The sequence below is a fragment of the Bufo bufo genome, chromosome 3 (assembly GCF_905171765.1).
Source record: "Bufo bufo chromosome 3, aBufBuf1.1, whole genome shotgun sequence".
Lineage (NCBI taxonomy): Eukaryota > Metazoa > Chordata > Amphibia > Anura > Bufonidae > Bufo > Bufo bufo.
The window spans coordinates 622,254,153-622,326,241 of NC_053391.1; the positions used below are offsets into that span (position 1 = coordinate 622,254,153).

General features: G+C 46.4%; 2 protein-coding genes across 3 annotated transcripts; one reads left to right on the forward strand and one right to left on the reverse strand.

Moving 5' to 3' along the window:
- The first annotated feature begins 2,155 nt into the window (after positions 1-2,155).
- Positions 2,156-44,602, forward strand: SMAD9 (SMAD family member 9). 2 transcript variants are annotated; one of them, XM_040426105.1, is made up of 7 exons: positions 2,156-2,273; positions 29,259-29,795; positions 32,852-33,109; positions 33,201-33,305; positions 36,141-36,362; positions 40,827-41,083; positions 43,325-44,602. In XM_040426105.1, exons 2-7 carry the CDS (start codon positions 29,384-29,386, stop codon positions 43,466-43,468), a joined length of 1,398 nt encoding a protein of 465 aa, XP_040282039.1. In that variant the 5' UTR covers positions 2,156-2,273; positions 29,259-29,383; the 3' UTR covers positions 43,469-44,602. The 2 variants fall into 2 exon arrangements, with proteins under 2 accessions (XP_040282039.1, XP_040282040.1); XM_040426106.1 differs by lacking the exon at positions 2,156-2,273 and adding an exon at positions 28,964-28,986.
- Positions 44,603-64,069: 19,467 nt separating this feature from the next.
- Positions 64,070-69,976, reverse strand: LOC120996288 (regulatory factor X associated protein). Its single transcript, XM_040426107.1, has 3 exons — positions 69,489-69,976; positions 67,044-67,151; positions 64,070-64,876 (listed from the first exon to the last, which is right to left on the reverse strand). The coding sequence occupies exons 1-3, from the start codon at positions 69,912-69,914 to the stop codon at positions 64,769-64,771; spliced, it is 642 nt and encodes a 213-aa protein (XP_040282041.1). The 5' UTR covers positions 69,915-69,976; the 3' UTR covers positions 64,070-64,768.
- Positions 69,977-72,089: the final 2,113 nt, after the last annotated feature.

The following is a 72,089-nucleotide window of genomic DNA, read 5'->3' on the forward strand; positions in this document are numbered from 1 at the left end:
CTATCCTCCAATTCCGATATAGTAGCCCACCTAGCCTCCCGTTCATGAAAGAGATCCCCCATTTTCATCACTCCCTTAGTCGCCCAATGTCCCGGGATGAAACTCCGGTTATCATGATGGGGAGATGTTTGGAGAACTGGTACGAGAGACCAATTAGGTTTCTAATATTTTTCCATACTATGATAGTATCCCTTAAGATTAGCGATCGCCTTGCCACATACGGGAGTTTTGGCAATTTAGTATGTAATAGAGCCAGCAGATCCCAGGGCGCAGCTGACTGTCTCTCCGTACATAGGTTGAAATAGTAAGACGTGCCATTAAATAATGGAGGCAAATGACCCCTTTCAGACCTAATAACTGAAACATAGTAATTAATAAAATAATGACATGACACCTTGTGTTGGAATAAAAATGGCCGCAATGCTTTATTAAAGGGTAAATAAATTAATAAATAATTAAAACTTCAAATTCATGAAATAAATAACCATTAAAAACTCCAATAATTACAGAAATCCACTCAGCAATAGCGGAGTAATACAGCCCCTCTAATAAAGCAAAGCGACATAAAGCATAAGAATAGGGAGGAAGGGCGAGGCGACGATCCGGTCTTGATAAAACTGGCCCAGAAGCGCCGCCGAAACCCTCTTTTTAAAGGACCATACTTTCCCGCCGCTGGCATCCACACCAATCAGCTGTCTGGAAATCTCCCTCAGCAACCAGCTGCACCAATCAGAGAGGATCCCTGCTCGTCATCCAAGGCTCAGGCGAGACCGGCTAAAACCAGCTGATTCTGACAGGACTTAACCCTTTCATGAAAACCTGAAATAAAAAAGAGCGGGAAAGCAAGAAAAAAAAAAAGGGGGGAGGGGATGAGAGAAAGGAGAGCAAAACCATACCAAAATACAAAAATGAATGGTGTCATTGCCCCCATGTGTCCCCCAAGCGAAACGCTCTGGGGGGCCTGAACAATCGGTTATATGGTAACCCCGTATATCTGGGAGGTTGAGACCTCCGTGTTCTTTCCGCAGTTTTCATTTCCTCAGGGAGATTCTAGGCTTCTTCCCATTCCAGATAAAGTGAATGACGCAGGAGGATAGGAATGGTCTGAGGCGGGCATAACAGTTTCGGCGCCTCCATCATCTTAACCAAGTGGCAACGTCCTACCAGCGACAAAGGCAGGTTCTGCCATCTGTCCGGGTCATTTTTTATTTTGGTCAGCAATGGTGGATAGTTCAGTGGATAAAAGTTATGTTTCCCCCCCATAGTTTTCTTTGCAGTTCTGAATGGACATGGCTCAGGACCCCTCCACAATAAAAACGCGCCCCAAAAACCGAACCGCGCAAAAAAAAAAACACCTCCCGCTGTAAAAGCTATACCTGCCCCCGATAACACGTGAATGTGACATGTGACACTTCCGGTGATGTATGTCTACGGCGTCGCCATGTGACGTAACATTTGCATAAAATCCAACACTGCTGGATTTTGTCGCAAGCGACATTCACTCCATTGACTTCAATGTCACGTGCGCCTCCCCCGAGCCGTGTCTGTCCCAGCTCTAAAACAGTCAAGTTGCACATATTTTTGCGCCACACGACGTTGCGTAGCGGTACCTTAAGGCTAGGGCTACACATCACGGCAGAAAGGGTACAACTACAGTGCGACATTTTTTGTCACGATAGTCAATGGTGTCGCACTTGGATGGACTTTTTGCGACTGTCGTGTCGCAGTACAACACCATCGACTATCATTATAAAAAAAAACATTGCAGGACTTTTCTGTGACAAGAAGACATTTCCCATGTCAATGGTGTTGCAGTGCGACGTGCTGGATTTTGTCGCAAGTTGCACGTTCACTTCAATATGTCGTGCGCTACCTGCGACAAGTCGTCGTGTGGCCATTACTATAACGCGAGCGCGCAGAAAAACATCCCCAAAGAGTAAAAAGCACTTTGGCACTGACAAGGTTAATCTTTACTTTCTGTTAGGATTAGATTATTAGGATTTTTGGGGATCATTGATCCCCCCCTCACAGGGCTGTGTTCACACACATGATGGATGTGACCTCCATCACCGGCGGCGGCACAGGAGGAGGGGGGGACGTGTCCTGGGCCGCTGCCAGCTCTGCGCAGTAACACTCCCTGACAGAGCGGCTCCAGCCTGACTGCCGCCTCGCCCTGCTCCTCCCGCTCCTCCTCCTGCCGCCGCCGCCGCTTCCTTCACTGCTTCTTCTTCACAGGAGACCGACAGGGACCGTCCGGGGCCACAGCCGCACAGGTAGGACCTATAGACCTGTGTGCACACCGTGCGTTAGCGAGGGCTCCTCGTGCCCAGGTGGTCTAGTGGAGGAGGGTTTTAGGGGATTTCTGCAAATGCTGTTCTACTACAACTCCCATCTTACGCCGCTATGAAATGCTGTGACTTATAGTCCCACAGTAATCAATTTCCGAGCGTAAATGTAAGGCGGAGGGCCGGTAATGTCAGCGCGTGATCGGCTGCCGTGTGTGTCGCATGGAATGAATGATCGTCCCCCGATTTTTCGGAAGCACGACGGCAATCTGTAAACAGGTAAAACGCGCGATTTCCCAGTGTGATCGGTCGCTTATGGTTGATGATGTGACATCGGGGTCATTGTCCTGTGCGGTGCGCCATGCTGGGACTTGTAGTTCTACACCGAGCACGAGGAGTCACCCGGGAAGTGCAGGAGGTGGGAGGGCGGGTGACAGACTGGCTGCACTGTGCGGGGAGAGGAGACAGCCTGACGCCAGCATTGTGATCAGGAGAGAGGCTGCACCACTGCTCCTCTACATAGCGGGGGAGGCTGCACCACTGCTCCTCTACATAGCGGGGGAGGCTGCACCACTGCTCCTCTACATATCAGGGGGAGGCTGCACCACTGCTCCTCTACATACCGGGGGAGGCTGCACCACTGCGCCTCTACATATCAGGGGGAGGCTGCACCACTGCTCCTCTACATAGTGGGGGAGGCTGCACCACTGCTCCTCTACATAGCGGGGGAGGCTGCACCACTGCTCCTCTACATAGCGGGGGAGGCTGCACCACTGCTCCTCTACATAGCGGGGGAGGCTGCACCACTGCTCCTCTACATACCGGGGGAGGCTGCACCACTGCTCCTCTACATATCAGGGGGAGGCTGCACCACTGCTCCTCTACATAGCGGGGGAGGCTGCACCACTGCTCCTCTACATACCGGGGGAGGCTGCACCACTGCTCCTCTACATAGCGGGGGAGGCTGCACCACTGCTCCTCTACATACCGGGGGAGGCTGCACCACTGCTCCTCTACATAGCGGGGGAGGCTGCACCACTGCTCCTCTACATACTGGGGGAGGCTGCACCACTGCTCCTCTACATAGCGGGGGAGGCTGCACCACTGCTCCTCTACATAGCGGGGGAGGCTGCACCACTGCTCCTCTACATACCGGGGGAGGCTGCACCACTGCTCCTCTACATAGCGGGGGAGGCTGCACCACTGCTCCTCTACATAGCGGGGGAGGCTGCACCACTGCTCCTCTACATACCGGGGGAGGCTGCACCACTGCTCCTCTAAATAGCGGGGGAGGCTGCACCACTGCTCCTCTACATACCGGGGGAGGCTGCACCACTGCTCCTCTACATAGCGGGGAGGCTGCACCACTGCTCCTCTACATAGCGGGGGAGGCTGCACCACTGCTCCTCTACATACCGGGGGAGGCTGCACCACTGCTCCTCTACATAGCGGGGGAGGCTGCACCACTGCTCCTCTACATAGCGGGGGAGGCTGCACCACTGCTCCTCTACATACCGGGGGAGGCTGCACCACTGCTCCTCTACATAGCGGGGGAGGCTGCACCACTGCTCCTCTACATAGCGGGGGAGGCTGCACCACTGCTCCTCTACATAGCGGGGGAGGCTGCACCACTGCTCCTCTACATATCAGGGGGAGGCTGCACCACTGCTCCTCTACATATCAGGGGGAGGCTGCACCACTGCTCCTCTACATAGCGGGGAGGCTGCACCACTGCTCCTCTACATAGCGGGGGAGGCTGCACCACTGCTCCTCTACATAGCGGGGGAGGCTGCACCACTGCTCCTCTACATAGCTGGGGAGAGAGGGGAGGCTGCACCACTGCTCCTCTACATAGCGGGGGAGGCTGCACCACTACTCCTCTACATAGCGGGGGAGGCTGCACCACTGCTCCTCTACATAGCGGGGGAGGCTGCACCACTGCTCCTCTACATAGCGGGGGAGGCTGCACCACTGCTCCTCTACATAGCGGGGGAGGCTGCACCACTGCTCCTCTACATAGCGGGGGAGGCTGCACCACTGCTCCTCTACATAGCGGGGGAGGGAGGGGAGGCTGCACCACTGCTCCTCTACATAGCGGGGGAGGCTGCTCCACTATATAGGGGGGGGGGGGGGAGAGGCTGCACCACTGCTCCACTATATAGGGGGGGGGAGAGGCTGCACCACTGCTCCACTATATTGGGGGGGGGGGAGGCTGCACCACTGCTCCACTATATAGGGGGGGAGGCTGCTCCACTATATAGGGGGGGAGGCTGCACCACTGCTCCACTATATAGGGGGGGAGGCTGCACCACTGCTCCACTATATAGGGGGGGAGGCTGCACCACTGCTCCACTATATAGGGGGGGAGGCTGCACCACTGCTCCACTATATAGGGGGGAGGCTGCACCACTGCTCCACTATATAGGGGGGGAGGCTGCACCACTGCTCCACTATATAGCGGGGGAGGCTGCACCACTGCTCCACTATATAGGGGGGGAGGCTGCACCACTGCTCCACTATATAGGGGGGGAGGCTGCACCACTGCTCCACTATATAGGGGGGGAGGCTGCACCACTCCTCCACTATATAGGGGGGGAGGCTGCACCATTGCTCCACTATATAGTGGGGAGGCTGCACCATTGCTCCACTATATAGTGGGGAGGCTGCACCACTGCTCCTCTACATACCGGGGGAGGCTGCACCACTGCTCCTCTACATACCGGGGGAGGCTGCACCACTGCTCCTCTACATATCTGGGGAGAGAGGGGAGGCTGCACCACTGCTCCTCTACATAGCGGGGGAGGCTGCACCACTGCTCCTCTACATAGCGGGGGAGGCTGCTCCACTATATAGGGGGGGTGGCTGCACCACTGCTCCACTATATAGGGGGGAGGCTGCTCCACTGCTCCACTATATAGGGGGGAGGCTGCACCACTGCTCCACTATATAGGGGGGGAGGCTGCACCACTGCTCCACTATATAGGGGGGGAGGCTGAACCACTGCTCCACTATATAGGGGGGAGGCTGCACCACTGCTCCACTATATAGGGGGGAGGCTGCACCACTGCTCCACTATATAGGGGGGGAGGCTGCACCACTGCTCCACTATATAGGGGGGGAGGCTGCACCACTGCTCCACTATATAGGGGGGGAGGCTGAACCACTGCTCCACTATATAGGGGGGGAGGCTGCACCACTGCTCCACTATATAGGGGGGAGGCTGCACCACTGCTCCACTATATAGGGGGGGAGGCTGCACCACTGCTCCACTATATAGGGGGGGAGGCTGCACCACTGCTCCACTATATAGGGGGGAGGCTGCACCACTGCTCCACTATATAGGGGGGAGGCTGCACCATTGCTCCCCTACATACTGGGGGAGGCTGCACCACTACTCCTTTACATATCAGGGGAGGCTGCACCACTGCTCCTCTACATATCAGGGGAGGCTGCACCACTGCTCCTCTACATATCAGGGGAGGCTGCACCACTGCTCCTCTACATATCAGGGGAGGCTGCACCACTGCTCCTCACACCCACTGCTGAGCTGCATCTGTCTGTCTATCATCTAATATATTATCTATCAACCTCATATCTATTATTATCTCTGACATTGATGTCATCTCTATGTATCTGTAAAGATTATCTGTAAGACCCGATATCTACTTGTTCTCCATCCCTCCAGCCTTCTACATCCGGTAGTTCTCTCTGTGTCTATTCCCCTGCGGAGATAACCCGGGGCTCTGCACAGAACCTAGACGGGGGCTTATTTATTCCACTTCAGAAAATACAATTGTTTGGATCATTATTGAGAGATGACGTCTCTCCCATCCGGGGTCCTTGAGCTGTTATCGGGGGTCCCCAGGACATAACAGCTGACATTTTTCGGTCTGATTCAGTCGGCTAGATATTTCTGTCTGTGTACTGTCTCTGTGTGCAGCGTCTGCACGTGGACCCGTGGAAGTCACAGGTAGCCCACTGGCAGAATACAGGCTGCTGTACTGTAAATATAATGTACAGTGTGATCGCCAGACAATACTCTGCGTGATCCTGTGGGGCTGGAAGCAGCTGGGAACGGGGCAGTGACGGGACTGCGGACAGTTGAGAGGTGTTTTTATTTAATGGGGTCCAGGTTAGGACCATAATAGGGTTGTCAGCTCCGAGGCTGGACAATCCCTTAAAAAAAAGTTCACAAAAATGGACAATCCCTTTAAAAAAAAGTGCAGAAAGCTGGACAATCCTTTTAAAGGGTTTTTTCTAATATCCTGTTATTGCTGACCTATCCTCAGGATAGTTCATTAATATCAGATCAGGTGAAGTGGGGACCCCCACCAATCATCTTTTTGAGAAGGCCGCTGCACTCCAGTGAGCTCTGCGGACTCCTCACCACTTACCAAGGACAGCGCCGTCCATTGTATAGTGGCTGTGCTTTGTATTGCGCTAGGCCACATGACCAATGTACAGTGATGTATCCGGCCTACGAAGAGGCCCAAGCACTCACCGGGGCACTGTGGCCTCTTCAAACAGCTGACCAGTGGATGTGCCGGGAGTTGGATCCCCACCGATCTGTTGGTGACCTATCCTGAGGATAGAATCAAATAATGTTGTAGAACAGCACTCACAGACCCTAACAACCAAAACCGGAACGCACCAGCCAGCCCAGGATCGCAGACCCCCAGCAGCCTGCAGATCAACGAACAAAAGAAGCGAGGGTTACGGCAGCATCTCCGACAATCCCTTTATTCCACACCGCAGCGAGTACATAGCAGCCGAAACGTTGCTGTGTCTTTTTTTGTACGCACTCGCTGCAGTATGGAATAAAGGAATAGTCGGAGATGCTGCCGTAACCCTCGCTTCTTTTGTTCGCTATCCTGAGGATAGGTCATTAATATCAGAATCTCGGAAAACCTCTATAAGGCACATTAACCCCTTTTTTGCAGGACAATGGGGTGGAATTATAAAAAAAAAACACAGTTCCTCCTCATTTTGTTTTTACAACGTTTCCTATGCGGTAAAACTGACCTGTCACTTTCATTCTCCGAGTCAGTACGATTACAACGATACCGCAGTACGATTACAACAGATCCGTTCTTGCAATGCATTTGTAAGACTGATCCGGATCCGTCTACAAATGCTGTCCGTTTGCATACAGATTGCCGGATCCGGCAGGCAGTTCCGTCGACGGAACTACTTGCCGGATCACTCTGCCGCAAGTGTGAAAGTAGCCTTAGGCCCCTTTCACACGAGCGAGTTTTCCGCGCGGGTGCAATGCGTTACGTGAACGCACAGCACCCGCACTGAATCCTGACCCATTCATTTCAATGGGTCTGTGTACATGAGCGTTTTTTTTCACGCATCAGTTCTATGTTGCGTGAAAATCGCAGCACGTTCTATATTCTGCGTTTTTCACGCAGCCCTGGCCCAATAGAAGTGAATGGGGCTGCGTGAAAATCGCATTGCATCCACAAGCAAGTGCGGGTGCGATGCGTTTTTCACTGATGGTTGCTAAGAGATGTTGTTTGTAAACCTTCAGTTTTTTATCACGCACGTGAAAAAACGCATCAAAACGCATTGCACCCGCGCGGAAAAAACTGAACAACTAAACGCAATCGCAGACAAAACTGACTGAACCTGCTTGCAAAATAGTACAGAAGTAGATTACACAAAAAAATGGCGTGAAGCCGCAGTAAGGCCTCTTTCACACGGGCGATGCGGAAAAATGTCCGGGTGCGTTGCGGGAACACCCGCGATTTTTCCGCGCGAGTGCAAAACATTGTAATGCGTTTTGCACTCGCGTGAGAAAAATCGCGCGTGTTTGGTACCCGAACTTCTTCACAGAAGTTCGGGCTTGGGATCGGTGTTCTGTAAATAGTATTATTTTCCCTTATAACATGGTTATAAGGGAAAATAATAGCATTCTGAATACAGAATGCTAAGTAAAACAGGGCTGGAGGGGGTTAAAAAAAATAAAAAATCATTTAACTCACCTTAATCCACTTGCTCGCGATGCCCGGCATCTCCGTCTGACTCTTTTACTGTCTAGGACCTGTGGAGAGCATTAACTATAGTTTAAGGACCTGGGATGACGTCACTCTGGTCATCACATGGTACGTCACATGATCTTTTACCATGGTGAATCACTATGGTAAAAGATCATGTAACGTACCATGTGATGACCGGAGTGACGTCATCCCAGGTCCTTAAACTATAGTTAATGCTCTCCACAGGTCCTAGACAGTAAAAGAGTCAGACGGAGATGCCGGGCATCGCGAGCAAGTGGATTAAGGTGAGTTAAATGATTTTTTATTTTTTTTTAACCCCCTCCAGCCCTGTTTTACTTAGCATTCTGTATTCAGAATGCTATTATTTTCCCTTATAACCATGTTATAAGGGAAAATAATAAGGTTCGGGTCTCCATCCCGATCGTCTCCTAGCAACCGTGCGTGAAAATCGCACCGCATCCGCACTTGCTTGCGGATGCTTGCGATTTTCACGCAACCCCATTCATTTCTATGGGGCCTGCGTTACGTGAAAAACGCACAAAGAGGAGCATGCTGCGATTTTCACGCAACGCAAAGTGATGCGTGAAAATCACCGCTCGTGTGCACAGCCCCATAGAAATGAATGGGTCGGGATTCAGTGCGGGTGCAATGCGTTCACCTCACACATCGCATCCGCGCGGAATACTCGCTCGTGTGAAAGGGGCCTAAGGGCCCCTCAAAAGAGCTTAACTCAGAAATTGATAGAAAACCTACAAAAGAACACTGAAAGCTGATAAACTATAAAAATATTGTTTTATTTGGGTACATGATTAAAAGCATACATAGAGATAACAGACAAATGCACAAAGTGCAGCACAATCCTGGGAGAGTTAGTAGAGTACAAAAAAGGTAAAAAGACAGAAGTGACCCGAGTATGGATATATCTAAATGAGGCAAAGTTACCATGTAAAATATATGTTAAAGGGGTACCCACTATTGGTAAGAGTACACATAATCTCGTCAAATATAAAGTGCAAGTGCAAGCTTATATATATAAGCAAAGGAGAGGAGAAATACCCCTTCAATGTGGGTCCCTAAATACATATATATATATACCTATTCAAGTGATCTAAGCGGGTGAATAAAGTGCATGTGCAAATCACGTAACAATTTACAAGAGAAAACACATGATGAGTGTTTGATCAAAAAAACACAAGACAACCGCAGAAGTTTAACAGGTAAGTAGATGAACAGGAATGAGGTCACATACCGTATGTAAAATGATGGTAAGTCCACAGGAAGACTGCACACCCCGACGCGCGTTTCGATTTGAAACCTTCCACTATTCGCAAAATAGTGCGAGTTTCACTGAACGCATCCAGACCTAATCCGTCACGCTCGTGTGAAAGAGGCCTTATACTAAAAAAATAACTAATTTTTTCTGTGCATGTGCATATTCTGACCCCCATAAGTTTTTATTTTTGGTGTATGAGGCTGTCCCTTTCATTGATACCACTTTGGAATGAGTATGATGACTGTTTGATCACTTTGTATTCAATTGTTTGTGGGAGTTTGCTGTATGGCATAAATAGTTTTAGATTTTAATAGTACAGGCATTTTTGCACACACCAATGTCCATGATGTGTATTTTTTAAAATTGTTACTTTAATTTTTGGTTTGATTTGAGATTTTATATATTCATAAAGTACAGACCAAAAGTTTGGACACACCTTCTCATTCAAAGAGTTTTCTTTATTTTCATGACTATGAAGGCATCAAAACTATGAATTAACACATGTGGAATTATATACATAACAAACAAGTGTGAAACAACTGAAAATATGTCATATTCTAGGTTCTTCAAAGTAGCCACCTTTTGCTTTGATTACTGCTTTGCATACTCTTGGCATTCTCTTGATGAGCTTCAAGAGGTAGTCCCCTGAAATGGTCTTCCAACAGTCTTGAAGGAGTTCCCAGAGATGCTTAGCACTTGTTGGCCCTTTTGCCTTCACTCTGCGGTCCAGCTCACCCCAAACCATCTCGATTGGGTTCAGGTCCGGTGACTGTGGAGGCCAGGTCATCTGGCGCAGCACCCCATCACTCTCCTTCATGGTCAAATAGCCCTTACTTTCAAAGTTTTCCCAATTTTCCGGCTGACTGACTGACCTTCATTTCTTAAAGTAATGATGGCCACTCGTTTTTCTTTACTTAGCTGCTTTTTTCTTGCCATAATACAAATTCTAACAGTCTATTCATAGGACTATCAGCTGTGTATCCACCTGACTTCTCCTCAACGCAACTGATGGTCCCAACCCCATTTATAAGGCAAGAAATCCCACTTTTTAAACCTGACAGGGCACACCTGTGAAGTGAAAACCATTTCAGGGGACTACCTCTTGAAGCTCATCAAGAGAATGCCAAGAGTGTGCAAAGCAGTAATCAAAGCAAAAGGTGGCTACTTTGAAGAACCTAGAATATGACATATTTTCAGTTGTTTCACACTTGTTTGTTATGTATATAATTCCACATGTGTTAATTCATAGTTTTGATGCCTTCAGTGTGAATCTACAATTTTCATAGTCATGAAAATAAAGAAAACTCTTTGAATGAGAAGGTGTGTCCAAACTTTTGGTCTGTACTGTGTATATATATATTTTTTTACACTTTTTAATAGTTCCGCTAGGGAACTTGAACAAGCTATCATGAGATTGCTTCTCTCATAGACTCCAGTGCATTAGTCTATGGGACTTTCACTGTGTTCCTATGGAGCTCTGCCACAGGAAGGGTCTCCATAGGAACTAATGTGCCGCAGCCTCGGATCTTCCAGGAGGACCGAGGCTGCTGCACACTCCATCCAGCTCCCTCAATCCCCACTAGGGGGAGCCGGTGCACATTTGACCACGGCATCTGAGGGGTTAAATGTGTATGATCGACTTTATTGTCGATCGCATACATTAGCCCCGGGTGCCTGCTGTTTTAAACAGCAGGCACCTGTCAGCAGTGGCACCCGCTGTTCTCGCAAGCGGACGCCTATGTACGTGTTATATATGCGTTAGGCACAGGCTAGGTAAGGCTGCATTCGTTTGCAGCGTCCAGTTTCCTTATGCAATGGGCGCATAGACTAAATGCCTCCATATGCCCCACATATATCTGACAAAGGCTAAAAGACTGCCTTTTTGGCCTCCATGCAGCAGAAAAAAAGGAATACCGACATATAGCAGTGTCATGGAGGCCACACGGACACTATATGGCTCTACAGTCTCATCCAAGCATCCTTTGGAGGTATACATCAGGAAATGTTCTTGATGTGTACAGCCCATGGGCCCTGCACGGGGAGCAGTGTGGACACTGAGTGACCAGATGACAGAAGCGCAGCACCATGCCATGAATGCTAACATGGCTGACAACCGACTCCTGAAGAAAAAAAAAAGAATGTCAAGACTGGCAGTGAAGGCAGAAACTGGTTCACCCAAGAGACCCTACGCCAAAACACAATATGGTGTATGCCATCCAGTGGAGTGCCAAGAACTGTACATTGGGCAAACAAAACAGCGGCCACACCGACGTATGGGCCAGCACAGAAGAGCCAACACCCAAGGTCAGGACTCAGCTGTGCTCCTGCATCTTAAGGACAAAGGACACTTGATGACAGCGAGGTTTGCATCTTAGACACAGAGGAGGACTGCTTCCAAAGAGGTGTGAAGGAAGCTATCTATGATTAGAGAATAGAGGTGGAGGAGTGCAACATCTATTGTCTGCCACTTACATTGCAGCTCTAACACCTCTCCCGAGGCAGTGGAATCACACCTAATAGAATTCGTCTTGCAAATGCAAATGCAAAAAAAAAAAAAAAAACTGAAGAAGGAGTCTCCAGTATTTAACGGCAGAGATTTCTAACCCAAGTCATTCTAAGGCCTCTTTCACACTTGCGTTGTCCGGATCCGGCGTGTACTCCATTTGCCGGAATTACACGCCGGATCCGGAAAAACGCAAGTGAACTGAAAGCATTTGAAGACGGATCCGTCTTCAAAATGCGTTCAGTGTTACTATGGCACCCAGGACGCTATTAAAGTCCTGGTTGCCATAGTAGGAGCAGGGGAGCAGTATACTTACAGTCCGTGCGGCTCCCGGGGCGCTCCAGAATGACGTCAGAGCGCCCCATGCGCATGGATGACGTGTCCATGTGATCACGTCATCCATGTGCGTGGGGCGCCCTGACGTCGCTCTGGAGCGCCCGGGGAGCCGCACGGACGGTAAGTACACTGCTCCCCCGCTCCCCACTACACTTTACCATGGCAAACAGGACTTTAGCGTCCCGGCAGCCATGGTAACCATTCAGAAAAAGCTAAACGTCGGATCCGGCAATGCGCCGAAACGACGTTTAGCTTAAGGCCGGATCCGGATTAATGCCTTTCAATGGGCATTAATTCCGGATCCCGCCTTGCGGCAAGTGTTCAGGATATTTGGCCGGAGCAAAAAGCGCAGCATGCTGCGGTATTTTCTCCGGCCAAAAAACGTTCCGGTCCGGAACTGAAGACATCCTGATGCATCCTGAACAGATTTCTCTCCATTCAGAATGCATTGGGATAATCCTGATCAGGATTCTTCCGGCATAGAGCCCCGACGACGGAACTCTATGCCGGAAGAAAAGAACGCAGGTGTGAAAGAGCCCTAATCGAGAAAGCCAGTCGGAGGACAAGCGAAAAGTCTTCGAGGAAAAAAGAAATACAAGTCCAGTTGCTCAGACTTATTACTACTGATATACGAGAACCTTCACAGACATATCGACTCCTGCCTTTCCCAGTGACTGAAGTCTGGAACATGAGCAGCTGAGCGTGCAAGTCTGCACAGGTTTTATTTAAAGGGGTAGTCCGCCTATCTGGACATTTGCGGCATAGCCACAGGATGCCTCCACCTCTGGGACGCTCTCCTGTCTCAAGAAGGGGGCCTTTCAAAAAAAATAGACAAGCACTGACAGCTGTTTTTGGAGGTCCCATAGCAGGTGGCCACACATGTGCGGTTCCCTCTCCGCTCACTGCTATGGGGCTTCCCAAAATAGCTGAGTGAGTTTGCTTGGCTATTTTCGGGAGTCCCATAGTAGTGAATGGAGAAGACAAAGTGCATGCATGACGTACATTTCATTGACTGTGGGGCCCGCACCTATTGGACATTTATGGCATATGTTAGTGATATTTCATACATTTCCAGATGAAACAACCCCCATAAGTCTGGCTCTGAGCAACCACTCTCCATAAAGGGTATTTGAGTGTCTTAGAAGGGGTCTCACGCTAGGAAACACGTCTGTGAGCCAAATCGGGGATCTACTGTAGAAAAGCAGATTGGTCTTAAGTGGACCCACCGCATCCATGTCTTATGAATGGGCACCATAATATATGAAATATTTCTTGCAGTTGGCACTACCCTCTCAGTTTGACCCAGGGCATCTATGTCTTTTGAGTGGGCACCATATTATACTACCGCAGTTGGCACTACAGGGGAATGGAGTTTTACCTAGCTGATCACAAGGTGTCCTAGAAGCGAGATCCATGGCCCCACTCCCTATAAGGCTCCTTTCACACGACCATATGTCTTTTTCAGTGTTTTGCGGACCGTTTTTCACAGATCCGTTGTTCTGTTTCTTTTCCGTTTTTTTCTGTTCCGTTTTTCCATATGGCATATACAGTAATTACATAGAAAAAATGAGGCTGGGCATAACATTTTAAATAGATCGTTCTGCAAAAACTGAACGGATATGGAAGACATACGGATGCATTTCCGTATGTGTTCCGTTTTTTTTTTTCGCGGACCCATTGACTTGAATGGAGCCACGGAACGTGATTTGCGGGCAATAATAGGACATGTTCTATCTTTAAACAGAACGGAAACGGAATGCATACGGATTACATATTTTTTTTTTTTTTTGCGGAACCATTGAAATGAATGCAAAAAAAAAAAAAAAAACGTTGTGTGAAAGAGGCCTAAAGAAGAGGTGGCCATGTTGATGAAAGCAGCAGAGAGATGAAGGCTGAACTACTGCAGTCCTGCCGGTGTGACCTCCTCTTGGCTGCTGGAGAGAGGTTACAGAGGTCAGGAGTGGCGCCAGTGTCCCCAAAACAGGTTTCATTCTGTCTAACATGCCTATTGTTCTCCAGTTAAATTATTTTGGCAGGAGAACATCTTCAAGCCTCACATATTAAACTGTGTTTGGACATCTAACACCTACTTTGGCACAAGGGTGTCTGTTTTACAAGGAAGAAGGTGAATTTGTGGGCCAAGAGGGTGACTAAATATTGTAAATATTGATGTACTAATTATGACCTTATCTGAGAGGCGCTGGGTGGGGGGTCCGCGGCTTTCTTGGTGGAGTTTGGACCCCCCACCCATTACATTGATGGTAATTTATCATGCCGTTTGTGGCAGAATTTTAGCATAACGTTTTGTGCATTCTTATCCTACCCTCGTCACTTTTGAAAATTGGGAGGGGAAGTGGGCATGGTTAGCTATGTTAGTCAGGTACATGTCCGATTTATCAACTGCATCTTTTTTAGGCTACTTTCACACTTGCGTTAGGTGCGGATCCGTCTGGTATCTGCACAGACGGATCCGCTCCTATAATGCAAACGCTTGTATCCGTTCAGAACGGATCTGTTTGCATAACCATGAACAAAAAAAACCAACTTTACATTGAAAGTCAATGGGGGACGGATCCGTTTGAAAATTGAGCCATACTGTGTCAACTTCAAACGGATCCGTCCCCATTGACTTACATTGTAAGTCTGGACGGATCCGTTTTCCTCCGCACGGCCAGGCGGACACCCGAACGCTGCAAGCTTCGTTCAGGTGTCCGCCTGCTGAGCGGAGCGGAGGCTGAACGCTGCCAGACTGATGCATTCTGAGCGGATCCGCGTCCACTGAGAATGCATTAGGGCAGTACGGATCCGTTCGGGGCCGCTTGTGAGAGCCTTCAAACGGAGCTCACAAGCGGACACCCGAACGCTAGTGTGAAAGTAGCCTAAGAAGTAAAAAAATCTTATTCCAGTAAGGGGGCAGGATGCATTGCAAAAATATTACTCCATTGATGTTTGATAAATTTGGTACAAATTTCAGCAGTGCAGATTCAGAGCACGGCGGACTTCAAAAATTGCCCTCATGATAAATTACCCCCTAATGAGATTTTCTTTTGTGCGACACCCCATTAGGAGACCGCACTAAAGGTGAATTCTGTTTTCAGCTTATTCATTATTCAGTATAATGAAAAGTTATAGAATTTTCGGTATACCTTCTTAAAATTGATAAAAGATTGATAGATATAGACAGATATGAGATAGATTAGATAGACAGGTAGGCACATAGATAGATAGATGGATGGATATTAGCTAGATTAAAGATAAATAAATAGATATTTGATACATTGAATTGGTAGATTAGATAGATATGGAATAGACGCTAGGTAATAGATTGATTTGATAGATATTCATTAGAAGGATAGATAGATATTAGACAGATAAATTCCATATATATATATATTCATACACAGATAAATTAAACATAAATAGATATTAGATAATAAATTGATAGTTTATAGATAGATATGAAATAGATGATAGATTAGATGGAGAAATAAAGACAGATATAGATTAGCTAGAGATAGATAGAGAAATAGATTAGATAGATAGAAGATAGAGATATTAGATAGATATATGGTATATCTTCCAGTATACTGTATGGAAGGTGTGGACAGGTTTGACGTCCTGGAAGGAAGCGGCCTCTGGATATAGACGCCATTACCAGAAGGCATGTAAATAACAGTCCTCGGTCACTGGAAGCTCTTTTCATCTCGGTGTGGTTAATAACGGGGCCACTTCCCGGTGACGCAGGCTGTACATGGTGATAACGGGGGGCGCTCACCTGCCCCTCACATCCTGCAGCATACCTACACCATGACGCGGTCGCCGCTCCGGCCGTCCCTGCATTTCTCTCTCTCTCTGAACTCGTCTTATGTATTTTGTCTTCCATCAGCTGCTTCCCACCCTTGTACCATAACATGACGTCCTGACACGACGTAGAGCGAAGCTTCTAAATATAAGACCGGCCACAGCAGACATTCCTTTCTGTGCACATCATTATGTACTATCCAAATAGCACTGACCGGTTCTGGCGGCATGCTGGAGGTGGAGTAGCATTTGTTGTAGCATGTTGCTTTGTATTGTTTCTCGCAGTAAGGGTGCATTCACACGACCGTGTTTTGTGGTCCGCAAAACACGGATACCAGCCGCGTGCGTTCCACATTTTGCGGACCGCACATGGCCGGCGCTATATAGAGAATGCCTATTCTTGTCCTCAACCGCGAACAAGAATAGGACATGCTTCATTTTTTTGCGGGGCCGCCGAACAACGTTGAAATGAACGGGTCCGCACCGGATGCGGATCCATTTATACAGTCGTGTGAATGCACCCTAAGGCTGCATAAGTTTTGTGTTGTGCAGCTTCAAGAAAACGCCTGACTTGCTTTGAGGTGTTTTTGCCCATATATTGTGTATAGAAAGTGTGTACCCCACCCTGTGAGGGCACTACAGGGGTGTATCGAGGGGGGCAGCTGGAGCACGTGCCCCAGGGCGGAGAGGCTGGGGGGAGGGGGGGTAGAGGTTTGCGCACCCGCCGGTTAGTTTGTTTAGTTAGTGAAGCAGGGAGCCGTCCGCTCCCTGCTTTACTGTTCCGCTGAGCTCCCCTCTCAGGCCACACATTGCGCTGCTGGCTGTATGGGAGGAGCGGTGAAAGCCCGGGAACCAGTCTCCTGCACAGCCAGCAGTGCGATGTGTGGGAGCGTGTCCTGCTGCTAGATGTGCCGATCATCAGGGCAACAGGTGAGTATTTGTGTTTTTTTTTGGCGCTGGAGAGGGCACTAGGAGCCATAGTGGGTCATAAGGAGGAGATAGCTACTGTGAGGGGGCACAAAGGTGGGCATAACTACTGTGAAGGGACCGCAAGCAAGATATAACTACTGTGAGGGGGGCAGATAGGTGGACATAACTATTGTGAGGGGGGTCAAAGATGGGCATAACTACTGTGAAGGGTCCAAAAGGAGGGAATAACTACTGTGTGGGGGCACAAAGGTGGGCATTACTACTGTGAAGGGGCCACAAAGAGGACATAACTACTGTGAATGGGGCACAGAGGTGGGCATAACTACTTTGAGGGGGCAGAAAAATGGGCATAACTACTTTGAGGGGGCAGAAAGGTGGGCATAACTACTGTGAAGGGGCCACAAGGAGGACATAATGACTGTGAGGGCCACAATGTCGGCATTTCTGCTGTAAAGAAGGCACAATGTGGGCATTAGTACTGTGTGCTAGCACTAAGGGGAAAGCAGTGCCCTAGATGACCCTGTTATATATTGGGATGGCTAGGTCTTACAGTACCAGCACAGTGCCCCCTGCTGGGGATTTCACAGGGGCATTTACCATCCCTTCCTTATGTGATTATTCCTTTAGCTCTGTCACCACAGAGACCTTGTTCTGGATCCAGCAGATATCACGCTGATGCCAGCGACACCCTGGATGAGGTAGGACCAGTTGGTTCTTTAATATATTGCAAGGTGTATTGGTACCGCCATGTACCCTATGATAGATTTTATTAGGTAAGTGGCACTGGGTGAGTGTAGTTATGCATTGGGCGGAGTTAGAGGAGTGGTTTATGTAAATCTGAGTGGCAAGTGTCGGGGGGTTGGGGGTTGGTGATGACACAATCTTGAATCCTTGCCCCGGGTGCGGGAAGCCTAGCTACACCTCTGTAGAGCAGTAGGGGGAGAATACATTGTTACAAAATATGGCATGCCAAAATGGCATTAAAAAAACACCAAAGAACATAGACTTCCATGTAACCTCTGGAGTTGAGGTGTACTGACTAAAAATGCCACCAAAACATCACCAGAAAAAAAGCACCAAAATCTACGTAACTCCTGAAAAGTGCCCAAAATACTGCAGGGGAAATTTATGATGCCCCTATTCTGTATGTTAGCATAAAAAAGTTGTAAAACTCAGTTTTACAACTTTTTAAACACCATTGCCAAGTCTGTGGCAGGTAGGAGCCTACAAGTCTGGTGCACGGACTGCCAGAGGAAGTATGTCATTTATAACAAGGTCTGTGCCTTGTCAGAAATTAAGGGCCTTTGTGTTTAATAGTAGCAGATTAGTAAGACTGTTAAAGGGGTTATTCCATGACTAATGTAAAAAAGACAATCAGACATCATATAGTACTTACTTGACAGTCTGTTTCTAACAAAGCTAGAACCAGCCATGTACCTGACATGGATCCAGAGATCTCCTCATTCATTGCGCTACTAGATTTATATCAAGCTGGCAGCTCAGGGGGCGTGTCTCAGCTCTCCCTATCACAGCTCAGGGGGCGTGTCTCAGCTCTCCCTATCACAGCTCAGGGGGCGTGTCTCAGCTCTCCCTATCACAGCTCAGGAGGCGTGTCTCAGCTCTCCCTATCACAGCTCAGGGGGAGTGTCTCAGCTCTCCCTATCACAGCTCAGGGGTCGTGTCTCAGCTCTCCCTATCACAGCTCAGGGGTCGTGTCTCAGCTCTCCCTATCACAGCTCAGGGGTCGTGTCTCAGCTCTCCCTATCACAGCTCAGGGGTCGTGTCTCAGCTCTCCCTATCACAGCTCAGGGGTCGTGTCTCAGCTCTCCCTATCACAGCTCAGGGGTCGTGTCTCAGCTCTCCCTATCACAGCTCAGGGGTCGTGTCTCAGCTCTCCCTATCACAGCTCAGGGGTCGTGTCTCAGCTCTCCCTATCACAGCTCAGGGGGAGTGTCTCAGCTCTCCCTATCACAGCTCAGGGGGAGTGTCTCAGCTCTCCCTATCACAGCTCAGGGGGCGTGTCTCAGCTCTCCCTATCACAGCTCAGGGGGCTTGTCTCAGCTCTCCCTATCACAGCTCAGGGGGCTTGTCTCAGCTCTCCCTATCACAGCTCAGGGGGCGTGTCTCAGCTCCCCCTATCACAGCTCAGGGGGCGTGTCTCAGCTCTCCCTATCACAGTTGAAGGATGAAACTGAGCATGTGCAGCCACCTCAGTGGGCTGGACAAATAAATAGGAAAAAAATCAAACAGCAGGTGGCGCTATACAGATACATTTTATTCGATAACTCAGTGGCTGTGCTAAATTTTTAATTATTTGCAATTACAAAATTATTCAGATCCAGGTTTGAAAACTGCAGAATATTTTTTTGTGGGACAACCCCTTTAACACTCCTTACCGATATGGCTGCAGTTATTCAGGGGTTTTGACCTAGCTTCCATAGACCTGTAAATGGCAAATGTGCCTTTTTTGGAGATTTTTCCACCACTCCTGAATCCTAGCCTAATGAGACAGTTTTGTCATTGCCTGACAACCCATGTGAAAGGTTAATTGAAGCCTGGATCAGTTGTCACCCAGCTTTCCCAGTTTTCAGAATTTCATTCCAGGTTGGCTCATTCTGTAGAACAATCCCTAGGGGTTCTCCAGGATTGTAATATTGACTCCCTTCCTTAGTATAGGCCATCAATATTAGATTGGTGGGGGCAGACTCCAGACACCCCCACTTATCAGCTGTTTGAAGGGGTCATGTTGCTCGACCAAGAGCCGCAGCCTCTTCATTAGCTGACACAGTTTCATACATCAGGTTTAGGCCTCTTGCACACTACCTTATGGCTTTTTCTGTATTTTGCGGTTCGTTTTTCACGGATCCGTTTTTTGTTTCAGTAGTGCTTCCGCTTCCGATCCGTTTTGCCGTTCCGTTTGGTTTACGTTTGTGATCCGTTTTTTGCGAATCGCAAACGGAAGCATACAATAATGTTTAAACTGTAAGTACATTAAAAAATTGGGCTGGGCATAAGATTTTTTAATAGATGGTTCTGCAAAAACGGAACGGATATGGAAGACATGCGGATGCATTCCGTTTTTTTTTTTTTTTTTGCGGACCCATTGACTTGAATGGAGCCATGTATCGTTATTTGCGGCCAATAATAGGACAAGTTCTATTTTTCAGCGAAACGGAAATACGGAAACGAAATGCATACGGAGTACAGTCCATTTTTTTGCGGAACCATTGAAATGAATGGTTCCGCATACGTACCGCAAACGAAATCCGCAAAAACGGAACGTAAACGAAAAAAACAAAAACGTTTGTGTGCAAGAGGCCTTATGCAAAGACTCCCAGTGTTGATCCTGAAATTGACCCTGGCATGCTGGATATCAGCTTCTGGGTCAAATCCTGACGGATGACAGCCCATTCCTGCCTAGTCCGTGCTTGGAGTTTATCAAAATTTCTGTGTTTTTGTTTGTCCACCTGCTTTCTGACCATTGACCATACGTTCTCAGCTGGAGTTTCTTGGTCATGGACCCAAACTTTTAATGTTTTGTTCACCAAGCCATGATGGACCATGTGATGAGCGCAGTGATGTCACCAAAGGTCCTTTTCCTCCCAGGTCCACAAAGAAGAAGAAAGAAGACGAGCCGGGCTGCGTGAACAAGTGGATGAGGTGAGTTTAATTATTTTTTTTTAACCCCTCCATCCCTAATTTACTTATAACCATGTTATAAGGGAAAATATTAAAGATCGGGTCCCTATCCCGATCGTCACCTAGCAACCTTGCGTGAAAATCAACCGCATCCGCACTTTCTTGCGATTTTCACGCAGCCCTATTCACTTCTATGGGGCCTGCGTTGCGTGAAAAACGCACAATATAGAGCATGCTGCGATTTTCACGCAACGCACAAGTGATGAGTGAAAATCACCGCTCATGTGCACAGCCCCATTGGAGTGAATGGGTCCGGATTCAGTGCGGGTGCAATGCGTTCACCTCAAGCATTGCACCCGCACTGAATTTTCGCCCGTGTGAAAGGGGCCAATCACTTTCTTCTGAGCTAATGAGAAGATCACTGACCTGATGTTAGCAGGTGATTCTATGGCTGGGCTGAAATGCAGTGGAATTGGAGTTTTTATGATGAAGTTAATTTTCATTCTCCTCAGCATGGATGGCTATAGGCTTGTCTTGGAGCCCATTGCTATTAAAGTTAATAGAGCTGAACTGCAATACCAAACAAATCCTATGGACAGGAGTGGCACTGTTTCTGAAAAAAAGAAGATCCTGTTTCTATTCCTGGGCAACTCCTTTTACACCCTTTGGTGGTCCAAGATGGCACCAATGTGATCTTTTCACATGAATGTATTTCCCTTGCAATGTACAAAGCTTCCACCCCCTGAGATCAGCTGTTAGGTAGGGAGTACGGTAAATTCTTCATCTGTGTAGCTGGGTGTGCGGACATCCCAGGACGCACCAACGCCCCAGCTTTATCTGTCCGCACTCTTGGCTCGGCTCCCTCTGACAAGCGTGGTGCTCTCGTTCACACTGATGTCACCGGCTAGAAATCTTATTTGAATGAAAAGGGATCAATGTTCTTCTCTAAACCCCTCCAAAGCTAAACATTTGTGTAATGTTGTCAGTGATGTCTCCTTTCATCATACTAAACAAATACAGCTTACGGAACGTCTGTAAACGCTTGTCTGGGCGCAGTGGGTGTGATGTGTGTGTGTGTGGCGCAGGCACCCGGGGGGATGTAGGAGAGGTGCAGTAATTAGCTCAGGGATGGGGAGAGGACTGTTTTAGTGGATACTTTGTCAGCCCAAAATAATTACCCATAAAGCTTTCCTTTGAGGGATATATTTCACTTCACTTGGAATAATGGTACAGTAGGGAGACCTTAAGGGGGTTATCCAGAATTTTGATATTGATGGTTTATACTGTGGATCGTGGTGAGCCAACTCCTGGCACCCTCGCCGAGCACCTGTTTGAAGACGCCTTGGCACTCTGGTGGGTGATGCCACCTCTTTCTAGGACAGTGACTTCACGTTCATCGGTCAGATGGCCTTGGTGGAGCTCAATCTCTTGGGCCTGGGTTGCAATTCCAAGCCACCATGTATGGTGCTGTGCTTGGTAACCTGTGAGGTGGCCATAGTGTTCACTGGGGCGCCGCGGCCTCTTCAGACAGATGACCATAGCTGAGGATAGGCCATCATTATTAAAATCCTGGATAATCCCTTTAAAGCAGACCATCACATCCTGACAGAACTAAGGGCTCTTTCACACTTGCGTTGTCCGGATCCGTCGTGTACTCCATTTGCCGGAATTACACGCCGGATCCGGAAAAACGCAAGTGAACTGAAAGCATTTGAAGACGGATCCGTCTTCAAAATGCGTTCAGTGTTACTATGGCAGCCAGGACGCTATTAAAGTCCTGGTTGCCATAGTAGTAGTGGGGAGCGGGGGAGCAGTATACTTACCGTCCGTGCGGCTCCCGGGGCGCTCCAGAATGACGTCAGAGCGCCCCATGTGCATGGATGACGTGATCCATGCGATCACGTCATCCATGCACGTGGGGCGCCCTGACGTCACTCTGGAGCGCCCAGGGAGCCGCACGGACGGTAAGTATACTGCTCCCCCGCTCCCCACTACACTTTACCATGGCTGCCAGGACTTTAGCATCTTGGCAGCCATGGTAACCATTCAGAAAAAGCGAAACGTCGGATCCGGCAATGCGCCGAAACGACGTTTAGCTTAAGGCCGGATCCGGATTAATGCCTTTCAATGGGCATTAATTCCGGATACGGCCTTGCGGCAAGTGTTCAGGATTTTTGGCCGGAGCAAAAAAACGCAGCATGCTGCGGTATTTTCTCCGGCCAAAAAACGTTCCGTTCCAGAACTGAAGACATCCTGATGCATCCTGAACGGATTTCACTCCATTCAGAATGCATTAGGATAATCCTGATCAGGATTCTTCCGGCATAGAGCCCCGACGACGGAACTCTATGCCGGAAGAAAAGAACAACGCAAGTGTGAAAGAGCCCTAAGACTAACTTGTTCTGACACTTTTTTAATCTTCTTGACCCCCTCATCCAACCACCGCTCGTTTATGAGGACTTAAAATCATCATTTGTTGGCGGCAGCACATTGTACTGTATGAACAGGGATGTGCTGTCCACAAACAATGAATCTGTACGTGGATTAGCGATCTTCATATTGACCATTCATCCCCATACCGAGGGGATGATTGCTCCCTGTAAATGCAGCTGGCAATGATCAGGAATGGAAGGTTAGTTCCCCAACATTGCCCTGTGCTTCATTGCAGAACGGCAACACGGATGCATACAGCACATGGATCACATCCGGGTGCTTTGTGCATTTGTTTGTGGGCCCATAGAAATGCAGAAAACTATGGTGGTGCGCATGGGGCCTTATTGACAGTCCTGATGCTGAGGATATCATCACTATATCTGTAGTAAATATTGCAAATATTTATCTTAGAAATATACCATATTTTTCGCCCCATAAGTCTTATGGGGCGAATGCTGCCATTTTTACTCTGCTAACACTGATACATCTCCGGCCGCGATGCTGCACAGCGTGGCCTGCGATGTATCAGGGGGGAGGGAGGAGGGGCTGGAGGCCGGCAACTGCTGTAGGAATCGCGGCGGGGCCCGATGCAGTCACTGTACTCTTATTACATCGGGCCCCGCTCACAGCAGTATTCATATGTAAAGTGTAGGCATGGGAGCTTTGTTAAAGTATTGCAATCCTCTGCAGCAGTATCACAATCCACTGTAGTACTCACTATGAAGCTCCCGTAGCAGGCTGGGCGGTCACTCACTTCGTCACGCGCATGCTCCTCCCACTTTATTAATGGAGCAGGTGCGTGACAAAGTGAGTGACGTTATGCTGCTGCCCAGCCTTCCTGCTACGGGAGTTTCATAGTGAGTACTACAGTGGATTGTGATACTTTAACAAAGCTCCCATGCCTACACTTTACATATGAATACTGCTGTGAGCGGGGCAGGTGTAATAGAGTACAATGACTGCATCGGGCCCGCCGCGATTTCAACACCAGTTGCCGGCCTCCACCCCCTGTATTGGGGGTCACTATTTACACAGGGACACTGTCATCCACAGATCCCCCCCCCCCCCCCCATAACAGTGTCATCCACAGATCCCCCCCCCATAACAGTGTCATCCACAGATCCCCCCCATAACAGTGTCATCCACAGATCCCCCCCCATAACAGTGTCATCCACAGATCCCCCCCCATAACAGTGTCATCCACAGATCCCCCCCATAACAGTGCCATCCACAGATCCCCCCCTACCATAACAGTGTCATTCACAGATCCCCCCATAACAGTGTCATCCACAGATTCCCCCCCCATAACAGTGTCATCCACAGATCCGCCCCCCCATAACAGTGTCATCCACAGATTCCCCCCCCCCCCATAAGTGTCATCCACAGATTCCCCCCCCCATAAGTGTCATCCACAGACCCCCCCATAAGTGTCATCCACAGACCCCCCCATACCAGTGCGTCATCCACAGACCCCCCCATACCAGTGAGTCATCCACAGACCCCCCCCATACCAGTGCGTCATCCACAGATCCCCCATATTAGTGTCATCCACAGATGCCCCATAATAGTGTCATCCACAGACCACCATTAGTTCAAAACCCACCAAAAGCACACCTTTTGGTTCAAAATATATATTTATTTTTTTTCCCTCAAAAACCTAGGTGCGTATTGTGGCTGGGTGCGTCTTATTGGGCGAAAAATACGGTAACATGTACCTTTTCCCCTTCATTGAGTTTCTTGTTGTTACAAGTTAGATTGTTTTTGCCCCCCCAAAAAATACAAATTTATATACCGCGCCAAATTTTGATTGGATTTCGATTTCTCGTTTGTTCATTGACTTTGGATTTTGTTAATTGATAAAAGAAATACAGCATGTAAATCTATATTTCAGTAACTCCTTCCAGCAGAAATCACTTCAAACAAACGCACATCCCTCACGCACATACTGAACGGAGAGCCAGATTTTATGGAACGGTTATTCACTTCCCTCAATTCTTTTTTCAACAATACCATTCTGTGCTACCTAAAATGTCTTCCTTCTCAGCTTATTCTTTGCCAATGCTGGTTTTACCAGTACTGGTATTTTATATGAATATAATATACAATGGTGCAAGAGAGGTTGTAAGTGTGATCTAAAGGTCATCAAATCTACACGCGGTATTCATTAATCAAACATTGGTAACAAAAGTACAGGAACCTATTAATCAGTCCCGCACATCAGCCTGAAGAAGTATTTGCATTTTATATTAAACGTTAAAAGTACTGTATTTTTTGTCCCATAAGACGCACTTTTTTCCCTCCCAAAGTGGGGGGAAAATGCCCCTGCATCTTATGGGGCGAATATTAATGGAAGCGCTTCATTAGTACCCGTGGACCGGGAAGCGGTGAAGGCTCTGTACTCACCGCTTCCTGGTCCTCAGCTCGGCTATCGGCTGTGCAGGGCTGCGCACAGTGTGAGGGCGCTCTTTGACCTCATACTGTGCGCCGCGATACACAGCCGACAGCAGGATAATGAGGATCGCGATGGTGAGGAGCAGTGGCGTCCAGGAGCAGGAGAGGCAAGTGAGTTTATTTTATTTGTGCTGGGGGCTGATAGATGGCTGACATATGGGGGGTTGATCTGAGGCATTGGGGGGTCTGATCTGAGGTCTGATTGACATTGGGGGTCTGATTGGGGCTGTAAGCTGAGGTCTGATTAACATTGGTGGTCTGACCTGAGGTGTAATGGAACATATTTTTTTCTTATTGTTCTCCTCTAAAACCTAGGTGCGTTTTATGGGCCGGTGCGTCTTATAGGGCGAAAAATACGGGTATTTAGAAAAAATTTGTCCAAAAAGTTGACTTTACATCATAAATTTTTCCGTGTTTTATTTAATCGGTGTAGATTTATTTAAGCTTTTATTGATACTGATCAACAAAAAAGGATATCTTAATAGAAAAAAGGGTTGTGCCATTATGCCATATTAGAAAATATAAGCAATAATAGAAGTATTAACCAGAGCAGAGAGCCGGTTCAGTTCCCACTCTGGAGGTCTCAGCATGACCATGTATTTCTTCAGAAATCAGGTTCATAGTTCCATCAATGATGAACATCTGTCCTGCTTCAGAACAGCACCAAACCATGATAAAATGTTTCTCTTGAGTAGTCTCTTCGTGCCATCTTCCCTCGCCCATTATTCTTGTTCAGGGTGGGCCTGATGGTGGACATTGACATTAACCATTGCAAGAAGCCTTTGACATTACCCAGAAATTCCTTGGGATCGCTAAGAAGATGATATGAATTGCTCAACAACTGATTAATATTAGGCCACCACTATCGGAGCAGTACCAGTGCTGTTAAATTTTTTAGAGTGTCTGCCAGTAGACTGGCGAACCTCAACATGACAAAAGAAATTTCTTGGAAACCTTGGCCTGATAAACATCAGTAGGCTAGAAAAGTCTGTCAGAGGCCTGGCCAGTGACCCTAAACTTATGGTGACTAGTAGATTTGTGGTTCCTAACACCTTTCCACATTTCAATGGTTCTAATTGCTGCACTAATAATTCATAGTAATAGTACAGTCTGATGATGGTGTGGATGCAGAAGCTGTTCCTAGGCAAGCACTGATGGATCCTGGCTAATCCTCCAGCAGCGGCTTTTCTCTTTTAGGCCACAATTGGGACACCCCCATACAAATGAAATATTTGGGTGGTCCCACTGAAGTCGTCCAGTTCAGCTGACTTACATCTAATATGTATAATGTGCCTTCACACAGTACTGGTAACCCTAGAGATTCACCCTCAGACTACTTTCACACTTGCGGCAGAGTGATCCGGCAAGCAGTTCCGTCGCCGGCAATCTGCATGCAAACGGACAGCATTTGTAGACTGATCCAGATGCGGATCCGTCTTACAAACGCATTGCAAGAACGGATCCTTCTCTCCGGATGTCCGCGAAGGACCGATCCGGCATTGCGGTATTTTTAATGCCGGATCTGGCACTAATACATTTCAATGTAAGATTCCAGCAACTGATCCGGAATTTTGGACGGAGATAATACCGCAGCATGCTGTGGTATTTCCTCCGTCCAAAACGCCGTTCAGTGACTGAACTGAAGACATCCTGATGCGTCCTGAAAGGATTTCTCTCCATTCAGAATGCATGGGGATGAAACTGATCAGTTCTTTTCCAGTATTGAGCCCCAGTGCCGTAAAAGAAAAACGCTAGTGTGAAAGTACCCTTAAAGTAAGATCACTTTAAATTATTTGGTCTTAAGGTCAAATACATGTGCAAACTGCTAAAAATTTAATGTTTTCCAAGATACTTGATCACCCCGATTGCACTATTTATTGAATGATGTTGCTTTTATTTTAACCTTCACATCTAATCTTTTGACAGTCTTGTCCAAGTAGTCTAAGCCAGCGGTGTAGCTATAGAGGATGTGCAGAGGCAATTGTAGCACCTTGACTGGTGCCTGAAAGGGGTCAGTTGTTCCTCTGCCACATAAGAAGACACCAGTTGGTAATGAGGGCCCAGTTTCAAATTTTACATTGGAGCCTATGAGCTTCCAGTACAGCTCTCGTCTACATCTTTTACAGTCTTGATCCTTGTATTTCCATTGATTTCTTGACTGAGTCATTGCCAGTGACCTCTGTCCCTCACTTCTAATGACTGTTCTTTCTCAGCATACAATTATCAAGCAATTTATATTCTCAGGACCTGTGATTTGATAATGGAAATTGCATAACTGGTTTATCAAAATCTGACACAATACTTTCAACAGAAATGAGGTCTGTGGTTGATGACCCAGACGTCCCTATGTGCAAGTGCGTTCATATCAAGTGTATATGTACAACATGCATTTACGTGTAGCTTGGCACCTCCTGTATTTCTAAAACATACTGAGAAGGTACCTCGGTCCCTGTAAAATGGGTCAAAGCAAACACAGGTTGAGACACTGCAGTGCACATATATCTTAAAGTGTACCTGAGTTTTCAAAAAAAAAAAAAAAGTTTGCATAACGGCTGTGCTTTCTTGTACAATCATAACTGCGAAGAAACAGTTATGTTTTGGCTTCCCCGTCTCTTTCAGCCATATTATTCCCTGGTTCAGCGGCACAGCTAGCTGCATTTCTCTCAGAAGCATTTCTCTCAGCACTGTATGCAGTGACCTCACTTCGCTTACTTCCCACTATGTTTTCTTCTAGGGCAGGCATGCTCAACTTGCGGCCCTCCAGCTGTTGCAAAACTACAACTCCCATCATTCCCGGACAGCCTACAGCTATCAGCCTACAGCAGGGCATGGTGGGAGTTGTAGTTTTACAACAGCTGGAGGGCCGCAGGTTGAGCATCCCTGTTCTAGGGAGTTCAGAAAGCTGATAAGAGGGTTAAATCACACTTACAGGTGCACAGGAGGCTCCTGTGATGTTCAGAAGCTTTGTAGCTTCTGAACATTGTTTTATCAGGCTCAGGGTTTTTATCATCTTTTTTTCAGGTGGATGCAGGCAGATCTTTTTTAAATGAAGTGATTTAGAAATGTACTACTTACTTACACCATTCTCTATTAAATGAAATGAACTTGTGTGACAGTACAATCACTCCATCCCCTTGGTACCCGGGCGTGTGCACACACTGTCCTCTCAGTGCTGAAAGATTCATACCGTGTAGGGACACACCTATTGTGAAGAGGCTTGGTAACAACCGTTTGCCAATTTAGTCATATGTTTCCAGAATGAAGAACAGAAGAGACAGCACAAGGCAAATTTCTAGCAATACAAATATTTACTAAAATGGACAGATCAAGCAGGTGGAGAGTTCGCACCCTAGGGTTTAGGGCCGGTTATATAAATGGTTGGAGGATATTTTTTTAATGTCTAGACTAAGGACTTCAGTAGTCCGTAGAAAACCACCCAAAAGCCCTATTACCAACATTGTAGGTGCATTGGCTTCTTGGAGTCATTGAATCCTATCTTATTGTTTAGTGGTAGATATGTTGCTTTTTACATTCTTCATTTATTCTGCTTGGCACGTGTACATTTTTGTGCTTTGGTCTAACTGTCTGTATTTTTTCATTAACAGAGTCTATTGAGAGATTGAGAGTCCTTCTCATAAACTGTTAAAAGCGTCTTCAGATTGAAGAAAAAACTAATCTAATAAAGAAGTATCCTATATTCAGGAGGGTGTTGCCTGACCGTGACACTCTTATGCACACCAGCACCCCGATCAGTTCCTTGTTCTCCTTCACTAGCCCTGCTGTTAAGCGGCTGCTCGGCTGGAAGCAAGGAGATGAGGAGGAAAAATGGGCAGAAAAAGCAGTGGATTCACTGGTGAAGAAGCTGAAGAAGAAGAAGGGTGCAATGGAAGATCTTGAGAAGGCGCTAAGTTCCCCAGGACAGCTTAGTAAATGCGTCACTATTCCAAGATCACTGGACGGGAGACTGCAGGTGTCACATCGAAAGGGTCTTCCACATGTCATCTACTGTAGGGTCTGGAGGTGGCCGGATCTTCAGTCACATCATGAGTTAAAACCACTTGAATGCTGCGAGTTTCCTTTTGGATCAAAACAGAAGGATGTATGCATAAATCCTTACCATTACCGAAGGGTGGAAACTCCAGGTAAAAAAAAATCTTACTTGTAATTAGTAATTTGTGCGTTGATTTACTTAAAAGGGCTGTGAAAATGTTCAAATGCTGGGGCTGTGATGACATAACTGTTGGACCCCTGCCTCTTCCAGCGCCACAACCACCCCTCCTGTCTCCTTCTAGCCTCTGTCTCCCTGGCTGCAGCAGCGACGTTCCTGTCGTCACACATAACTGCTGCAACACTGGTCTCAGTGGAACCCGAGGGAGGCAGAGGAGCAGCAGTGGTGGAGGTCGAACTGGAGAGCATTGGCTCTCTTGTAATTTACACTCACCTAAAGAATTATTAGGAACACCATACTAATACGGTGTTGGACCCCCTTTTGCCTTCAGAACTGCCTTAATTCTACGTGGCATTGATTCCACAAGGTGCTGATAGCATTCTTTAGAAATGTTGGCCCATATTGATAGGATAGCATCTTGCAGTTGATGAAGATTTGAGGGATGCACATCCAGGGCACGAAGCTCCCGTTCCACCACATCCCAAAGATGCTCTATTGGGTTGAGATCTGGTGACTGTGGGGGCCATTTTAGTACAGTGAACTCATTGTCATGTTCAAGAAACCAATTTGAAATGATTCGAGCTTTGTGACATGGTGCATTATCCTGTTGGAAGTAGCCATCAGAGGATGGATACATGTTCTCATTCTGTTTACGCCAAATTCGGACTCTACCATTTGAATGTCTCAACAGAAATCGAGACTCATCAGACCAGGCAACATTTTTCCAGTCTTCAACAGTCCAATTTTGGTGAGCTCGTGCAAATTGTAGCCTCTTTTTCCTATTTGTAGTGGAGATGAGTGGTACCCGGTGGGGTCTTCTGCTGTTGTAGCCCATCCGCCTCAAGGTTGTGCGTGTTGTGGCTTCACAAATGCTTTGCTGCATACCTCGGTTGTAACGAGTGGTTATTTCAGTCAACGTTGCTCTTCTATCAGCTTGAATCCGTCGGCCCATTCTCCTCTGACCTCTAGCATCCACAAGGCATTTTTGCCCACAGGACTGCCGCATACTGGATGTTTTTCCCTTTTCACACCATTCTTTGTAAACCCTAGAAATGGTTGTGCGTGAAAATCCCAGTAACTGAGCAGATTGTGAAATACTCAGACCGGCCCGTCTGGTACCAACAACCATGCCACGCTCAAAATTGCTTAAATCACCCATTCTGACATTCAGTTTGGAGTTCAGGAGATTGTCTTGACCAGGACTACCCCCCTAAATGCATTGAAGCAACTGCCATGTGATTGGTTGACTAGATAATTGCATTAATGAGAAATAGAACAGGTGTTCCTAATAATTCTTTAGGTGAGTGTAGTGCCTTAATTTGCTAAAATTGTTAATAACTCAGACAACGCCGTTTCCTGCTCAGTCCTTTTTCTATAGATTGTGTACACATCACCCAATGTTTCTTTTCCGTCGCATAGATACAAGTACTGGAATTACATTGGTGTGCCTCTTCCTTCTATAGTATTCAGTGGTAGATCACCTCTTTGAGAAGACCGTCCCTGATGTAGACTAGATCTTTGTTTTCAGTTTCCTAATATCCTGTGTATATTGACCCTTTTGTATCAGGGGACCACCGCTCTAAAAGACGATTTTTACTGCAGGTGTTAATGGTCATCTCAAAGAGGTTTTCAAGAGCATTTAGGCTTTTGCAACATTATTATGTTTTAGGCCAATGCAAAATAAATAAAAACCAAAGCATCTTTGTATCTATCCTACTGTTCTATGGCTATACCTCCTATGTGTCTCCATAGCTACAGACTACAAACAAACCCTGTGTAGTCTGATAATACATCCTTTCATATTCCCAATTATTCTTGTGATCTACCTAATACAAATATATATACAGGAGTAGGCTACAGGTGAAGTGGGTATGGTACCGTGGAGACACATGGCTCTTCATAAAAACTAGACACAAAATGGTAGGATATTTTTAATGAGGAATATTTCCAAGGTTTCGGAATTTTTCCTTTTAGATTGACAGTATTAATAAAACAAATAGTTGTGACTGAGTACATTATTTTTCAAAGGGATTGTCAGAATGTTTAATATTGATGACCTATCCTCAGGATAGGTCATCGGAATGTGATCCTGGGAACCCCCCGCTGATGAACTGTTTGAAGAGGCTGCAGTGCTCATGTGAGCTTACAGAGCACAGTGCCGTCCATTGGATAGTGGCTGTGCTTGGTATAGCAGCTTAGTCCTATTTACTTGAATGGAACTGAACTGCGCCTAGGCCTAGTGATTGATGAACGTGACGTCATAGGCCTAGGAACATGCTGTGCTAGTCACTGAGCGCCACGGTCTCTTCAAACAGCTGATCGACGAGGGTCCCAGAAGTTGACCCCCATGATGAGATGGCGATGACAAATCCTGAGGATAGGTCATCGGTATTAAAGACTCGGACAACCCCTTTAAGGAGGAAGACATAAAGGACTCAAACAATCTTCACAACAGTGTTGCTTCTACATTATCTCATTTGTCATCTGTTCATTTACATTTAGTTGAAAAGTTTTTATGTTTGTTCAAGCAGCTCTCCGTATCCGCCTTAGCAAGATAATGCCGCAAACTGCTGGAACCCCAGTTGACTACAATAGGATCCTGCAGGGATCGCTATCACACTTTCCGGCATAAATGGCAGCTTTCAGCAACAAGTCCTGCATGCATGACTTTCTGTCTGGCCAAAAGCTGTCGTTGTGGAGGAAAGAGGATGTATCCCCGTCTGATACCATTATAGTCAGTTGGGGATCCGTCAGTTTACGGCATTATCTGGCTATGCCCGATACGGTGAACTCCGTGAGGCTGTTCCTCTGCCAGATTTCACAATGCAGATCTGTACTTAGGATAAGATGGCCTCACTGCTTCTCATAGCCTAAAACACCTCCTGCTTGTCCAGCCTTCTCGAGTGAATTTGTTTTTTTACTTTAATCAGAGAGGGGCTATGATAATACAGGTCTGGTTATGTTTATGTCCCCCTGTTGGTCAGACATGGTTCTGCTACTTCTCTATAATAACCATTATTTCTCTTTCAGTTCTTCCACCTGTACTGGTTCCCAGGCATAGTGAGTTTAATACAGATCTCAGTCTGCTGGCCAAGTTTCGAAATACGTCCCTCAACAACGAACCACTGATGCCTCACAATGCCACCTTCCCTGAGTCATTTCAGCAGCCGGTGTGCACTCCGTTCTCGTCCTCCCCCAACAATATCTTCCACCACTCGCCGAACACTATTGGCTACCCCGATTCCCCCAGAAGTTCTTCTGAACCAGGAAGCCCTTACCAGATCACAGGTGATCTACACTGACATCTGGCAAGCTGTTGCCTTCTAACTTGTTGTTACATTTTGTATTTACAACATTTACCTGTTTTTTGTCCCCAAAGATACCCCACCACCACCGTACAACCCACCAGAGGTTCATGGGAACCAAAACAGAAACTCAGGGGACTCAACTGAATGTCAATTAGTTTTACCAGCTACAATCAGAGGTAGGTGATAAATGAAAGGACCTTCTGTCTAGTATTTGTGATAATGAAAGGCTGGTATAGAATTCTGCTGTGCATGTAAATGTCCACAAGTTTGCCAGAATAATAAGTAGATCTAATGGAGCCTCAGACAATGATCTCAGACAGATATACCCAAATTGCAAAGACAAAAACAAAAGTTAGTCAGCACTTCTTAAGACGCAGATGGCTGAAAATCCAAAATCATATACAATGCAACAGAACTCTGCAAACCTAAAATACACAAAACATATGATCTAATACTCACCATATAAATGAATTTGAGGTTCTCACTAATACATTATGATCAGACTTATTTGTGCCCATCCACCATGGCAAGGTGACCTCTCTTGGATGGGAACCTCTCCTAAATGCCACCTTTTCTGGTGCCCCCTGGCCTCCAGTGAATTCAGGGCAAACAGATTCCACTTGCAGTATATACTGGACCCACCCTGTATGCTACCTTTCTTTGTGCCAGCAGGCCTCCAATGAATATAGGGAAACCGGGCTCCAGCTTTATGCTACACTACTTAAAATCAGTCTGTGGGAAAGATGGGTTATCTGCCAGCACTGCATCCTCTTCAGGGCAGTGTCCAGTGCAGGGTAATTACAGTTCAGTTCTAATAAATGGCACGAACAGCCGCTACAATCTAGACAGCATGCAGGTAAACATTGAAGAGGTTGCATTGCTCACATGAGCACCGCAGCCTTTTCAAACAGCTGATTCGACCCCCAGTGATCTGCTATTAATAACCAATCCTGAGGATAGGTGATCAATATCATGAAAACAAGACGTATGTAGCACTGTAGCACACATGGTTCTGGTATCTCCCATAGACTTAAAGAGGGTCTGTCACCTCCAAAATCTGTTTCCAAGCAAGCATACCTCCATGTAGGGTAAGTGCCCTGAAATATAACTATAGCTTTCATGGCAAAATCCAGTTCTCTCACTCTGAGAAATGCTTCTTTTTATTTGTATGTATTTTGATGCGCCGTGGACAGGGCCACTTTGTTAAGTGCACCGGGCTTTATCTACCAGCTGTCAATCTAAGAAGGGAAGCAATGGGCAGTGTTACTTGCAGAACGATGGTGCACCAAAAGAAGCGGCCCCGCCTTTGGTGCACTGAAAGCTTATTTGCATAAAAATAAAAGAAAGCATTTTGATAACTATACCACAAGAATGGTATAGTTATCGTATCCTACATGTATGCCTACTTGATAGACTGCCTTTAAAGGCTGTGTACACGTTTGGGGACATTTTTTTTATTTATTATTGCATAGTGCTCATTTTGAGCTAAAAATCTGTAAAATTGGTCTTTATTAAAAATGTTGAAACACTGTCTTTTTTAAGCCTTTGTTTATCTAGTAGCAGGATCAGAATTTTCTGTCTGTTCCGTCTGGCACCTTAGCTGACGGCTCCTTATCTCTGCTTTCTGATATTATAAACACTCATTATAGCGCAATTCTTGTCTTACTGATAAGAATGTGGCTTAAATAAGTGGTTATGACCTTTTGGTAATTTAGAGATGAGGTTTAGGACAAATGCACACAGCCGTGAGCGGTCCGTGGTATCCCGGCCTGGCATCCTGCTGAGAGCGTCACTGGTTGCTATGACGCCGTGCGCTTCATGCCGCCGCTGCACTACAGTAATGCACTCATATAGATCATAGCAACCAATGACGCCGTGCGCTCCTGCTCTCAGCAGGATGCCAGGCCGGGATACCACGGACCGCTCACGGCCGTGTGAATTCGGCCTTATTAGATGACCAAAGTACCAGTCACACAGTTAGAAAAACAGTTAACCCTTTGTGACAGAACGGCTCAATATTTTTAATAAAGACCAATTGAAAAAAGGATTTTAGCCCAAAATGAATAAAATGCAATCATTAAAAGAAAAACTGCCCCCAAAGGTGTACATAGCCTTTAAGCCCTTAGTGACCACCAATACACCTTTTTACGACGGTCACTAAGGGGCCCGGTCTAAGCGCTGGACCCTTACATGCTGTTTAACCCCTTACATGCTGCAGACAATGGCGCCTGCATTGTATTTTAAAAGAAATCTAAATATTGCCTGTTATAGTCCCCTTTTGCGACTATTGAATGGTAAAGAAAAGTAAAAAAAACATTTTTTACATTAAAAAAATTTCAATAAAAAATATTTTTTTCCCCCATTTAAAATATGCTTTTCAATGAAAAATAAATTGCAAAAATAAAATCTCCACTAGATGTTTGGTATCGCCGCTTCTGTAACAACCCGCACTACACAAATCATATAAATTATTCCCTAAGGTAAACACTGTAAAAAAAAAAAAAATGCTAATTTATTCTTAAACTTAATAAGTGATCAAAAAGCGTAATTTAACCTAAAATGATACCAATGAATCAACCCCGCAAAAATCAAATCATGTATCATGTAAAAACTCAGTGGCAGTATTGCTGTTTTTTCCCCATCTCCTTCCCAGAAAGAATTAATAAAAGTTAATCAGAAAGTTATTTATACCCCAAAATGGCTCCATTAAAAACTCCAACTTGTCCTGTAAAAAACATGCCCTTATACAACTACATAGATGGTGCGCCACTATGGGGGACAACTACATAGATGGAAAAATAAAAAAGTTATAGCACTTGGAAGGCGACAATGAAAAAAGGAATAAAAATGCTTAGTCAGTAAGGGCCAAAACAGGCTGGTCACCAAGGGGTAAGAGACAAGTATGGCCACTTTACTGCCACAAATGGGAACCAGGCGTATATAATCTTTGATTACATATTTATATTGTTATAGCGGACAACACTTTTTATTTCATATTGACCTTCCCACAGATTTCCGTCCTGTGTGCTATGAAGAACCACTGCACTGGTGTTCTGTTGCCTATTACGAGCTCAACAATCGCGTGGGGGAGACATTCCAGGCATCGTCCCGCAGCGTACTCATCGATGGGTTCACAGACCCCTCTAATAACAAGAACAGGTTTTGTTTAGGACTTTTATCCAATGTCAACCGAAACTCCACTATTGAAAACACCCGCCGGCACATCGGCAAAGGTAAGCGTCAACTCCAGAGGGTGATCATTTGAGAGTTCAACTCTTCTGTAATAAGGGAATTAAACTGTAAGGCTGCAGGCACACGACATACATTTTAAGTAAAAACGGACGGATCACATTGAAATCAATTGGACCGTTTTTAATGGCTGTTTAGACATGAGTGTACATGGATACACTAGGACATGTAGGGGTTAAAAAAATACTCACCTCATCCACTTGCACCCACAGAGGCAGTTGCTCCTGGCGTAGGTTCTTTTCAATGAAGAGAGGAGCAACTGCCTCTGCGTGTGCAAGTAGATGATTATTTTTATTTTTTTTTTGCTAAAACGACTGGGAGCCACTATAGGGGACATTATTACAGATGGTGCGCCACTATAGGGGACATTATTACAGATGGTGCGCCACTATGGGGGACATTATTACAGATGGTGCGCCACTATGGGGGACATTATTACAGATGGGGACCACTATGGGGGACATTATTACAGATGGGGACCACTATGGGGGACATTATTACAGATGGGGACCACTATGGGGGACATTATTACAGATGGGGACCACTATGGGGGACATTATTACAGATGGGGACCACTATGGGGGACATTATTACAGATGGTGCGCCACTATGGGGGACATTATTACAGATGGAGGCCACTATGGGGGACATTATTACAGATGGTGCGCCACTATGGGGGACATTATTACAGATGAAGGCCACTATTGGGAACATTTATTACAGATGCGGGCCAGTATGGGGGACATTATTACAGATGGGGGCCACGATGGGGGACATTATTACAGATGGTGCGCCACTATGGGGGACATTATTACAGATGGAGGCCACTATGGGGGACATTATTACAGATGGTGCACCACTATGGGGGACATTATTACAGATGGTGCACCACTATGGGGGACATTATTACAGATGGAGGCCACTATGGGGGACATTATTACAAATGGAGGCCACTATGGGGGACATTATTACAGATGGGGACCACTATGGGGGACATTATTACAGATGGGGACCACTATGGGGGACATTATTACAGATGGGGGCCACTATGGGGGGACATTATTACAGATGGGGGCCACTATGGGGGACATTATTACAGATGGGCCTCCACTATGGGACATTATTGCAGATGGGGACCACTATGGTGGACATTATTACAGATGGGGGCCACTATGGGGGACATTATTACAGATGGGGGTCACTATGGGGGACATTATTACAGATGGGGACCACTATGGGGGACATTATTACAGATGGGGACCACTATGGGGGACATTATTACAGATGGGGACCACTATGGGGGACATTATTACAGATGGGGACCACTATGGGGGACATTATTACAGATGGTGCGCCACTATGGGGGACATTATTACAGATGGAGGCCACTATGGGGGACATTATTACAGATGGTGCGCCACTATGGGGGACATTATTACAGATGAAGGCCACTATTGGGAACATTTATTACAGATGCGGGCCAGTATGGGGGACATTATTACAGATGGGGGCCACGATGGGGGACATTATTACAGATGGTGCGCCACTATGGGGGACATTATTACAGATGGAGGCCACTATGGGGGACATTATTACAGATGGTGCACCACTATGGGGGACATTATTACAGATGGTGCACCACTATGGGGGACATTATTACAGATGGAGGCCACTATGGGGGACATTATTACAAATGGAGGCCACTATGGGGGACATTATTACAGATGGGGACCACTATGGGGGACATTATTACAGATGGGGACCACTATGGGGGACATTATTACAGATGGGGGCCACTATGGGGGGACATTATTACAGATGGGGGCCACTATGGGGGACATTATTACAGATGGGCCTCCACTATGGGACATTATTGCAGATGGGGACCACTATGGTGGACATTATTACAGATGGGGGCCACTATGGGGGACATTATTACAGATGGGGGTCACTATGGGGGACATTATTACAGATGGGGGTCACTATGGGGGACATTATTACAGATGGGGGTCACTATGGGGAACATTATTACAGACGGGGGTCACTATGGGGAACATTATTACAGACGGGGGCCACTATGGTGGACATTATTACAGATGGGGGCCACTATGGTGGACATTATTACAGATGGGGGCCACTATGGTGGACATTATTACAGATGGTGCGCCACTATGGGGGACATTATTACAGATGAAGGCCACTATTGGGAACATTTATTACAGATGCGGGCCAGTATGGGGGACATTATTACAGATGGGGGCCACTATGGGGGACATTATTACAGATGGGGGCCACGATGGGGGACATTATTACAGATGGTGCGCCACTATGGGGGACATTATTACAGATGGAGGCCACTATGGGGGACATTATTACAGATGGTGCACCACTATGGGGGACATTATTACAGATGGAGGCCACTATGGGGGACATTATTACAAATGGAGGCCACTATGGGGGACATTATTACAGATGGGGACCACTATGGGGGACATTATTACAGATGGGGACCACTATGGGGGACATTATTACAGATGGGGGCCACTATGGGGTGACATTATTACAGATGGGGGCCACTATGGGGGACATTATTACAGATGGGCCTCCACTATGGGACATTATTGCAGATGGTGCGCCACTATGGGGGACATTATTACAGATGGTGCACCACTATGGTGGACATTATTACAGATGGGGGCCACTATGGGGGACATTATTACAGATGGGGGTCACTATGGGGAACATTATTACAGATGGGGGTCACTATGGGGGACATTATTACAGATGGGGGTCACTATGGGGGACATTATTACAGATGGGGGTCACTATGGGGAACATTATTACAGATGGGGGTCACTATGGGGAACATTATTACAGACGGGGGCCACTATGGTGGACATTATTACAAATGGGGGCCACTATGGTGGACATTATTACAGATGGGGGCCACTATGGGGGACATTATTACAGATAGGGGACATTATTACAGATGGGGGGCACTATGGGGGCATTATCTGTAATAATAATTGTGTGTGTAATAATTATGTGCGCATGAGGGCACTGCCAGGGTTGGGATCTTTATTTTAAAAAAATGCCAGTGAAATTCAACCTTTTTCATGGCCTTTTTTAGCAGGAGTTAAAAACGGACAGATGGACAGAAAATGGATGCACAAATGGTTGAAAAATGGCCATGAACAACTGACAGTCCTAATGACGGTCCATTGCACTCTTCAGCTTTAAAATAAGAGTATAGGCCTGTCACCAGCCTTCTCCACCGCTCATTTCCTTTTCTTCTGCCTGTTTGGTACAATGCAATTTCAGACTCTAAGACACATAAGTATAATACCACCTGCTTTATGATGGCACAGTAGGTCATATAGTCTGAATACTGTCAAATGCACATGGTAGGCAGCTTAGCTGAGCTCCTGTAATTCATTGGACAGGTAAAGGGAACGTGTCTTCAGAAAATGAGCTATTGTGTGGATCAAGTTTTTATATTAAAATTAGTTTTTTTCAGAATTTTTGATGATTGCCACTGGCAGTTTTCGCACTGGCCATAAAGTTGAAAGGGGTTTGTCTGAGATTCTGACATTGATGGCCTATCAGTCATCAATATGAGATCGGTGGGGGTCCAACTCCTGGCAACCCTGACACTGAAAATGCGGAACGCACACTGCCAGTGTCCGTGTTTTGCGGATCAGCAAAACACACACGGACGTGTGAATGGAGCCTAAAACTTGATTTAAACAATCGGTCCTGATATTTCCTGATGACAGATTCGTCTGACTGATATTCTATATATTCTCATTAAGAAGAGGGTAATAAGCCACTGCCATACTCCACTGACGGAGCCTTATGATCCATGAGAACAAAGGATTGGGTGTGTGGAAATCCAACCAACCCCTCTTTATTTTCTCCAAAATCTGAGACTGCTGGAGAGTCGGTACATTCCCATACACATTAGATGGTAGCCCAGTCCTGACAAAATAGGCGGTTTCTGACAACCTTCTTTAGTTTTTACTTACCAGGTTAATACCACTCTACTTGCCAGAATGCAGATCACTAGAGCAAGTTTGAACTACCAAGGAACGCTGGGATATTTCAGATCTGAAGCCTGCAGTATGGTAAATGCGGCTCTGGATTATCCCAATCAGTCCAACATAGCAAATATAATATATCTAACCCCGTCAGCAGTTATCTTTGGGGAAAGTCTGATCTGAACAGAGATTCCACATGTAGCCATTCTGATGTTCAGGCTTTGTCTGCAGAACTAGGACCTCCCCATGACATCCATATGCTCAAATAAAAATAAAAGAACTGAATTGAACTAGGCGGGGGTATAAGTTGGCCATCTCGGCCATAAAACACCTTTAAGTGTATGCTAAAGTAGTTTTCCTGATGTGACCATAGTACCTTCCAGCTAATTGTCTTCTCTGCTAACGGTTTAGGGGTCCATCTGTATTATGTCGGGGGAGAGGTCTATGCAGAATGTCTAAGTGACAGCAGCATATTTGTACAAAGTCGCAACTGTAATTACCAGCATGGCTTCCACCCGGCAACTGTCTGCAAGATCCCAAGCGGCTGCAGCTTGAAGATATTCAATAACCAGCTGTTCGCTCAGCTCCTCTCACAGTCGGTGAACCAAGGTTTTGAAGTGGTGTACGAGCTTACCAAAATGTGCACCATACGGATGAGCTTTGTAAAGGTAAGTACAATAACAGATAATGTAGGGGTGTGACTGACAGATGACTTCCTCACATCAGCCCCTAGGCTACTGCATAATACACGGGCTGTTACTGACCAAACTAAAGTAAAGCTGAATTTACACCGTCTGATGTTTGGTTCGATGACGAATATTGAGAACAAACGTTCCTACAAACTCTAATTCCCAATAATCTGCCCATCTAAAGGTGTCGCAGATCACCCGATAAACAAAGTGAAACACTCGCTCATCGGATGAAATGATCGGGGGTGCGGACACCTCAATCATTGTTCCCAGACAGAAGATCGTGCTATCTACACAGCACACTGCTGCTCGGGAACAATGATTTTGTATGGAGACGAGCAATAGCAGCAGCCATCGCTCATCCTCATGCTGTGTAGGTGATCACTGAATGTAAATGCAAGCGCTCCACCTCCACTTAACGAGCAGCCGATTGTCAGGAACCCTTCCTTCCCGACAATCGGATGCTCCTCCCAGCAACTAAATGCGCCTTAAGAATGATTGTACTTTTTTTTTAATCTCGTTTGTGATCTCCGTTGATATCTAGGATGCTGGAGTGGAGGAAACAGGGAAAGAAGACTTGTGATGCCAAAAGTAGCAGTAGGTCAGCATATAGTTAAAGGGGTTCTGCACTTTCATTTAACTGATGATCTATCCTCTGGACACCCGGGACCCTCGCCGATCAGCTGTTTGAGAAGGCAGCGGCGCTCCAGCAGCACCGCGGCCTTCTCACTGTTTACCGCCGGGCCGCCTGCCCACTGATGTCACGACTAGTATCAACTAGCGTGGGCGGGGCTAAGCTCTGTTCACTTGAATGGAGCTTAGCCGCGCCCACGCTAGTTGATACTAGTTGTGATGTCAGTGGGCAGGCGGCCCGGCGGTAAACAGTGAGAAGGCCGCGGTGCTGCTGGAGCGCCGCTGCCTTCTCAAACAGCTGATCGGCGGGGGTCCCGGGTGTCGGACCCCCGCCGATCAGAAGCTGATGATCTATCCAGAGGATAGATCATCAGTTAAATGAAAGTGCAGAACCCCTTTAAAGAGGACCTTTCACCGATTCTTACCCTATGAACTAACTATACAGACATGTGGAGCGGCGCCCAGGGATCTCACTGCACTTACTATTATCCCTGGGCGCCGCTCCGTTCTCCCGTTATGCCCTCCGGTATCTCCGCTCACTAAGTTATAGTAGGCGGAGATTCCAGTCCCTAAGTTATGGTAGGCGGAGTCTGCTCTAGCGCTGGCCAATCGCAGCGCAGAGCTCACAGCCTGGGAGGTTATTTTCTCCCAAGCTGTGAGCTCTGCAATGCGATTGGCCAGCGCTAGAGCAGACTCCGCCTACCATAACTTAGGGAACGGAGATACCGGAGGGCATAGCAGGAGAACGGAGCGGCGCCCGGGGATAATAGTAAGTACAGTGAGATCCCCGGGCGCCGCTCCACATGTCTGTATAGTTAGTTCATAGGGTAAGAATCGGTGAAAGGTCCTCTTTAAGGAAGGGAAGCTGTGGAGAAGAATGCAGATGGATGGCTGCAAGAGTTAGTGTTTTCAAAGCACATGTCTGTATGGAACAAATAGTGAGCTATACAGGGGAGTATATGGCACCCCTATTACTATTAGTAACTAACGTGAGGTCCATATCGGAGCTGACGGCCTAACTATATTAAAATTGGCTGTTCATGCACTGGTTGACACCAGTGAGCAAGTGCATGCATAGAACTGTACAAAAAGCACAACATGGTGTTAAAATCCCCACCCTTTATTAAAAAAACTTGGTATTACACTGACTGAAGGATGATAACACAGGCCAATGGATACTGAATGTGGGAGGAACGACTGTTCTACTCATTATCAGGAGCACATCCCTGATTACACAGGGTTAATCGGTTAATTGCTGCTGATAATCGGTCATCTTTCATCCTGATGAAAGATGCTGATCAGCCGATGAACGAGCAAATGCACACAAATGAGCGTTCGTATTCCTGATAATTTCCCCCGAAATTGTGCCGTGTAATAGGTATCTTAGATGCTTTGGTCGCTATAAAGTTATGATCATAGGATCTAGACTTCCTGCTAGTAATCTCACAGAAGAAGGCCTCAGTCAGTCTGAGAATAGGGAACAATCATTTGCTAAAGAACTACACAGTGAATTTAGGGTCTTGACTTACTGCCCCCCTATGGAAATCACCTAGGACATAAACTAACTTCTGATTCCTTGCTTCTTAGGGTTGGGGAGCAGAGTATCACCGTCAAGATGTCACAAGCACACCTTGCTGGATTGAGATCCATCTTCACGGTCCTTTGCAATGGCTGGACAAGGTTCTGACTCAGATGGGCTCCCCCCATAATCCCATCTCCTCTGTATCATAATACAAATATCTGAGTGCTATTGCAGGCAGTGGCTTAAAGAATATCTTTCTTTTTTTAAGAATTATTTGTAATGTACATAGTTATATTCCGGTCTGTGTACTGTGGCTTTTACTGTGTAACATAAAACGAGCGCTGATGATTTTCATATCATCTACAGACATATTTCTCTTAAGGAAACACTTCACCCTTAACTCACTTGATTTCTAAATTGCCTCTTACAGAAACCTGATGCACTTAAATACGGTACACCATTCAATGATTTTATGAATTTCATTTATTTTCTTATTTTTTTTTATATAAATATGTTCTTCGTTGATGACGGGACTCAGGATTGGTTTTAAGAGTTATTTTTTTTTTATATTTGTGTCTTGTGAATTTAATTAGGAAAAGGAATGGAAAAAAAATAATCTTTTAACAAATTTGCATTTCTTGTAGCAATATATACACGTGTCTTTAAAGATGTTTGAAACTTAGATGATTTTGTTTCTCTCTGGCTTGGTATTACTTTTGCCAGATATGATATCATATGGCAAAGTAATTTGTTATAATAAATGATACTTTGCTGGGAGGTACAGGGACGGCCCAGAAAAGAAGAAAAAAATGCATAAATACTAAATAAACGAAATAAATGAGAACAGATTAAAGAGTGAAAAACCTCTTTAATGTGGCCCTGACTGAGAATGAAATGGATGATCATTTTCTATTGAATTCAGGTATGGCTGAGTTTTTAAGAGGCAGCACTTCCCCAAACTTACGCCGACATTCAGATAATTATATAGGCGTGGGTCTGAGCCCAGATATTTATCACGATATGGCAGTGAGGACAGATAATTATCAGGACATGGGTCTGAGCCCAGATATTTATCACGATATAGCAGTGAGGACAGATAATTATCAGGACATGGGTCTGAGCCCAGATATTTATCACGATATGGCAGTGAGGACAGATAATTATCAGGACATGGGTCTGAGCCCAGATATTTATCACGATATGGCAGTGAGGACAGATAATTATCAGGACATGGGTCTGAGCCCAGATATTGATCACGATATGGCAGTGAGGACAGATAATTATCAGGACATGGGTCTGAGCCCAGATATTTATCACGATATGGCAGTGAGGACAGATAATTATCAGGACATGGGTCTGAGCCCAGATATTTATCACGATATGGCGGTGAGGACAGATAATTATCTAAAAATGGATCTCAGGCCTTGAGGGAAGAACAGCACATTGGTCTATGGACAGATAATTATCAGGACATGTGTCTGAGACATGATTATTAGGATGCAATTATTCCTGTAGAAATGATTTTAATAGGAAAAATTAAAATTAACCCTGTTGTTGTATTAATACGAAGGGAAATCTGGCTTATTTTCCAGTCTGTATGCCAGTAAACCTACACATCTGCATGGCCATGTGTGCAGGTGTTAATGGGGAGCGAAGTCTCCTGGTGCACCCTACAGCCTATTACCCCCTCTATGCTCAGGTTGCCCCGTGCTAGCATGTACAAGGCAGAGTATCGGAGTAAGTGTAAATCCAGTCCTATATAGGACTGTGGAGAACACTGATCATCCTTTTCTTGTCAGCGAGAAGTAGTCCATGTGTATAACGGCAGGGCAGGCTTCGACACCTGAAGAATTCCTCTTTTTGAATCATGGTTTTGTTAAGTAGCTCAACAACAACTGGAGAGCTACAGATTCAATAAAACTGTTTAACCAGGGCTCGTGGGACCGATGTGACTGCCCCAGACTGTGTCCTAAACTTTGTTGCATGCAATACCATTCACGTGTACAAAACCTGGATGTATAAAAGATGCAGCGGAAATCCCAAAGTGAACCAAGAGTTATTATCATAATGGATATGTCACAAAATGAATAAAAATCATTGAAATCTTTATTATTTGCAGTATCAGTAAAGGAGTATCCGGCTTTTGTGACAAGCAGGGAACTGATGAACTTACCCATTAACCCTATCAGCCGTAAAAAGCAGTATCTATATATGGCTTTACACACTATGGGGGCAATTTGAAACGTTTTGCAATTTTATGCACTGACCACCAGAAGATGAGCCAAATTTGTTAAGAAACCTTTGACCCTTAATAAATTTGGCACATCCAGTGCCCTTCTGCTTAAGACTGGCATATGTCACACCAGTTTTAATAAAATAATACATTTCCTCCTCTCTGTTCTGCAGAGTAAGCAGCTGTACAGCAACCATAACCTGCAGGAGGAAACATTTGCTACTACTTTGCTGAGAATTGGCAGGCCCTCCATTCCTTACCCCTCACAGTTCTCCCTCAAGGATCCACCATAGTTTAGAGAGAAGAACAGCTGCAAAGAGCAAGTCCTTTAACTGCTTCATTACCAGAGTGTTAACCCCCCCCCCCCCCCTCCCCTTCCATACCAGGCCTATTTTTCAATTTTAGCAGTTGGCCTATCTAACTGCAAATAACTATTTAAAGAGGACCTGACACCACAAAATGCAACACAATCTGAAAGCAGTATGATATAGAGCAGGAGGAGCTGAGCAGATTTATATTTAGTTTCAAGTTTCAAGTTTCAAAGATTCAATAAAAGCTGTATTTTATACATTTATATCTTAGTTTTTTCCAACTCCTGTGAACAGCTATAGGTACAGGAGGGAGGAGTTACCAGTGACTGACAGATCTGATACACACAATGCTATCTGTCACTGATAACTACTCCTTCCTGTACTGATAGCTGTTCACAGCAGTAGGGAAAAGTAAAGATATAAATGTATAAATTACAGGTTTTACTGAATCTTTTCCCACCCTGACGAAGGAGCCCGTTTGGCTCTGAAACGCGTAGGTTTCAGTCTTTTGTCCTACGGAGGCCACTGTACTCGTATCAGGTGACGTCACCACTAGCGGTTTCCCGGGTAACAGACCAAGCTCCCTCGCGACGCGCGTGCTTCCGGCCGGGGCCGCGCTGCTGCTGACAGGTGAGCAAGAAGAACGCCGCGACTTGAAAGGATACCAGTATCCCCACAGGAACAACAAGAGGAACCCAGAAGGAATAACACAGTGGAACATCGACAAAAGGAACTTTTTTGGAGAGAAGAATAAACAAGGTACCAAGGGTAGTGATCATACCAGCATTAACATTTCACTTACCGTTCTATTCCCAGTACCAATATCTTTATATCATATACTGTCCGCTCACTCCCAGCAATTGATTATATATTCTGATTCATTCCATTTGTCCACACTTTGACATAACCTATTTTTGCAGCGAAATCATCAGGTCATTCAGATTGGCACCCAGCATAGTGCCAACTTTTTAGGACTAGTTGAATCTGATTGTGTACCAGCGCTTATGTCTTATATCCCCTACGGGTGATATACTTATTCCATATACACTTAACTAGGGAGAACAATAGCTCCTTTAAAGACATTAAGCAGCAGGATCTCCCCATACAGGCAGATTCACACATATCTATTCAATAGGAGCGCAGGGGGGTCTCTATTATATATATATATATATATATATATCTATCAATCTTCTCAGCTCCTCCTGTTCTAATGTATTTTTAATGTTGACCCCCTAAGGTATTCATCTTAGTGCCCATTCACACAACCGTATAGTTGAGTCTGCATCCGTTCCACAATTTTGCAGAACGTATGCAGACCTATTCATTTCAATGGGGCTGCAAAAAAGGCAGACAGCACACCGCGTGCTGTCCGCATCTGTACTTCTGTTGCATGGCCCCGCTAAAAAGATTGCAGACAAGAATAGGCATTTCTATCATGGGGCTGGCTGTTCCATTCTGCCGATTGATGGACTGCTGATGTACACAACCATCCAAGACCCATTTCTGCAACCCTCTGCGGCATACAGGTTCAGAGAATCCCTTCCAGATGACATTTTCCCCAAAACAATCAAGAATCCAGTTCTTCAGCTCCTCCAGGGATTGTTGAAGAATTTTAGAAGTGCCATCTTCAGAAACAGAAAATTCACAATGAGGGCTATTTGATCAGTCATGCGTCTGGAAGCAAACGTTTTTATGACCACACTACCTCTCATGGATGTCAACCTGTGCCCAGCCACCGGAAATTCTTGTGGTCAAAGTGCACATAAATGCGGACATTTGCAATTCATTTTTCTGCCCTTCAACATTTATGGTGTGACTGACATCACAAACTTATTGATTGGCAGGTAGAGACATCCTTACCAATAAAATCTTCTGATAGATCTGTGCACAACCAAGCCGTTGTTATGAGATAATCGGTCCCTGATCAATTGCAAGGACTCACAGCTCACTCCAACTCGGGAGCTGAAATACCCAATTTTGTCATAAACTTTCATCAGCCAATGACAAACTTGTATTCAGAGAAGAGAGATGCAAGCATGAAGAGAACAAGTCACCTCTTTCCTCATCCCAAAGTGTCCATTTTCTATGTCATGAAAGTGTTGGATTTCTTATCTTCATCGTAGATGTAATACTAGGGTCCATATCTCATATCCACTTCCCCCAAAACAATATACACTCCTTGAAACAGAAATTACAAAAGGCTAGGTAAGAAACTTTTGGATCTATCCTTCAATTCACTAAGGGCTGAAGTGGTGGCTAAAACCCAAGAATCTGCTACATGGCAGCTTTCTGATATCCTAGCCTCAGAAAAGTTCTCACTACGGATTCCTCCTCCTGTGACTTGGGTACGCATGGTGACAGACTGTGGGTTCACAAAATGTGGCATAAGAAAAAGAGGTGGTCATCCAACCGGAAAGATCTCAGGCTTGTCAGATTGGCTTTAGCTCACTTTTCACCTTACCCTCACAACCACCAAACTTGTTTTCAGTCAAGCTAATTTACCAAGTGGTTAATATCAATAAACAGGCTGCAAGGAGCTTTATCCAGAGTGGAGCCTCAACTTTACAATCTTCTCTTCGATAGTCAAGTGGAAAAGAAAACGATATATCAATCAGCTGGGAGGAGAAACGGGTGTATACATGTATATTTCTATAGCTTCCATTATTGCGGATAGCGCTCTGGAAGAGTTTGGAGAAACAGGCAAAAGTCATAGCCAAACTCCCATGATGGCTTTGCATGGCCTGATTCCCGTTTTTGTTGTCACACTCAAAGGACAGTTAAAGAAGATAAGAGACCTTATCTTCCAGAAGGAGTGTCTTCTTCATCTACACAGGCTGCGTCTTATGGTGTGGAAGCTGCAAGGACAGCCTGTTACACCTAGGTGAATTAATAAATTGTAAAAGCGGCTCACCCTCTGGTTACCCTGGATTAAGGTGCTCTATCTCTGTGACTTCACCCAATCACACAAAATATTGAAAATTCACTAGTAAAATAATAGATAGGCACACTTCATCTGAAATCAGAGACCTGAATATCCTTGTCATTTATTAAAACATTTATTAAAATATAGAAATATCCCTGAAACAATGTTCTTCTAAATGCATGCAACGTAAATTAAAACAAAACATAAAATAAAACACTAGCTGTTCATCTTTCCATCAATGTGCAACTTGGCTATGTATATTCCTGCACAAGTGTGCGCTGTGGTGTTAATACTATCTTGATGGCTGCTAACAGTTACTCTAGTTCGGTATATAACATAGCCACTGAGCACATATGGTCATCAAACATCCACACAATATATGATGGACGATAGCATCATAATATATACGGCATATAGCATCAATTATCTGTGTTTAAATAATATCATTTATACTCTGCAAATCCAGGTAGTCCAGCTCTCTAAATATGTCTCTACTCCTTAATAGGGGCTTGATGGTTCTTAATACCGTTTGTATTTAGTCCACAGTCACTTTCAAATTACTGCCATTCCTCCATTAATAATACAGACATTAATCCTTTGATATGTTTGCTGTTAACAGCATTCATGTACTCACTCGTGGATAGTGGTGTATCAGCTGTGGCGTCCCACGTGATCTTGCTGCTAGTTACCACTTACCTCCACCATGCGATTAAACCTTGGTATCCCATGTGATGAAAGGGATTGCAACCACTTATTCAAAGAATTGTAAAGTGGTAGGACTATGTTCTCATCACGGGCATCTTTGCCCCTTTTGATGCAACCCATTATCTTATTGGCCTTGGCAGCGGCTGCCTGACACTGGTTTTTACAGCTTAGTTTGCTGTTCACTAAAATTGCTAGGTCCTTTTCAATGTCAGTGTTACCGAGTGTTTTACCATTTAGTATGTACGGGTGACTTGCATTATTCCTTCCCATGTGCATAGCCTTACATTTGTCAGAGTCATCTGCCACTTATCTGCCCAAGCCTCCAATCTATCCAGATCCCTCTGTAGTAGTATACTGTCTTCTGTAGTGTATATATATCTATATATACACACACACAGAGTATACTGTCCTCTGTAGTACATATATACAGTATACTGTCCTCTTCCTTGTTAATTACTTTACAGTTTAGTGTCATCTGCAAAAAAATGTATTTTACTGTGCAAGCCTTCTACAAGATCATGAATATATTGAGAATAGGGCCCAATACTGACCCCTGAGGTACCCCACTAGTGACAGTGACCCAATCTGAGTGTGTACCACTAATAACCACCCTCTGTTTTCTATCCAAGCATTCTCATTTTATATACTAACCTTTTATGCGGCACAGTGTCAAATGCTTAGAAGTCCAGATATATGACATCCATTCATTCACCTCGATCAAGTCTAGAACTTACCTCCTCATAGAAACTGATTAAATTTGTTGGACATGACCGATCCCTCATGAGGCCATGCTGATACAGCGTTATTTGCTTATTTTCACTGAGATATTCCAGAATAGAATCTCATAGAAAAACTACAGATGTTAGACTTACCGGCCTATAATTTCTGGGCTCTGTTTTTGAATATTGGATAACAACATTGCTTACCGGTAATCGTTTTTCTCGATACCCATGACGGCACCCTGTGCGACTCAGGACCTCCCATCAGGACAGGAAACCTGAGAAGATAAAAAGGACACACCTCCACACAACACCAGTAGAAGAAATAAATTGTTCTCCGGAGAGAAGTGACAAAGGGTTAAAAACCCCCTTTTTTTTTTTTTTTTTTTTTTTTTTCTATATTACGTCATATAGACCTGGCAAAAAGCCATCAACAAATATATATATATCTGCTTGGGAAGGGAAATATCGGGTGCCGTCATGGGTATCGAGAAAAACGATTACCGGTAAGCAATGTTGTTTTCCCCTCACCCATGACGGCACCCTGTGCGAGATAAACTATAAGTAGAACCTAGGGGGGGGGCCACAGCCTGAAGGACTTTCTCTCCAAAGGAAGCATCAGAATGGAGCTGTAATCTGTAATGTTTAAGAAAAGTATGCGGGGAGCTCCAGGTAGCCGCCCTGCAAATCTGGGCTAACGATACATCAGCTTTCTCAGCCCACGAAGTAGACACCGCCCTCGTAGAATGGGCCCCAAAACCTGAAGGGGGGGGGAGACCCAGGGAAATATAAGCTCTAGCTATGGCCTTCTTCACCCATCTAGCAATAACCCCTCGGGATGCTTTTTTCCCCCTATTTCCTCCTAAAAACTGAATCAGGAGGTTCTCGTCCTTTCTCCAAGGAGCCGTAACATCTAAGTAGACTAACAAGCATCTCTTGACATCCAAGCAATGAAACTTTTCCTCCAAGCTATTGGAGGGGTTAGGAAAAAAGGAAGGCAACACAATGTCTTGGCTCCTATGAAAATCGGAGACAACCTTGGGAAGAAAAGAAGGCAAGGGCCTAATAACTATCTGGTCATCCTGGATGATCGTATAGGGCGGAAATGCCGAGAAGGCCTGGATCTCCGATATCCTCCTAGCCGAGGTAATAGCCAGGAGGAAAGCCATCTTAATGGATAAGATGTCAATGGGAACCTCTAGTAAGGGTTCAAAGGGTCTATCGGTTAGGGCCGTCAAGACCCTATTTAGGTCCCAAGGAGGGGAAAGAGGTCTAACGGAAGGACAGATTCTGGCAGCGGCAGAAAGGAAACGCTTGACCCACGGGTGGTTTGCTAATTGGAAGTCAAAAAAGTAGCTCAAGGCCGACACCTGAACTTTTAAGGTGGAGGCCTTGAGCCCTTTGTCTAACCCTGCTTGTAGAAAGTCCAAAACCTTAGGGATTTCAGGAGGACTAAATGGATCAGGGCTAGAACCCAAAAAGGAAGAAAAGACATTCCACACCCTATTATACTTCCTAGCTGTTGACGCTTTTTTGCTACCTAGAAGGGTGGAAACAACTTTGCTAGAAAGCCCTCTCTTCAACCAGATGTCCCTGTCAATCTCCATACTGCCAACTGAAGAATCCCCGGATTGGGATGCCATACAGGCCCCTGGGAGAGTAGATCCTCCCTCGGAGGGATCACCCAGGGAGGGCCCCTGGCTAGACTTAAGAGGGTGGGGTACCAGATTCTCTTGGGCCACTTTGGGGCTATCATGATTATGGTGGCTCCCTCCGTCCGTACTTTTTTCAGAACCTGCGGGATTAGGGAAATAGGTGGGAAGGCATAGCCGAGTTCCTGGCTCCAATCCTGAGCCAGACTGTCTACCGCTGTAGGATTCTCTGTGTAATCTAGGGAGAAGAACCTCTTTGTCTTCCTGTTCTTCCGGGTGGCAAAGAGATCTATAGTTGGGGTCCCAAACATTGTTACAATCTGGGAAAAAACTTCCTCGTTCAGACTCCACTCTGCCTGCCTGAGTTCTACTCGACTTAGAAAATCGGCCACCGTGTTCTCTTTCCCTTTCAAGTGTATTGCGGATAAGACCAGGTTCCTGTCTTCCGCTATTTTGAAAATTTCCTGGCAGAGGAAGATTAGGGATGGTACTTTTGTCCCGCCTTGATGATTTATATAGGCCACTGTTGTTGAATTGTCCGAGTAAAATACCAACTTTCTGTTGGAGACCTCTGGAACTGCCACCTTTAGTACTCTTTCTACCGCCTTGAGCTCCTTGTAATTTGACGTGCAGACCCGGGTTTTTAAATCCCATCTTCCCTGCCAGTATTTTCCTTCTGAATGAGCTCCCCAGCCCCACGGACTGGCGTCTGTCGTTATCAGCATGGGTTCTATGAAGGACCAAGGCATTCCTATCGAGAGGTTCTTCTCGGACGTCCACCACAGAAGGGAGTACCTTGCTCTGGAGGAAAGATGAAATTTTCTCTCTAGTGTTTGTGGAAGACCATTCCAAATCTTCAAGATATCTGACTGTAACGGTCTCGTGTGGATCTGAGCGAATGGTACGGCTGGAATTGTAGCCGTCAGGTGCCCCAGTACTGCCATCGCTTCCCTGATGGAACATTGGAAGGACCGGAAAAGGAACCAAACATGCTCTATTGTCGAGGACACTTTCTTCTGAGGGAGGAATGTCTTCTGAGCCGTAGAATCTAGCTGCATTCCTAAAAAGGTGCAAACTTGAGAAGGGGTTAGACAAGATTTTTCTTGATTCATTTTCCACCCCAGATCCTTCAACAGAGAGCACACCAGGGCGAGCTCTGCTTGTAACTGCTCCCTTGTTTGGGCTATGAACAAAAAGTCGTCCAGATATGGTACTACTACTATCCCAGATGATCGAAGGAATGCCACCATCTCCGACACGACCTTGGTGAAAATTCTCGGGGCTTGAGAGACCCCAAACGGCAGTGCCCTGTATTGTAGGTGCAGAAGTTGGCCCCGTACTTGGACAGCCGTCCTTAAATACTTTTGGGAGGAAGAGTGAATTGGGACGTGATAATAGGCATCCTCTAGGTCTATACTTGCCATCCAGCAACCCTGGTATAACAGGTCTAAAGTTGTCTTTATAGTTTCCATCCGGAATTTTTTGTATCTCAGGAATTTGTTTAGACGCTTTAGGTTCAGAATCATACGAAAGGAACCATTGGGTTTCTTTATTAAAAAGAGTGGGGAGTAAAACCCCCTGCCCTCCTCCCTCCCCGGGACCTGGCAAACCACTCCTTTGTCCAACAATAACTGAACCTCTCTCTCCAGAACTGTGGATTTTAGAGGATCCTTTGGAGTTGGAGTGTGGGTGAAAAAGACTTGGGGATAGGAGCGGAACTCCAACCTGAATCCCTCCGCTATCCCCCCCAAAACCCACTTGTTTTGGGTGACGTTCGCCCAAGCCGGGAGAAAGGCAGAGAGTCTCCCCCCAACCTGGAGTCTGGCGTCATTGCTTGTCTTTTGGTTTGTTATCCTGGGATTTAAACAGGAAACCGCTAGTTTTTCTTGGAAATCTATCCCTTTCCTTCCTATCATAGGGCTTACCCCTCTGTTTTCTAAAGCCCTGCTGGGGTTTACGAAAAAAGGGGGGTTTTTGAGGGACAGGAAACCCTTTTTTCTTGTCAGATGCCTTCTCCAAGATGTCATCCAGGGAGGATCCAAACAATCTATCACCCTCACACGGAAGGGCACACAGCCTGGCCTTAGACCCCTGGTCACCCTTCCATGACCTAAGCCAAATGGCTCTTCTAGCCGCATTTGTCATAGCTGAGGACTTGGCAGCAAAGCGCATAACATCCGTAGAAGCATCCGTTAAAAAATCTGCCGCTTTAGCAAAGGTGGGAAGAGAAGCTAAGATTTCCTCCCTGGGCTTTTTTTCCCTCAGATGTTTCTCTAGCTGTTCAATCCACAATCTTAAGGACCGGGATACCCAAGTGGCTGCCACTGCGGGTCTAAGACAAGTAGCGGAAGTTTCCCATGCCCGTTTAAGGTATATATCTGCTTTCTTATCTAATGGGTCCGACAGGCAACCCAGATCATCAAAGGGGAGGGCAGATCTCTTAGCTATCTTAGCGACTGGAGCATCTACCGTAGGAGCCCTATCCCAGCTGGAGGAAACTTTCTCTTCATAAGGATATTTCCTTTTCACCGAGGAGGGTAAGAAAAACTTTCTATCAGGATTCTTCCATTCTCTATTGATGATCGCTTGCATGTTATCATGAATAGGGAAGACCCGATGTTTTTTAGGGCCTAATGCCTGAAAGGCCTGGTCCGCAACTGATCTGGTCTGCTTAACTTCTTCTAATTGCATGGTTGCTCTGACCGCTTTTAATAACGGCTGCGTGTCCTCTGGGGAAAAGAAGGATCTCCCTGAATAATCTTCATCCGAGGAGTCCGAATCACTAGACAATAGTTGTCCGGATTCTCCGCCATCTTCGGAAGAGTCCAACTCAATACTGTCGTACTCTGTATCCTTTCCTGGTTTATCTGGGGACCTGGCACGGCTCTTACTGAATGCTTTAAAGGACGCCTTAATAATAGATTTCATGGATTTAGTAAGGGTCTGGGATTGCTCTGCTACCAGATTATCTATACACGCTGAGCATAACGCCTTCTGATAAGATGCAGATAGGGGCACTTTACACTCCGCACATTCCTTGTGTCTTGTCTTAGAAGATGATTTTTTAGGTGGTTTAGGGATCTAAAAACAATCATAAGAAACACCATATTAGAATAAAAAGGAACGCTCTCACCCTGAAGCTTTTCCTTTTTTCCCCATCCTCAGACCGGTACCGGACTTGCAGGCCTCAAGGGTTCCTGGGGTTCAGCGCGTCCTTCTGTAGGCTCCGACATGATTGCCCAGGATCGCTACGTGGCACATCCAAATTGTGCCCCAGCTGGCTGCCTGAACCTGCCGCCGTATTTGTATTTTAAAGGACGCGCTCCGGCCTCTACTTCCGGGTCCTGCACGGGCTAAGCCCCGCCCCCCCCGACGTCATCTCCAGGAGACGGCCCCGCGCATGCGCATAAGCGCACGGACGCGCGGGCGCCATCTTGGAACTGGGCAGAGCGAGGAAGAGCATGGGGAGCCGCCTGGACACGGCCACAGCGGCTCCCCGCAGGGCCGGAGAGAGGGCAAGCGCAGGCAGACTTATGGGGAGCGGCTTCCGGCACGGCCACAGAACTACCGCTCCCCAGGGATAGGACTTCCCACGGCACTCAGCCACAGACCTTCCCCAGCTCCGGTGTCTTGGAGGTACGTCTTCAGCAGTGCTGCTTCTCAGGATCTCCCATCCGGAGGACAGGAAACCTGAACTGGTGTTGTGTGGAGGTGTGTCCTTTTTATCTTCTCAGGTTTCCTGTCCTGATGGGAGGTCCTGAGTCGCACAGGGTGCCGTCATGGGTGAGGGGAAAAGATTGTGTTATTGGTTTGTGGACACAATGGTCCCATGTCCCTATCTTTCTTGAACGGTGCTGGTCTTTTGTTCCAGTGTAAAATTTAGCTCCAGATCTGAGATCACTGCTAAATACTGTAGAATTAGCCACTACCAAGCGTGTACATACCTTAAAAGGGGTGTGAAAGAATGTGGGGGTTTTGGCAAACCCCCTCATTGTGCCGTTCCTGCAAAAGGAAGATCACTTACACGTTTCCAAGTGTTGGCTTCCCGCTCCTACTCCTCCAGCTCCAGCTATATCAACATCCAAATTGACACTGCCGCAGCCAATCACAGGCAGCGGCTGTACCCAGCTCCTCTTGCGTTATACCAAATGGTCACATGGTTGCAAGGGGATCCGGACACTGCTGCGGCGATGTCAAACCGGATGTTAACCTAGCTGGAGCCCAGCGGAGCTTTGCAGGCAAGGAGCCAGCATCGGGAAGCAGGTGAGTCATCTTTTGTGGGTCCAGCAGAATAGACAACCCCTTGGGTGGACCATGCAACTGGTATTGGGCCCTTAAAGTGAAGAGGCCTAGTCCGGGTTGGTCCCATCTCTGCTTTGGTGGTGACTTGTGCAGGATTCCCTTCTCCAGAAGAACAGCATTATTAGGAAAAAAGGGGACGGGGCACTGGAAAAAACAGCAGGGGAAAGTAGCGCCAGTTCTTACCATCATAGGTGTCAGAACCTTGTATCATAATAAAGGACCTATGTAGCATCCCCCCCCCGCCGGATCAATTCTCAGCACAAAGTATATTACAAGGTGAGCACACTACCCGAGCCATCCTGATCCATAACATTATAACCTTGCTCTGTCATGGTGGCACCCAAATGATGTACTGAAAGGCAGGAGAACCATAGCACAGAATAATGGAATAGGCAGAGTAGTAAATGTATGGAGCTGTGACTGGTAAACAATGAAGCGTCAGGATTAGGGATGAGCGAATCGATTTCGGATGAAACATCAGAAGTCGATTCAAATAAAACTTTGTTTCAATACTGTATGAAGCAGGAGCTCCGTACAGTATTAGAATGTATTGGCTCCGATGAGCCTTCGCGTAATAACTTCATAAATTGATTTCTACTGTAAAAAACATTTCCCAAACTCGGGTTCGGTTCCAAGTGGTACCTTGGAAGTAAGAACTTCGACTCATCGACTTCGGATGTTTCATCTGAAGTTGATTCACTCATCCCTAGTCATGATCCCTGGACCCTGACTGAACTGATAACGATGGCCTATCATAAAGATTCTAGTCCTGGAAAACCCTTTAAGAGGCTTAAAAGACTTTAGGACGAGCACACATATGATTTGTGTCTGGCCAGCTGGAACCGGACACAACTGATAGATGTGCTGTGCACTTTAGTACACACATCTGGTGTCCAAACCAATGCAACGGATGCCACGAGTCCGACAGAAAACAATGGGATGAGTTCTGCCATTAGTTTCCCTCCAGCAATTCTGTACAACCAATGCAAAGGATGGCGAGTATACGTGAACCCCACAACCTAACTGGTAAGGAAAATCCAACCGGCCTAATCGTACTTAGTCAGGAGGCCCCTGTACACATGAGACTGGCTACCGATTTTCCCGCAATTGGCAACTTCAGCTGACTTACCTTATGTGTAAGGCCAGGATTAAGGCTCAGATGTAACACAGCAAGAAAACGAATAACCCATGGAAAAAAAACATGCATCAGTCCGTGGCTGCATGTATGACTCTTTACTTTAATGTACAAAACGTATAAAATGTATGAAACATCAAAATGTACAAAACCATAAAAACTGGCAAAAGGAATCTTACGTTATTCTACACTGCTTGTTCATAGCACCGCCAACTGAAGTAATCACTGTAAACGGGCAGTGCTGTGCCACATGCATAAAACCGCAGAAACACACATCTACAACACATCACATACACAGATAATACAAGAAGAATGGCCGTAGGGGGAAGATTCATCAGGACTGATGCATTAGAAAAGTGGAGCAATTGCCTATAACAGGGATGGCCAACCTGAGGCTCTCCAGCTGTTGCAAAACTACAACTCCCAGCATGCCCAGACTGCCTACAGCTAGCAGCCTACAGCAGGGCATGATGGGAGTTGTAGTTTTACAACAGCTGGAGAGCGGCAGGTTGGCCATGCCTGGCCTATAACAATGAGAGCTGGATTCTCTTTCCACTAATAAATCTCTCCTGAAGTGTCAGTTCTACTAATAATGAGAGTGTACGGAAAACGGGGACATTTCACCTTATACATGTAGTTATTCTGATATCCCACGGACCCGTTCTATACAATGGCTAAAGGGTCACTAGGGCAACACAATCCTCTTTTTATAATTTCCATAGACGTCAATGGAAAGAGCCGCTTGCATGTGCAGCCCCCACTACATTGACTTCTATGGGGTACGCAGCCACCACAAATCTGCAAATGAGTCACAGGACACCCATTCGTCAAAGGTGGGATCCCCATCTATCAGACATTCATGGCACATCCTCTTAGATGCACTTGGTAATCGGATGAGTTCAATACAGTCATTTACTCTGTGGATCAATCGTTATAGAAAACCAAGCGTGTAAGGAAGCGTTCACACTACCAGAACAGTTTATTCTGTGCGACACCCGCTTACTTGGAGCCTGCTACGTACTGACCAAAAAAACATCTACAATACCAGAGATCATTAGGTCTCTGGCCATGTAGTAAATTATGTGCGAGTGAAATAGAATCGGCCTCAAGCATTTATTACAACGAATCAGATCCCAGCTTTAAAGGGCATCTGTCAGCAGGTTTGTCCCTATGACACTGGCTGACCTGTTACATGTGCACTTGGCAGCTGAAGACATCTGTGTTGGTCCCATGTCCATATGTGTCCGCACTGCTGAGAAAAATGATGTTTTAATATATGCAAAGGAGCCTCTAGGAGCAAAAGGGGCGTTACCGTTACTCCTAGAGGCTCAGTTCTCTCTGCAACTGCTGCGATTTCTGCACTGTGATTGACAGGGCCAGGTGTGATGATGTTTTCAATGCCTGGTCCTGTCAATCAAAGTGCAGAGGGAGCTGCAGTTGCAGAGAGAGCAGAGCCTCTAGGTGTAATGACAACACCCCCGTTGCTCCTAGAGGCTCATTTGCAAATATTAAAACATCACTCTTCTCAGCAATGCGGGCACATATGAAGATGGGACCAACACAGATGTCTTCAGCTGCCAACAGGTCAGCCGGTGTCATAGGTACAAATCTGCTGACAGATGTCCTTTAAATTTACTAAAAGAGGTTCCGATTTCTATAAAACGACTTGTATAAAAAGTGCCATCACACAAAATGTCATCAATCAGAATCCTGCTCTTATTTTTCAGTCTGCTCTAGGTACATGAACACTGGCGTTATTGTCATTGGCTTCGATGGACGACACTTCATGCACAGGGTTGCGGTTAAAGGGCTTGTCCGAAATCCTATGGATCTGATTGGTGGGGTCTGACTCCCGGGACCCTTTCTAATCAGCCGTTTAAAGAGGCCACATTTCTCCAGTGAGTGCTGCCACTGCACAGTATAATGGGCGTGTTTGGTATTGCAGCTCAGACCTATTCACTTGAATGCGCGTTGCTTAAGCCATGTACGTGAAATCACTGGCCCAACAAGATGAGTGGCTGTGGCCTCCTCACACAATACCAAGCGGGAAGGGGGGGGGGGGGGGAGTAAGAGTCAGACACCCAACCTTTAAATGCAGTTAAGGGTCCATTCACACGTCCGCAAAATGGGTCCGCATCCGTTCCGCAATTTTGCGGAACAGGTGCGGTCCCATTCATTTTCAAAACACATATGGACTTGTGAATGGATTTTATGATATTTTATCATTTAATAAAACCATATTTTAACAGTTTACACAATATATTACTCACACAAAGCAGTAAGAGGGACCAGGCACTATCTCCTTGTAACGTTGCACGTCCTGACCTGACCTTAAAATCAAAAGGTATGCTAGCCTTATACTGTATAGCATATACACATTGTAGTATCAGATAAATGAAGGAAATAAACTCTTTGGAGCTTATAGCTGCTCAAACGCATGAGAGCCGGCAGCCAAAAGTTGCACCTGCTGCCATTTACCGTTCCCAATGCTAATCTTGGAGTTGGATATCTGTTGGATCAGCCAAGATCATCTATAGAGAAGACCACCTACTGTTGTCAGCTGCCTGGAATAATGGGTGATCGGATATTCTAAATAGCCGCCATCTGCACTGCAGGTTCAAGCGGTGGGGGGACGGACGGACCGTAATCGTACTGCAGAAATAAACGACCGGTCATGGACCAGGAAAAGACAGTGTGGCGGGCCTTTTAAAAGTGGGATTAGCACCTTTTGTTAAAGTCTACCTATAATTTCCTAAAGCTATTGACATATTATAGCGTCATGTCAGAAGTTTTGACTGGTGGGGTCTGGGTACTGAGACGCTACCCACCGATCTCTAAAATGAAGGGGCAGGAGTACTGTGCCACTCCTCGGAGATGTGAGAAGAATGATGTACAGATCCAATGATGGAGAAGAAGGGAGCACACATTATTTTAATCCATAGTGATTAATCGATGCATCTACCAGGGCTCCAGATGGCGACCAATGCGACTTAGAATTTACAAATGGCGACAAGACTTTTTAGTCTTGTCGCCATTTGTGACTAGACCCGCCGCCGCAGCTCTGCAGTTGAATACAGCGGCGGGGCACAGGAGCTGATAGTTCTCTGCCCCGCCGCCGATGTTCTTCTCAGCAGCGCAGTGGAGAAGGAGTCTTTCCCTCCCCCCTGTGCTGCTGCCGCCGCTGCCAGTAAGAAGAGGGACGGGAGGGGCTGTGGCCACTGCGCCACCAATGAAGGTAACTGACCTTTTAATACAAATACAGGAGGCGGGTGCCGGAATCAAATATCCGGCACCCGACCTCTATGACAGGGAGCGGCACCTGAGGGGTTAACTGCAGCTGATCGCAGCTCCCTATCATAGAGGTCGGGTCCCGGCTATTTGATTCCGGCACCCGCCTCCTGTATTTGTATTAACAGGTCAGTTATCTTCATTGGTGGAGCAGTGCGCCCTCCCCAACACCCCAGTATAATAAACATTAGTGGCGCAGTGCCAATGTGTCACGGCTGTATGTGAGCAACTAGAGCATACACAGAAAATAGGACCCAAACTAGGGAGGATAAAGGGTGACCCCTGTCAGACCCTCAAAGCTTTCCCTACGCTGCTAAGCACATACCCGGATCCTAAAGGTGGAACGAGGCATGCCCGCGTACCTAAGACTAATGACCACTGTAACCCCTACAATAGTGGAAGGGGCAAGGCCACCGGTGCCCTGCTCAGTATATGGAGGGAACCGTGGTCGCCTCGGATCCGGTCAGAAAACAAACAGATACACTACAATGTCTGCACACTTAGCTGAAGGGGTTGCAGCAGCAGAGAAGACGGATCCAAAGACAGGTGGCAATATCCGGAGTACTTGCAGCAGCAGAACACAGGTCCAGTGAAATGATAGCATACAAGTGAAGATACTCAAGCAAGAGCTACAACTCAAATGAGAAATATAATCCACACTCTACAAAAGGAGGAGGGGTGATTTAAAAGGCAAAGAAATCAAACATAGGAGAAACAGCTGAGAGGAAGGAAACAGAAAGTAATGACCTCATCCCAGGGGCGGAGAAACAGAGCAGTGAGAACTCCTCCAAGCTCAGGTAGTGACATCATCACAGGGGTGGAGAAACAGAGCTGTGAGAACGTCTCAGAGCTCTGGTAGTGACACAATGAGGGTTAAAAAATAAATAAAAAATTAACTCACCTCCTCCAATTGATCGCGTAGCTGCGGGTCTCCTGTTCTTTCTTCAGGACCTGTCAAAGGACCTGTGGTGACGTCACTGAGCTCATCACATGGTCCATTACCATGGTGATGTATCATAGGATGAGCACAGTGATGTCACCACAGGTCCTTTGACAGGTCCTGAAGAAAGAACAGGAGACCGGCAGCTACGCGATCAATTGGAGGAGGTGAGTTCATTATTTATTTATTTTTTAACCCTCAATTGACCTTCTACTATGCATTCTGTATTAAAGAATGCTATAATTTTCCCTTATAACCATGTTATAAGGGAAAATAATACAGTGAATAGACTTTCATCCTAGCAACCATGCGTGAAAATCGCACCGCATCCGCACTTGCTTGCGATTTTCACGCAGCCCCATTAACTTCTCTGGGGCCTGCGTTGCGTGAAAAACACACAATATAGAGCATGCTGCGATTTTTACGCAACACACAAGTGATGCGTGAAAATCACCACTCATGTGCACAGCCCCATAGAAGTGAATAGGTCTGGATTCAGTGCGGGTGCAATGCATTCACCTCAAGCATTGCACCCGCGCAGAAATCTCCCCAATGTGAAAGGGGCCCAAGGGTGAATAGGACAAGGGTTCCAGTCCCTAAGGGGGCTAATAGTAAGTAACAAAAAACACAAACACTAAGGCTACTTTCACACTTGCGGCAGTGTGATCCGGCAAGCAGTTCCGTCGTCGGAACTGCCCGCCGGATCCGCCGATCTGGATGTGACTGAAAGCATTTGTGAGACGCATTCAGATGCGGATCCATCTCACAAATGCATTGCAAGAACGAATCCATCTTTCTGCTTGTCATGCGGACAGACGGATCCGTCTTGTATCTTTTTACACATTTTTACCGGTCTGCGCATGACAGATCCGGCATTCCGGTATTTTGAATGCCGGATCTGGCACCAATACATTCCTATGGGGGAAAAATGCCGGATCCGCCATTCAGGCAAGTCTTCTGTTTTTTTCGCCGGAGATAAAACCGTAGCATGCTGCGGTTTTATATTTTGCCTGATCAGTCAAAACGACTGAACTGAATACATCCTGATGCATATTGAACGGATTACTCTCCATTCAGAATGCATGGGGATATGCCTGATCAGTTATTTTCCGGTATAGAGCCCCTAGGACGGAACTCTATGCCGGAAATGAAAAACGCTAGTGTAAAAGTACCCTAAAATATTAAGTTTAAATCCCCCCTTTCCCAATTTTACATATAAAATATATAAACAATAAATAAACATATTACATAACGCTGCGTCTGAAAAGTCCAAACTATTAAAAAATATCTCCTATGCGGTGAGCGCCGTAACAGAAATAAATAAAAAACATGCGATTCGCCATTTTTTTGTCACCCCAAAAAATAGGATAGGACTGTTCTATTATGGGCCGAACGTTTCATAAAATGCGAAATGCATGCAGCTTTTTTTGGTGTTTTTTTTTTTTTTTGCGTGGTATTGAGTATCGCAATACTTTTTTATGGTGACGAAAGCGAATCAAAATTTTGATTCGGTTTCGATTTGGCGACTAAAAATTTAATTTGGCTCCTAAATTTTTCAGTTCAGGAGCCAATGGCTACTAGGTATTTTTTTTAGTCTGGAGCACCGTCTACTGGATTGATCATTATGGATTAAAGTTCTTCACTGTTTGATCATCTAAACCCATGTGCTGCCTTCTTCGTGAATTGTAATTTCGGAGTTGGTATGGACGCAGCTGAATATCAGGTGTGCATCAACCTTCTGCATATGTCGTCTTGGAGTGCTGTCCAAACGTTTGTTTTTGCAGATCCACAGGAACTACCCGAGTCCACACACTGCTCTAGTCAGGACTCTGAGGAGAAGGAGACTTCTGCCCCTTTGTTTCAGGGAGTGGTCTCTGCACATGGGACCCTCTATTTAAAGGGGTTCTGCACTTTGTTTAAACTGATTATCTATCCTCTTGATAGATCATCAGCTTCTGATTGGCGGGGGCCGACACCCGGGACCCCCGCCGATCAGCTGTTTGAGAAGGCAGCGGCGCTCCAGCAGCGCTGCAGCCTTCTCACTGTTTACCGCTGGCCCAGTGACGTCACGACTAGTATCACTGGCCTGGGCCCGGCTAAGCTCTGTTCCCTTGAATGGAGCTCAGCCCCGCCCAGGCCAGTTGATACAAGTCGTGTCACTCGACCAGCGGTAAACAGTGAGAAGGCCGCGGCGCTGCTGGAGCGCCCCTGCCTTCTCAAACAGCTGATCGGCGGGGGTCCCGGGTGTCAGACCCCCGCCGATCAGAAGCTGATGTTCTATCCAGAGGATAGAACAGTTTAATCAAAGTGCAGAACCCCTTTAAGACTTATGACATATCACCATGCAATGTCAAAAGATTTATGAAGTGATAGGTACACTTGAAGATATTTTAGCCTCCTGTCCCATTTGATTGTGACTGGTGGATCCTGTGTTATCTCTATAGAGGTCTTGTCATCATATTATTAGGCCTAGTGGCCAGTGAGAAAGAAGGTTTTCTAGGTCTAGTAATTGAAGGGAATGTGTCATCAGAAAATGAGCTTTGGTTTAAATAATGTTTAATTTATGTTAACCATATTTCTCTAAAATTTAGCGAGTTTTTTCTTTTTATTTCTCATGTCACTATACTTAAAAAATGTATATAATCCTGCAATGTTCACTCTGGCCACTAGGTCTAGTAATAATATGCCCCGCATCCCAAAGTCCCCTCCTAGCTTCCCCAACGTCAGTCAGAGGACTAAGCGCTCGCCCGGTCTTTCATCCCTGTACTGGCATCAGCCTCAGAACGGACTGCGCATGCAGAACAGATGCAGACAAAACCGGTCATGTGAATGGGGCCTTAAAGAGGGTTCCCGGATTTAAAAAATGCTTCTTATGTCTGCATCCGTGTGTCTGTTCCGCAGCACCTGCAAAAAAATAGAACATGTCCTATTATTCTCCGTTTTACAGACAAGGATAGGACAGTTCAATGGAGGGCAGGACCGCAAAAATGGCAACGGCTGCGTGCATGGGCCGTAAGAGTGAGTAACAGAACATGATGTATAAGACTGTATGTACAGGCCAGTATACATAGCTCTTTTGTAAACCATCTGCTAGGTACGTGGTAAAACCATCACACAGGATGCCAGAGATGGGACACCATAAAAGATGTCTATATGAACAGCATCCTCATACATGACACATAGCTTGCTTCACCTCCCATCTCTTCAGGCTGCTCCGTTAGTCTTGTCACATAATAAATATATAAAAAACGGATGTCAGCAGATTAAGTTTATAACTAGTTCATCCGACGGGCAAATTCGGTCAAAGTGATGTTCCTTGAAAAGACTGCCGCTGTTCAAAAGCCTGGCGACTGAGCAGTTGCTGCTGAGTTTGAAGAAACTTGACAACTTCTGGACTCCTCAAAAGAGACTGGAAAAGAAACACAGAGAGCAGTGAGGGAAATGGTAAGGAAGAACAGAAACCTATAATGAGGGATTCTGTACATCTTCAATAATAAAACTAAATTAACAAAAAGCAAAAGATGTGCTCTATATACCTGTATTTTTCACCCTATAAGACGCACCTAGGTTTTTGAGGGGGAAAATAAGAAAAAATATTTTTGAACCAAAAGGTGTGTGTTTGGTGGGTTTTGAACTAATGGTGGTCTGTGGAAGACACTGTTATGGGGGGATCTGTGGATGGCACTGTTATGGGGGGATCTGTGGATGACACTGTTATGGGGGGGATCTGTGGATGACACTGTTATGGGGGGGGATCTGTGGATGACACTGTTATGGGGGGGGATCTGTGGATGACACTGTTATGGGGGGGATCTGTGGATGACACTGTTATGGGGGGGATCTGTGGATGACACTGTTATGGGGGGGATCTGTGGATGACACTGTTATGGGGGGGGGGATCTGTGGATGACACTGTTATGGGGGGGGGGGGGATCTGTGGATGACACTGTTATGGGGGGGGGGGATCTGTGGATGACACTGTTATGGGGGGGGATCTGTGGATGACACTGTTATGGGGGGGGGGGGGATCTGTGGATGACACTGTTATGGGGGGGGGGGATCTGTGGATGACACTGTTATGGGGGGGGATCTGTGGATGACACTGTTATGGGGGGGGGATCTGTGGATGACACTGTTATGGGGGGGATCTGTGGATGACATTGTTATGGGGGGGGGGGATCTGTGGATGACACTGTTATGGGGGGGGGGGATCTGTGGATGACACTGTTATGGGGGGGGGGGATCTGTGGATGACACTGTTATGGGGGGGGGGATCTGTGGATGACACTGTTATGGGGGGGGGGATCTGTGGATGACACTGTTATGGGGGGGGGGATCTGTGGATGACACTGTTATGGGGGGGGGAAACTGTGGATGACACTTATGGGGGGGGGGGGGGGTCTGTGGATGACACTTATGGGGGGGGGAATCTGTGGATGACACTGTTATGGGGGGGATCTGTGGATGACACTTTTATGGGGGGGGATCTAACAGTGTCCCTGTGTAAATAGTGAATGACCCCAAAACAGGGGGGCCGGCAACTGATATTGGAATGGCAGCGGGGCCCGGTGCAGTCACTGTATTCTATTACACCGGGCCCCGCTCACTGTAGTATTCATATGTAACCTGTAGGCATGGGAGCTTTGTTAAACTATAGAAATCCTCTGAAGCAGTATCGCAATCCACGTAGTACTCACTCAAAACTCCAGTAGCAGGCAGGCCAGGTGGCAGCGTAACGCCACTCACTACGTCACGCGTCTTATCCTCCCACTTTATGTAGTGAGTTACGTTACACTGCCGCCCGGCCTGCCTGCTACTGGAGTTTCGAGTGAGTACTACGTGGATTTATATAGTACCATATCACCACCCCTTCCACCATTTCTATATACCTCTCAACTAGTCATCTCTCCATCTATCATCCCACCATATCTATCCAGGATGTCACCATTTCTATTCAACTCTACATCCATCATCTGACCATTTCTATCCACCTCTTCACCTTTCATATCACTGTTTCCATCCACCTCTCCATCCATTGTCCTGCCATGGCCACAGAGATAAGCCAATTGTCGGCCAAGCGATCCACAGCCTGAGCCACACAGTGTGTTACTTCAATGGAAAAAAGGCAGAACCTCTAATTCTGCTCATCTTAAAAGAGTTGCCCAGCCACAACTCAGTCCCATCTCCTTCGGTTTACTGCTTGTCAACTTCTGGAGTGGACGGAGTTTACATTTGCTCCAGCAGCCAATGACTGGCTGCAGCAGAGATGTGTCCCCAAAGTAGCACACATGACTCCCATCCACTCCAGAAGTTGCCATGCAGGGAACAATCAGATTGAAGCATTATGTAAATGCAGGGATGGTAAGTCCACTGCAACCCACCATTGCCACCAGTACCATATGCATTATGGTGGCATTAGTCCATTCCTTCCCATCTCCTCTCAGCCCAAGGTGCACAGACACCATGTAAGCGCAGGGTGGACAGAATGAGGTCTGAGCAGTAGTATGGTGGGGCATGCTGTGCACACCCGTAATATAAAGCAGGATGAGTACAGTCTATTACACCCATATACTTGCCAGTCTTTTCTGGTTGAGCACTTGCTCCAGTAACGTAGGACGAGGCGGCCGGTCCCCGACTGATCCAGTCCTCTGTTTTGTAAGAGACACCGAGCACTCTGCACTCTCCTAAACATGAAGAAGATGAAGAATGAGGAATCATCTCACGTCCAGAGTCAACTGCAGATCCGCAAAATACTGATATGATCTGTGTACAGTCCGCATCATTTTATTTGCTGCCCTACTGACTTCAATAGGTCCGTGGTCTGCATTCTGTGGACATAGTCTATCTTCTTGTGGAATGGACAAATGGATGCGGAAAGCATATAGACGATCCCGGCACTTTTTGCGTACGTATGTCTGTTCTGCAAAAAGATAGAATATGTCCTATACTTAGCACAAAATGCGGACCACGAACCCAAGTGAACGGGTCCGCAAAAAATGCGGATGCAACATGGACGCTATCCGTATTTTGCCAACTACAGAATACATACAGTCATGTGCATGAGGCCTCACTCCGGACCTTCCCATACACATGCATGCTCAGCTCAGTTGGGCATGCATGTGTTCTCAATGGGGAGAAAGCTGCTGCCAGTCATCTCTAGTGCCGGTTTATCCCCCTTGTAATCCAACATGCCCAATCCTTTGAACCCTGTGCTGTTGGGGAAGGTGACACCCCCACCCCCACACTAAACAGCCAGCCGAACTAAAACGTGTCCGTGTTTCTGGAATTGACCTTACTATCTATACCGCCCCTGCCAATATTCATGTGCCCAGCTGGTATTCAGACCGGGAGGCCTGTGTTTTGGTGCCACCAGCAGAGGTCGCACTACATTTTTTCCAGAAGAGTAAAAATACTCTTCTTACCATTTTTGAGGAGTATTTTTACCCAAGTTGCAGTAATTCAAATCCATAATATGGAGGCCTACACTTGTTCATATCTGTGTCGGAGGCTCCGTTCGGGGCGCTAGTCACAGATTCTGTCAAGAAACCCTTGTATGTAGGCCTTTGTTGTCTGGTAAAAAGACATAGTCGGCAGAGTCCGATCCAGCACTTCCGTTATGTTCATTGTTCTGCTCATCTAACGGAGCAGAACAACGGAAATAAATAGCGGTGGTGTAAACGTGGCCTATGCAGGGGAACCATTACTAATCTGAATAACATATCTCCCACGTAAATAACATTGCTCCCCTCCCTCCAGCATAGGGTTAATAAGCCCCTGGGGGGTCTGGAGTGAATGCAGAGCAGGTTATTATAGCCAAGTAATAAGGTACAGTTCGATATACTGGATCTTCCCTGCCTGCATTTAGGGCTTAGAGCCCCAGGCCTGTCCCACATTATAGAGTAACGACACTTTTGATAGGTCATAGGGACAGGGGTCCCAGCGCATTGACCCCCGCTGATCTCTAGAACGAGGAGACTTTTCCCTGCCATTCATCGGCGCCGAGCGCTGCTTCTCGTGGCTGCTGAGCGTGCTAGTGGAGACGGTCCTATAGACTTTCTATTGAGACTGTCTTCAGTATTGCGCTCAGCAGTGAGGAGAGCGTTTCTGACTTCTTGTTATAGAGATTAGCGGGGGTCTCGGAGCTAAGACCCCCCACTAAAGCCCACTGCCCACCAGGAGGCCGCTTACCCTGCTCGCTGCTACAGGAGCTTCCCCCTCCACATCTTCAAAGCGGTGGTCCGGCAGCCCATCCAAACCAATAACAAAGGTCCTTACTGTAAGGAGCTCTGCTATTGGTTATTTCCGGTGCCGCTCACAGCGCGCCCTGCACTAATGAACGGCGGGGAAATGTCTGAAGTCGTACTCATACACCATAGAGTGAAATGGCCTGAACAGACGTCACTGCAACCTCTGGCCACCAGTATCCACAATGGTCCAGCCTCTGGGAAGAATGGGGTTACTGGTAGTGTTGAGCGAACTTAAGGCGTCTAAAGTTCAGGTTCGGGTTATCGAAGAATCGCATTATGGATTCCGCTACCACGGACCATAAGTTATGGTCCGTGGTAGCGGAATCCATAATGCGATTCTTCGATCACCCGAACCTGAACTTTAGATGCCGAACTTAAAACACAAGTTCGCTCAACACTAGTTACTGGTTCCTTGGAGAGGTGTGAACGCTAGTTTCCTGACCGTTTCTGTTTCGCCATTCATTATAGGTCAGGGATCAGCAAACCTTTAGCACTCCAGCTGCTGTGAAACTACAACTCCCAGCATGCAAACATGCTCGGCTGTTCCCATACAAGTGAACGAAGCATTCTGGGGTGCCGGAGGTTAAAAATCCCTGCTGTAGGTCATCAATATATGAATCCTGGAAAATCCCTCTAACCATAGCAACCAATCAGATGTCAGCTTTTTGCGCAGGGGGATGTGGAGCGGTTGCCTGTAGTAACCAATCAGAAGGCAGCTTTCATGCTGTCCAGCCTCTCTCAGACATGAGAGCCCGCATGTGATTGGCTGCTGACCTCCAGCTTGCTGGTGCAGGACATGGCCTGGTCGCTCTTCTTCTTGTTCTTGTACTTGTCCTTGTACATCTTGTTGCGGTGCTTCTTGCACATCCAGGGCTTGCGCTGCTTGGCCACTTGGCTGGTGGTCTCCGGGCAGCCCTGGTAGGTGCACGTCTTGGTCACCACGGTGTCATTGTCGCCAGAGTTGTCGTCGTCCTCCAGCTCCTCGGGGCTGGCCGTGCTGTCTCTGGGGTCGGAGGTGTCCAGGGCTTCGCCGCTCTCGTCCTCCTGCTCCGCGGGCAGCATGGTGTAATACAGCACCTGCGTGTCCCCATCGGCCGGGTACTGGCCGTACTGCAGCTCCTGCCCGCCTCGCTCCGCCTGCTCGTGGGCTAAGTCGTCTTCGTCCTCCTCCTCCCTGGACCCAGGCGGCTGCTCCATCATAGCCGGTTACCGGAGACTGTCAGCCTAGAGCCAGTCTCACTTACCGCTTTGTTTACTTCCGGCTGCCGCAGTCTTTACTGCGCATGCGCCTCCCTGCCTCACGTCACTTCTACAGTCCTTTCGCTCTTTCTTAGTTATGCTGACATCTAGCGGTCAATTTACTAATTGCAACCTTCTATGATATTCTTGTTACTTTTTAGGGCTCCCTGCCAGGACTGTCTTTATAGGTTGTAGTCTCGTGGGTATGTTTTTAACCTTGCACAGAATTGTATGCCAAGAGGGAAAATTTGGAAAACATTGCCAAAAAACTCCTCTTCTTGAGATTTTTTTTGGCCCATGATTTGGTGCTCAACGTTCAACCTCATTGCACACCTTATTGAAAGAAAACAGTTTTGTAATGGATACCCCTTCTCAAACCGCAATCCTCCCTACAAGCTTGTAAAGAAAATATGGTGCAAGATATGGCATCTGAAAAAGCTTTTTTTATTTGGATTTCTCAAAACAATACTTGCGTACGAGGAGCTGTGCAGGCCCCCAATAAACTGCATTAACACCGAATTTCGTTGTGTGCATGAAATAGCTAGAAAATAAAACCAGGAATGCAAATTAAAAATATCAATCAGCCATTAGGTTTAAAGCTTCAAGGGGTATTCCAGTTTGTGCAAGTTATCTTCTATCCTCAGGAGACCTGGCCATCTTCTGGATCTCCTCGTACCTCACCAACAGAACGTTCAGCATTTCCCATTGATACACCACCTCCTCGTCTCGCTCCCTCTCTGTTGGTGTCCCTCAAGGCTCTGTCCTGGGTCCCCTACTTTTCTCCATCTATATATTCGGCCTGGGGCAGCTCAGAGAGTCCCATGGCTTCCAATACCACCTCTATGCTGATGACACTCAAATCTACCTCTCTGGCCCAGATGTCACTGCCCTGCTATCCAGAATCCCAGAGTGGATGTCGGCTATATCTTCATTCTTCTCAAAACTCACCCCCCATGTCACTCAGCCCCCCCCCCCACCTGATCTATCCATTACAGTTAATAGCATGACACTTTCTCCAGTCTCACAGGCCCACTACCTGGGGGTAACATTGGATTCTGCCCTGTCCTTTAAGCCACACATCCAAACCCTCACCTCCACCTGCCGCTTTCAACTTAAGAACATCTCTCGTATTTGCGCCTTCCTCATCCCTGAGTCAACTAAAATGTTAGTACATGCCCTCCTCATCTCCCACCTGGACTACTGCAGCATTCTCCTGTGTAGTTTCCCATCTAACACTCACATACCCCTCCAATCTATCCTCAACTCTGCTGCCCAGTTAATCCACCTCTCCCCTTGTTTCTCCTCCGCCCCCCCCCCTGCCAATCCCTTCACTGGCTCCCCATTGCCCAATGAATTCAGTTTAAAATACATATAAGGCAGTCCACAACCTGTCCCCTTCTTACATCTCTCCCCTGCTTTACTGATACATCCTCACTCATGTTCTCCAATCCTCATAGGACCTCCTCCTCTGTTTTTCACACAATCGACTACAAGATTTCTCACAAGCACTCCCCCATACTCTTGAACTCACTACCCCAGCACATCAGACTCTCCCCCAACATCCAAACCTTCAAAAGTAACCTGAAAACCCTTCTTCAGGAAAGCCTACGACCTGCAATGATCATGCTGCCACCACACTGCCAAATGAACAGCCGTTACCCTCACCGACTGTGTTCTTCCCCCTTCCCTTGTAGATTGTAAGCTCTTGCGGGCAGTGTCCTCTCCCCTCTGTACCAGTCTGTTAACAGTTTTTTGTTTATTGTATTTTATATTATATTTGTGTAACCCCCTCTTGATGTACAGTGCCATGGAATTAATGGTAGTGAGTACTGATGTGCTGGTGCTTTCAAATAAATAATAATAATAAAGTAGTGGGGGGGTCATACTACTGGATCACCTACCAATTATGAGAACAGAGGTGCTGTGCCCCGTGGAACCCCCTGGATGGAGCAGCTGGTCGGAAATGTGCATCGCCACTCTATTCATTTCAATGGGAGCGCTGGAGTTAGCCGAGTAAGTTATCCCCTATCCTCATGGTAAGGGATAACTATTAGTTTGGTGGAGGTCCTACCGGTGGGACTCCCATCAATCTATTAGTTATCTCCTATCCTGTGGAGAGGTGGTAACTTTTGTAAG

What these genes read in the sequence shown, in the direction of transcription:
- SMAD9 (XM_040426105.1), top strand. Translation starts at nt 29,384, where the DNA reads ATGCACACCAGCACCCCGATCAGTTCCTTGTTCTCCTTCACTAGCCCT. An exon ending in CCGCCGGCACATCGGCAAAG is followed by an intron (nt 36,363 to 40,826) that starts GTAAGCGTCAAC and finishes CTAACGGTTTAG; the next exon opens with GGGTCCATCTGTATTATGTC. An exon ending in TACGGATGAGCTTTGTAAAG is followed by an intron (nt 41,084 to 43,324) that starts GTAAGTACAATA and finishes CTTGCTTCTTAG; the next exon opens with GGTTGGGGAGCAGAGTATCA.
- LOC120996288 (XM_040426107.1), bottom strand. Translation starts at nt 69,914, where the DNA reads ATGATGGAGCAGCCGCCTGGGTCCAGGGAGGAGGAGGACGAAGACGAC. An exon ending in CCTGCACCAGCAAGCTGGAG is followed by an intron (nt 67,152 to 69,488) that starts GTCAGCAGCCAA and finishes CTTCATGTTTAG; the next exon opens with GAGAGTGCAGAGTGCTCGGT. An exon ending in TGCTCAACCAGAAAAGACTG is followed by an intron (nt 64,877 to 67,043) that starts GCAAGTATATGG and finishes TTTCTTTTCCAG; the next exon opens with TCTCTTTTGAGGAGTCCAGA.